Source organism: Phragmites australis, chromosome 22, assembly GCF_958298935.1.
Source record: "Phragmites australis chromosome 22, lpPhrAust1.1, whole genome shotgun sequence".
Taxonomy (NCBI): Eukaryota; Viridiplantae; Streptophyta; class Magnoliopsida; order Poales; family Poaceae; genus Phragmites; species Phragmites australis.
Window position 1 is genome coordinate 22,107,368 of NC_084942.1, and position 57,228 is coordinate 22,164,595.

The 57,228-nt window shown below is 43.1% G+C and overlaps 2 protein-coding genes and 1 long non-coding RNA gene across 4 annotated transcripts; 2 read left to right on the forward strand and 1 right to left on the reverse strand.

Annotated features, from left to right (window-relative positions):
* Nucleotides 1–9,431: 9,431 nt before the first annotated feature.
* LOC133904939 (uncharacterized) lies at nucleotides 9,432–10,723 on the forward strand. The gene is made up of 2 exons (XR_009907531.1): nucleotides 9,432–9,788; nucleotides 10,286–10,723. It is a non-coding gene; the product is annotated as an uncharacterized LOC133904939 (long non-coding RNA).
* Nucleotides 10,724–28,661: 17,938 nt separating this feature from the next.
* LOC133905468 (VAN3-binding protein-like) lies at nucleotides 28,662–34,386 on the reverse strand. 2 transcript variants are annotated; one of them, XM_062347262.1, is made up of 7 exons: nucleotides 34,017–34,386; nucleotides 33,467–33,577; nucleotides 30,166–30,559; nucleotides 29,766–30,071; nucleotides 29,625–29,674; nucleotides 29,473–29,530; nucleotides 28,662–29,333 (listed from the first exon to the last, which is right to left on the reverse strand). In XM_062347262.1, the coding sequence occupies exons 1-7, from the start codon at nucleotides 34,305–34,307 to the stop codon at nucleotides 29,125–29,127; spliced, it is 1,419 nt and encodes a 472-aa protein (XP_062203246.1). In that variant the 5' UTR covers nucleotides 34,308–34,386; the 3' UTR covers nucleotides 28,662–29,124. The 2 variants fall into 2 exon arrangements, with proteins under 2 accessions (XP_062203246.1, XP_062203245.1); XM_062347261.1 differs by having other exon boundaries at nucleotides 33,467–33,580.
* A 14,605-nt stretch (nucleotides 34,387–48,991) lies between these two features.
* LOC133904618 (protein IQ-DOMAIN 19-like) lies at nucleotides 48,992–50,936 on the forward strand. The gene is made up of 3 exons (XM_062346091.1): nucleotides 48,992–49,892; nucleotides 49,986–50,231; nucleotides 50,310–50,936. Exons 1-3 carry the CDS (start codon nucleotides 49,458–49,460, stop codon nucleotides 50,934–50,936), a joined length of 1,308 nt encoding a protein of 435 aa, XP_062202075.1. The 5' UTR covers nucleotides 48,992–49,457.
* The last annotated feature ends 6,292 nt before the right edge of the window (nucleotides 50,937–57,228 follow it).

Below are 57,228 nucleotides of genomic sequence, written 5' to 3' on the forward strand. Positions count from 1 at the left end.
CGTGACACATATACTGGAATATATGAAACTAATGATATCAAAGTTTTTCTTTTTTGTTACCTGCATAAAAAATATTTTTTCCTTGCTGCCTTTTTAAGGTAAAAACAAAATTGTCACATCTATATGGTCTTTTGTACTCTAGATTTCTCTCTAAATGATCTATAGCCACTATGAGGAAAAAAATTTATTAGATCAAACTTGAGGAGAAATGTACAATGATTCCTATTCTAGTATTGTTGAGATGAGAAAAAATAAGAGAAAAATAAAATAAAAATAAAAATATTTGCGAATACCGTCATTAGTGACTGGAGTGGTTCATTAGTGACGTATTACAAGTTGATTCACTTATGACTGACAAAGGATGACCCGTCACTTATGAATCATTAGTGGCGAGTCAAGTTGTGACCTATCACTAATGATCGACCTAGAACGATCCGTCACTGATGACCTTATTATTAGTGACAGGTCACAACTTGACCCATCACTAATAATTGACCTAGGATGACTCGTCACTAATAAGTGGTCATTAGTGATGAGTCTATATCTAGTCCCGATCAGAAAGGGATATTAGTGATACATCCTTATTGGACCCATCACTAATAAGACATTAGTAACATGTATTGAGCAGTCATCACTAATATGATGTTTCCATTACTGATTTCTTACATAGTGAACATTATCAGTGCCAAGAAGCTCAAAGAAGATATGTAACTATTAATGTTAGGTGTCAAAACCAAAAGGTGGAACCTGAACAAAGTTCAATTTTTTTTGCTTGAGGCTTGAGCAATTAAATTTGTCAATTTTTTGGAATCCTAGCCACTATATCAAACATTAATTGAGAAAGATAAATACAGTGCCTGATAGAAATTTAGCACTGGACAATATAACCTGCAAGACTGCAAAATGCTTGGACTAAACCCACTGTCCCTGGCAAACTTAAACGGGGGAAACAAAATCACAGAAACAGATTATCTTGTTTCTTGGCAAACCAAGTAGTAGTCCATAAAGCACAGGAACACTCTACAAATGTCATGATTTGTCTCACTGACGCGTCTTTAATACTGCAAACGAATACTCAAATCGTAATTTGCACAGCTAAATCATCTAGCGAAAGCACCGATAGGCTGTATCTAAAAGACTATAATGTTTTGCTCTTCTGCATTTAAAAATAGAAACTAATTTCTGTCACTAACATGCCAATGCAAATTTCACCAAACCACACAAAAGGAGGTCAACAGCTATTTCGTGTCTAGGCACAATACACCGCGCCCGTTGTGACCAATGGTCTCTTTCGCCGCGGTAGCTGACCCGAAAACTCGCCGGAGTAGGCTATTGGCAGCAGATCACGACCACATCTACATGACAGACACTCATCGCCATGGCACTTCTCGGCCATTGGGCATCTATGCCGCGCGAAGGCGGATCAACTTGTAATCTAGGGCTACAGAGAGGGAGGAGGGAGGGCTCATAGGTGCTCTGTGGATGGTGAGATTTCCCCAGCTCTATCCTCACAGGTCCAATCCAAGTAGGACGGTAAAGAGGTGCCCACGGTGGATCCGACGATACTCCTGGGATCCTCCTTCCTCGATGGCTGCTGGGAAAGGGAGACATGGCAGAGGGCGGTAGGCACGCGCGGCAGATGTGGCAGGGGGGAGGGAGATTTGCCGAGGCGCCATCTTTAGCTTGGAGCCGCTGCCGCCGAAGCGCATCTTCTCGCCGGCGGCAGCCTCCATCTCGAGCAGCTCGCGAACAACGGTAGCCACTGCGACAGGCATCGGCGAGGATGTGCCCCAACACCACCACTTCTTCGGGCTCACCTTCCCCACATACCCGCCTTCTCTTTGCCCGCTGGCTTGGTGGAGAAGGCCATGAGGGAGCGCACGGGTTTCTTCCCCATACCCGCTGGCTTCGGACCATGGTAGAGGAGGCGGATCCGGGTGAGAATGGGCAGGGTAGGCCTAGGGTGACGTCAGGGAGAGGTGTGGTGACAGCGACGGTGTGAGACGAATGCAATGGCACCGAGAGGAGACAATGGTCACGGTGACTCAGGTCGGCACGGATTCAGGCGACGATGTTTTGAATCTAGTGGGGCGTGGCTCGGGCGGTGGTGGCCCGCAGCGGAGGAGGTGGATCTAGGTGGTGGCGGCGAGGGCACGACTCCAGCAACTTGGGCCCGTGGCGGAGGAGGTGGATCCGAGCGGGGGGAAGAGTGGCGACAGGCGTGGGGGAGGGGGGAGGGGGCGGATCCAGGCGATGGTGGCTCGGATACAGAGGTGATTGCATGGATTTAGGCGGTGTTGATGCGAGAGGAGGGGGAACGAGAGGCGATGGTGCGTGGAAGAGGAAGAAGGAGGTGGTGGGGATTTTTGACCCAGCGACCGGAGTTCGCGGTGGAAGACGCTGAAAGTTCTTTGGTCTTCTGCGGGACGGACGGTGGCACCATGACTGGGACCATCTGTCATAGATGTGCTACAGGAGCTACATACAGTAGCTCGATGACCTAGGAGGCCGCCGAGTTCCTAGCCCTTTAGTGTGTGTATGCAAGGATAGATGCAAATGCAAGGTTATTAGACTATGCCCAAGGGTTTCCCTTTGCGGGCGAAAATCCCGTCGTGAAGGGATTTTCGTTCCCTTCGATGCTTCAACGGTTTTCCTTCATGGTTCTCGTCACGAAGAGATTCCCAAGGTTATTCCCTTCAGAACGGGATTCTTTCTCCTTTACTTTCGCGATTTCCCTCGAAGGGAAGCTGTTGGAGATGAGAGAAAATAAATGGAATAGGAACGGGAAAAGAAATCTGAAAGGGAATTAAATGAAGTGAATATGGTTAGAGATGGTCTTATAGTAGTGCAAACAGCTAGGGTTTTCTTCTTACCTTTGGCTTTGGGGAGTATGCTCCATTTCCAGGAAGAGAATATTTGCGAGTTATGAACAGGTTGCTCAAATCTTGAGGCTTGATGGGACTTTTCATAATCCAGTAGCAATGCACATCATGTCACAGCTTGGTCAACTTATTACAGGTGATAGCTCTAGGCGGCTAGATATCGATCTACTTGCATTCAGCTAGCGCATGCGCGCGCGCGCATATACACCCACCCACCCAAAGATCACTAGTGTTTAATTTACTTGCTGATCTGAGGGAGATAGGTTAACCTACAATGATATCTCTAAAGCCAACAACTCTCTCTTCGTCAAGAATTTTCGGATCTAACTAACAGGATCTTGGGATCTGTTCTGAATATAGAGATTTTGGAGGAAAAGACAAGTTTTTTTCTCATTGAACATATATATTGTGAAATTCAAAAGTTGTTCTTGGTCCTACTTGAAGTGTTAGTTGCTGCTAGCACAATTAAACAAGAGAAATGCAGTGACATATGTCAGCTCCTTTTTATTAGAGAATGTATTGTTAACATTAAAATCTTCAGAAAATGTTAATTTTCAGCTATAAGCAACTAAGCACAAAACACAAGCTAGATCGATGAAATAACAAATTCAATGCAAGCTAACGATTTTGCTCTGCTCAGCTTCCAACCAAGTGCAAACTCCCAGTGGAAGCCAACCAACATATGTGCATGATCCATCGTAGCTAGCTTTGAGCTTGGAACGTAAACGTAGTAAGATGGTTATACAAAATTGTCTCATTTTCTTGGTGGCATCTCCCACAGAGTATCCCAAGTCAGTGGAATAGTGGGAACCACCTCTTAGACCAACTCTAGCAGTGTGCTTCAAATTTGCAGAATCCAGTGCTACAGTACTTTGTGGACTGTAGCACTGAAAATCATCTCAGTAGAGTTGTTATCTAGTGCTACAGTGCGCTACAGTATTACTATAGTGTTACGGAGAGGACATGTAGCTGTAAATTTGCGGAGGTACTGTACCACCCGTGGCAATGTAGCAACACTGTTTAAAGAGGCTGACAGTGGGTTTGGAGGAGGAGAAACACCGTTGGGTTACTGTAGCAGTACTGTAGACAAATGGTGACAGTGGTTCCGGATGGAGGAAAAGAGTAGTAGAAGGTAAGAAATAGGGTAGCTGTTGAAGATGAAAAAATAAGAGATATTGTAATAGTGATAGGGGATGCTGCAATAGTATTTTTAAAGATGAAAATTTAATGTAGCTGCTGGAGATGATCTTAGAACTTATTTGACATACAAGATTCTCAAAACAAAGAAATAGGAAAAATATAGGATTGAAATGCCTAATCATATTTAATCCTCTGGAATGAAAAATTGCAGAAAACTATAGGAATGGCCATTTGGATGAAGCGCAGAAAAAACATTCCTTATGTCACAAAAGAAAATTTTCATGAGGCTAGACCTTATGTTACAATTCTTTCAAAATTCCTATAAAAGAAGTCATTCCATATTATTTTCATAGGAATTTGATAAGCACATTCCTTTGTTCTAAAGACTCTTATAGGAAAATTCCTAAGGATTGAAATTCTACACAAGTTCATGTGCACACTAGTGCCCCAAAAAATCCCATGTGTCTTTTGGTCCACACCAGTTGCAAGTTGATATAGCTAGATGCACTACCAAGCTATACAAGCACAGGCATGTTGGACAGTTGATAATCTTAACACTTGGGAGTAATAGGAAGGAGACAGAATTGCTGTAGTATCAACTACCAAGCTATGCGTGCATGCATGCTTTAGCTTCCAGCCTACGAGCACGCATGTTAGAATATATGGGATTGACATATTATATTTATGTAATTCTAAATAAATTTTAAATGTTTAACCACATAAAGGTGGGCATGTATATTTTAGTTTTACTTTACTAGTGGAGGTAGAGGAATATCAATTTAAAATGAATTTTTTGCTTATCTATTTAGCATGTATGGATGAGAGAAGTAGCATAACACACGCATGGGTGGCGGAGGGCACGTGGCACCTACGTGAATAGCCCGCTGAAATTAGGTTCAGTTACTTGCGCACGTGCCGTTTTCTTTTGTAGTTTATTCTTTTTGCTACGTGAGAAAACATGTAAATATATAGAGATCGTGTCGATTAAGAATCCGATCGTGTCGCGTCTTAACCATACTTATATATATATATATATATATATATATATATATATATATATATATATATATATATATATATATATATATATATATATATATATATATATATATATATATATATGTCAGCTGCCACCATAAAGATTATACGCAATTAGGGTTTTACCAATTTCTCTTTGCTGCGCTGTCCCACGTAGTTTACTCCATCCTGTTGCGCTGGCATACACCGACAAATGGGAGAGTAGATCTCTAGAACCCGTTGCTCTTAGGATCTTGTACTGGGATAGGACGAATAAAGTTTTTGGTAAACGCTCGGAGCGACTGCTCACGGTCTGCTTCCTCTACATCATCGTGATCTACTTCGATTACTTTATCTTCGTCATCATCTACTGAATCTACATTATGAGAGCCTCTGTATCTCACGGTGTCGTCTGGTACATACATTGCGAACTGTTTTAATACCCAGTTGGAGTTTGTCAAAATTTTGTTGGGATCGTCGGATCTAGGCAAAATACTACTCGGATCTAGTTGGGCTCGTTGGAGCTAGTTAAAATATAGTCATAATTAGTTATTTGCATCCGTTCCTATTTATATTTTATTTAGGAATTAAATTTAAAAGTGATATTTTATTCAACTTGATGCATGCATGCCCAGCATTTTTTTAAGAGAGGTTTGGACCGATCAGTTGAAGGTGAGAAGCTAGCGAGGCCACACAGTCTCAGCAAGGTTCACGAGGAAGGGTCCAAGGTGAGGGCGTTGGAAGCATAAATTAGTTACCATAGGCCTCTGATCCTATTGCTACGCATGGTAAACCGAACTATCTGACCAGGCGTGCATACCGCATGCATGCATGTACCGTTCAGGTTTCCTTGATTTTTATTTATATTTTTTTGCATGGATCGTTCCACGTGGAATTCGTATGAAATATATATTACAAACAGGCAGCTAATCAGCATTTAAAAACATGTGAGAAAATTACAAAATGGAACCCCTAAAGTTACTGGATGTTTGATTTTCCACCTGCGCATTTTTCAACGAACTCCCACGGACTAAAGGGTCGGTTTGCACCTTAAGAACGTACTGGTGCAACAAATAAACATGTGTACATCGAAGAGTTTACTCATGGCAGTTGGTATCTTGTTCCAGCTCCAAGAAATTTTTAGCTTGGATACCTAGCACAAGAAATTCTTAATTAGTGTTAGCTGTGGATATACTTGAAATGTTGAATGAGTCATCTTGTATCCGCATTAATTTTACACTTAAAAAATGAGGGCTTAACTACAAATCCTCTATGAATCCAGAAGTTATAGCTGTCTCCCCTGTTAGTTTTAACTTCAGATTCAGAATTTTACCCGTAAACCAAAGCCACAACAAACAGCTGATTCTAGGAATTGATTATTAGAATCCAGAGTCATCAATCTTTAACACTATAATCCACAATTTATCAAGAGATTGCACTAGAAATATTACAAACATTACACACTTTCTCCACATAAAAATCTAATTCAAAGCTAGGGTGTTGAATAGCCACAGCTTTTAAGAATCAAATTTTGTAAAATATATTATGTTAGATTATCTCCAGTAGATACTTTAAAATTTTATCTTTTATAATATTATTACAGCATCCCCTAACACTATTACAATATACTCTATTTTTTCATCTCCAGCAGTTACCTTATTTTCTAACTACTATTACTCTACACCTCTCTCCGAATCCACAGTCATCTGCTATGAACAGTGTTATGGATAAAAAAGAGGATCAGCAAATTTGAGGCACTCTACTACAGAATAGCCAGCCGTATCCTTATAGCACTAGGAAAAGTATCGGCAAAAATATGTATAATGATGTGGGCACAGGAATTTGCAGCACCTACTTGAGACGCCCTTATAACCAACTTCTTTTGGAGAATCAACATGTCAAAGCTGAAACAAACATGCATCATTTCGGATGAAACTTGGGGTGGTGTCTCACTGTGTGCGTATTAAAGTAAATCTCCCTCACCTAGTTCCAAAAAAAAAACTCTCCTTAATGGAAGCCCTAGGTGTATGTGCCATGCACAGGCACGCTCATTGCTTAGTCTTGATCCTGTGCAGCTCGCCTGCCGCACCCTACTCTGTCCCCTGCAGACAAGCATGCCATGCATCTACCCTTAGCTTAGTTATTACTTTTACTCCCTCCGTTATGTAATATTTGGCATTTTTTACTAAAAGGGTATTTCAAAATACTTAACACTTCACGTATCTCAATATATTTTTTATCACTCTTTTTTTTTATTTTTGCTCCTATCAATCATACTTCACCTTATTATCCGTGTAGTTCTATACTAATCATACAAATGGCATTTCGATCATAAAATAAAAAAACTAAACCTAGCTACACACCAACTTGTGTTTGCCATGGAGAGTACTAGAATATCCTTTAATTTCTTTCCTCTATAAATACAGGGTCACCCCATATCCATCACCCAAGAACATCGCCAACGATGTTCCATCTCTAGCCTGCTCTGTCAAGTCCCTCTCAACTCTTCTTCTTCCTTTTACGTTTTGGTCTTAATTTGGATTTATTTAGCATCTTAAAAGTGTGAAAAACATCGTTGAGAGAGATGATCCCGGATTCGACAAAAATGCTCCTGCGAACGAGTAAAGCTGCCAGCATGATCTAGCTTTGTTTGACACCATTTGGCATGCATACGCGTGTGCTAATTATACATGTAAATCATCGTTAGATCATGCATGACAGCCTCATTCCTTCACAGTGTTGGGCATACAAGAATGTCAGCAGAAAGGGAGATTTGGTTAGGGTAAGTTGATGTGTCTTTTTTGCTACTTTATTTACTCCGTCTGCCATTATTCTGCTTCAGGTTTTTGGAGAGGAGAGCTATCCATGAGACCATGACGGATCAACTAGCATGCAAGTGAGGATTACTTCATTGTTTCTGTCATTGGCTACAATTAATGCTTCTGCTTCAAGGTTGTTTAGGATTACTTCATTGTTTGCATTTTTTCCATTTTTCTCCATAGAGCATGTAGAAGATCCTAGCTACCCTTGCTTAGATGGAGTATATGATTGTGGCCTACAATTGTGTGAAATATATTATCAATTGAAAATCAAACAACATGTGGTAGTTTAGTGAGCCTGCCTCTAGCTAGCTAGCCAGCTAGCTGTCCTTTTTATAGATCATAGAATCACTTGGCCACAACTACCACTACATGTTAAAATAATCGACACCTGATTATTTCATAGCTACATGCGTACTGAGTTCTTGGGCTAGATATAATTTTGGTTCTAATCTTCTAGCACTTAGGTTGCTAGTATTTTGTAAAATTATATCTAGATTCTGCAGATACTCTCTAGAAACAATACTATTTTGAACAAGAAAAAATAAATGTATGTTTTTTTAGATCACATGTATTGTTGAAACGTTTATATATAGTTTGATATTTTTTTAAAAAAAACCATGTAGCTTCATCATGTGTTCTAAGTTTTCATATTGTTGTCTTGCTAATAAGGACACATGTCTACTGCTTTCACTATAGTAAACTATAGTGCATTAACCTGCAGCAATATCTACAGTTGTAGGTCCAACTTGTCCAAGATAATTGTCCTTAATTCTTAGCTATAGCATGAGAAAGGATTGATCTAGATCTACATATATAAAAGGTAGCTTGAGAAAGGATTGATCTAGATCATTGTCCTTGTCACTTTCTTGCTTCCAAAACCGGGTCACTGGTGACCATCAAGAGAGGCTCATGTGGCACAGTGGCAGTTCGTTAATAACTGTTCGTAGATCAGTGTGCAGATCGATATGCATCAGAAATCAGATCTTGGTATGGATGAAAACTCAGCGTTGAGCATGCATTTTGCAGTCAAGAATACTCCCCACATATACATGGACATTGTTATCAATCCTACTTTCGTTATTGTTGGGAGATTATGTCCATTGGCTTGCATATATACTTGTCAAGAAAATAAGTGATGATTTGGGATGAGTGTGCCGTGTAGTAGTCAACCATTTTAATTTTTGGCTACCAATTTCTCCACAAATATCTTAGATTGGACATGTGAAAGCGATGTCTAGATTTGTCCCAAAACTATTTTCTTAACATCGGAAATTTTGTTGATTTTAGAAAATTCTACAACAAAAATTTAGATGGTAAATGCATGCTTTGTGACCGTTTTGACACCTGAAACATCACTTTTTTTTTGCTTGAGTGACAATTACTGCAGCACGAAAAAGCTCTGACATTTTTTCTGTACTAGTTCATCTCATTGTTTTTATCTGTAGCACTCCGATCCATGTGCTCCACTCCAAACCGAGGCTTATCCTAGTAACAAACATCGTACGAAAAAAATCAAAATAAAAGAGTGAGCAATTGCCAGTCTCTCACCGCTTGGTCTTCTATATATCGCCGTCACTTGCCCCTCTCCTCCAATTATTCCCATCACACTCTCTCTCTCTCTCTCTCTGTGGTTCTCATCTTCTTGTTCTTGTTCGTCTTCCTCCATTAGAGGGTAGTGGTGCACCACAAGTTGGTGAAGCTGCCAGCATGATCTGATGATATTCTGTTCCACCCCTCTCTCCTGTCGTATGATTTTGAACACGTACAGGATGAGGTGAAAGAGGAATCAATCGCTGAATTAATCAGGTCATGCTGTAGTTTCATCTGCTGGTGGGAGCACATCGAAAACCCTAGCTGGATTACATCTATGGGTCTCATCAGGTTCTTGCAGGATTCATGCTGCACCTGCACCTCGATCAGATATGTGGTGAGATCCAAATCACAGATAGGTGTATCCGTCAGATCAGCTGATTTTATGGAAGTATTCTGCCAATTTCTTCTGCTTTTTTTTGTGCTTTCGATTTGCTCTCAGATGGCGTATGTGGATTTTTTCGATTTCATTAAAAGCTGTTCCGTTATTCGGATCTTCCGTTTATGATTCCTTCTACTAGTCCTCCTTTATTTTACTCTCTACTAAGAACAGTGTGTTAAATTGACCCGGTAATACCACCTGAATCCTAGTTAATTTTTTTAAAAAACATGAAATTGCTCTTAATTAGTTGGAATCTTGAGGTCTCGGCCGACTGGAAATTTGAAGTGTTGACTTAATTTGCATATATGAGATCTGATCTATATACTAGAATGCCATGCTCCCATATATAGTATATTACAGGCACAGGTCTGTGTTTCTTGTTACTTTCTTTTCTGGCTTTCTAGGTAACATACGCAATCAACTAATGGCCCATCTCTCCCTACTAATTGCAGGTTTCTCTTCCAGCAGAAGATCAGAAAGGAAATGAACAGAACTAACTGTCCAAGCTGTGTTGTTTACCCTTAATTATGTCATATTTATAGTTCTAGATACCATGTAGATGGTTCCTATATTTGTGACATGGCTGGTTAGTTCCAACTTCCAATGCTTGGTTGAAGATATGCTTCAACTTCAATTTGGGTTCAGTATACTTCTACATGAATGCAGGAACCAGCCTGTGAGAATATGTGAAAAAACTGTTTTCATCAGTGTGTCTATGCATGGTTTACTGCGATCCTGGTATCCTGCTAAAAACAATGGTGATGGAAAGATGTATCACAGTATGACAAGTTTGTATGATAAAATCCTTGTTGATTAAGGCATAGTAAGTTGGGGGGAAAGGACTATGCAATGCAATTGATTTGAGGTCTGAAGGCAGACAATTTCAGTCATGCTTGCTTGCAAGATATGTCTACAAGAGTACAACTGAATGATTTGCCTCTTACTCTTGGAGCATGAAAATCGATGTCCATCTTTTCATGACCCCCTTGCATGATTGACCACACTTTTCTCCTCTTTTGGCCTTTGTACTATGGGATATTCACTCCATCCTTGCATGTTCCACACACAAATTAAATCAAATGGAATTGTCCTCTTGAGGTTTTCTGATCAGCTAGGATTCTCTCTCTCTCTATCTCTCTCTCTCTCAAATTAGTTGCAATTTTTTGTTGGCATCTCTAACTACCACCCTCTCATGCCATGGCTGGGTATGGATGCAAGTACTACATATGTCACAATGCATGGTCCCTTGGAAGATTCATGGGCCACCAAGCATGAATGCAAAGGTCCAAGCCCTCCTTTATGGCGATTTGGTTGGCTAGCCAGTTTGTTACAAGATGCCCACAGGCTTGTCCTTTCCAATGTTCTTTTGTGCCTTTGAGTATGTGTGAGTGTGCAACTTTCCAATGTACTACATCACGCTCTCCTCTTCTCCTTCCTCTTCCCCCATCACATCGTGCATGGGATTCCAGTAGTCTTGGAGCCATTTCTCTGACGAATGATTAGCCGTGGTGAGACATTGGTGGTGGTGATGGCGTGGACTGCCGGCCATGCAATCGTGTGGCTCCTCCAAAAAGTTGGCGGCCGGCCGGCCGGCTTTGCTGATCATGTTCATCACCATCCGTGAAAATTATATAACTAGATTTGCCTTTGAAAATACTTTCATAAAAATGTAGTTTTATTAGTACTTATCGATATAAAGTTATAGAAATTGGATCGAGTTTCCTCGGTACATCCAAGAAAAATACAGCAAGCTAGACGCTAAATCGCAGTTGGTGAGGAAATGAAGGGCCAAATTTGGAAAATTTCGAAATCCGCAGTCCAACCTGAAATCCGTAATCTTACCAGTTTCTTGAGCACGCCAGTCTCGTATTATTCCATTTGCTTTTGAACTTACACATGCTCGCCGTGCACGCCCATGCCCAGCGCCGGCTTCTCCTTCCATCTCCATGGCAGGCGTCCGGCGGCGCAGCACGCAGGCTCCACGCTGACGGCCGCCGCAGGGCGCTTCGCCGTCCCACGAAGCCTAGTCGCCTGGCCGGCTGTCGGAGCGAGGCAGGCAAGCAGCGAGCCGCAGAGGCACAGCAGATACCCCTCCCTCTCTCTCAACCTAAAGGCCCATACCCCTTCATCAGTTAGAACGCCGGTGGGCCGGGACCTTTCTTCCCTGCCTCCGGCGATGGGGCTGGGGCGTCGGGATGGGGATTTCCCCGTCCGCCGGTAGCTGGGGGTGTTCAGTCGGGATCGAAATCCTCTGACTTGACGCTGAAATCACATATAAACAGTAAAATATGAGAGGATAACAGTACTGTGACTTTAAACGTGATAGCAAAATGTAATATAGAATGTTACTGTAGCCAGAAATATTGTAGCACCAGTTCTGTAACGGTACTGTAGCATCAGATCTGATCCATCAACTTTAAATCTAACGTTTCATGTTAATTTAAAATCATCTAACTTTACCGATTGATAAAGTCAGAGGATCGGACTCGAGCCGCACCATGCGGACGGTCTGCTCCTAAAGTCGTGTCTTCTTGGCAATCAAAAGTTTAAAAAATCAATTAGAAAAATAAAGCAGTATAATTGAATTTGTCTTAATAATATCGTTATAATATAGTAATTTTATAAATCTTATCATAATTTAATTTTCTTATAAATAGTTCCATCAGGGCCATTGCACATTCGAGACCTTAGTCGATGTCCAAAACATATATATACGTACGTCTGCAAATGGAGGGAGTAACATGCTACTTACAGCGGAATTTCACCATTGTACTTTTGCAAGTTTGTATATCATAATTCCCATAGAAATAGTAGCGTCACAGCTGCATATTAAAGACCTTGTCGATATTCAAAATATCATACGCTCACAAACGGATGGTGCAATGCATAACTTAGAGCGGAATTTCACTGGACATGTAAACCGTTCTACTTCTATCGAAACAGTATCTGTAGTAACAATCCGCTGCATTCCGATACTTCGTTCTAGTGTCTGCAGGTGTTCTCCCTCAGCAGGAAATTCTTTATTTTTATATTTTAAATCAAAAAATTATAAATATATATATCCGTTTTAAAAATTTACAAATCCAGCATTTTGCAATGTTTGTTGAGCATTATTTTTTCATAATTTTTCATGACAATTTCGATAGCGTTTTGTATTTTGAGCACATTGGAACGCAATACTTTTTCATTTTTAAACATATCGTCCATTGTAAGAGCGACAGATCCATATCACCTTTTAATAGGCGATAGAAATCTAGATTTATAATTTTTCAAAACCGACGCACATATTTCCAGTTTTTATTTTAAAAATAAAAAATTCTCCTGACAGCACGTTGCAGCGAAATTTCTTGGGACATTGTGGTGACGTAGGCCCTACCCAATAGGGCAGGTGGATCATACAGGTGACTGGGCCCAAAAACTAGCTGGTGGACCATACAGGTGTACGTGCTAGGTCGCTACTTATGAGCCGAACGACCAGATAATTGGGCTGTATATGGGCCTTGCCTATAACGAATTTTGGTCTGGCTAGACAGCCACGAGGGCCCGTTTTGGGAGCTGAGATCTTTGGCATCTTAGAGGCGGCCTGTTATAGCATTTATATATTTTTTAATTAAAAAAATTACAGAAATATGTGTCTATTTTGGAAATTTGTAATACTAGGGGCTTCTCTCCCATTCTGTGGGTGAGAAGTAAAAATCGCTCACTGAACAAGCGGTAGGTTGACGTGGAAGTTAGGGTGGACAGAGAGAGGGCAGCAGATGGCACCATTTCTCTCACATCCAGTAGGAGAGAAGTTCGTTTTCCCCACCTAATGGGTTAGAAGTGGGGTTTTTAAAAAAAATGCATACATTTGTCTGTGAATAAAAATGTCAGGTTATACTCTACTTTTTATAGAACATAAAATCCTTGAAGTAGTTCGATTTCTAAGCAAGAAGCGCGGCCTATCTATGTGGTGTTGGGATCATAGGGATGTGCAATTTTTTTTTTAAATGCTCCAAGGATTTGATTCAATTATCTTCGTAGAACTACAATTTAAGCGATATGTAGTTTTTTTTAAATTACCACTTTCTAGCCCCCTAGGTGGGAGAGAAGATAGATGGGTTTGTTCTTCAATGATTTGGTGGACAAACCATGGACAATTTGGTCCTCTATGCAGAGTTTGGTCATCAAATTAGTTAGCCAACCAACCTCATCATCATGTTGTAAGAGGAATTGTAGTACTTATAGTTTCATCCATAGCGTTAAAAAAACGCCTTAACTCTAGAGCATGTTAAAGATTTTATCCATCTACATTCAAATCTGAAACATCTCTCAAGAAGAATATATACATACAAGAAAGAAGAATCAATAATGTGGGATGTGGGAGGATATTCTTTTGACTCTCTAAGTGGTATATGCATTCTTGAAGTTGTTGAACTCTCTCTTGACGAACTTGAGTTATAAGTTGTGTCGTTTGGAGATGTGGAGACTGGTATTATGCAGGATGAAGGAAATGAGGATGAATAACCATTGAACCATTGTGAAGCCTAAGTGGAGAATGAACCATTGAATCTAAGTTGTAAGTTGTGCTAGATAACAACTTATTGCTAGTTGTTATGTCCTTTAATATGTTCTAATTTTGAAATTTTTAGTATGTTATGTAATAGAATTTAAGTAGAACATGGAAGTAACTTATTAGTATTTAAAAAACGCGTACCCATGTATTAGAATTTCTGGAAAAATAGCGTATATCCATATTCGTATCAGTCCGATACCGATACACATATCTGTATCGATGCTGCATAGTTTCTCGCCTATCCAGATAGGAGAGAAGTGACTCTGCTGCCCTCCCTATGTTCACGTTGGCTTCCACGTCAACCTATCACCTGTTCAGTAGACAATTTTTACTTTTCGTCCAGCCTAGTTTTGCAAATATCCAAAATAGCCGCATATTTCTACAAATTTTTAGATTTATATATATATATATATAAATTACAGATCCGCATCACGCACATCGCGTCAGCCAAAAATTACCCCGGGCCTCGGCCCATGTTGGCCCAACTTCACTCCGCATTTAGTCCATAACGGCGGTTGGCAGTCTCCTTCCCCTACGTCCTTCAGCGCTGCCATCCCACATGCGCCCCTCGCCGCTCAGCTCGACGGCGTCGCGAGCTCCTATGGCTAGTGGAGGATTCAGTGACAGAGCGTTGGGTAGGCACCGATTAGGCTTTTTCTTTTTTTCGTTTTTCTTTAGACGAACCGTAGGTTAGATCACATACTGAATCAAATTTGAATCAGATCCTAAGTTAGTCTGAGGCCCACTGGACTATCCTCTGGATTCGTCACTGCCTCCGGCCAGCCCTCAACGTAAAGTGAATTGTTCTGGGAGGACAAAAAATCATTCCAGCTGAAATCGAAAACTGTTCCAATCACAAGGAAATTTGTCCCGAGCAAACAAATCACACGTCCCAATTTTCTTCTTCTTCTTCTTCCCCTGCGGCGACGGCACCGCCTAGGATTGGCCGGAGGCGTTCGGACCGACCTAGCGTTTGTCGGCGACGTCGTGCAGGGCGCGGCGGCATTGCCACGTCGGGCAGGGTGTGGCAAGGTCTTCCTGAACCTGAACCGGACCGGCAAAAGACCGCCGCGAGCAGCCGTCCCTCGAGACGAGCACAATGTTGCCCAAGTTCCAACAAAATTCCACCTGATTCCAAAGTCCAAATCACCGGTTGCTCGCCTGCTCCCTGAACAGTTTTTAACACTTTGCAGTGCACACAGGTACAAAATGCAAAAAAAAAAATCTTCAGTTTGGGAGAACGATATAGTACTTTACAAGAAACTTGTTCCAAAAAATTATAGTTACAAGAAACAAAAACTAGTAATCATGCAAGTGATCATCAATTGAAGAAGAACTGAACTACTGAAGTGAGTGTGAACCTGCTCTGCTTGCTTTGTTGTGTTGGCAAGGACAGCCTAGCTACTAGCCTGTGAGAAGTGGTGCACTGCATACTCCATACACGGTACACCTGCAGATGCCATGCTAGAGCTTTCGCTTTTCAGGACTAGCTCTAGCTGCCCAAATCGCGTTTCACAAAAAGAAGCAGCACCTGCTGATCTGATCTGATCATCTGAGCTGACTGCCTGAACTGACCTGTCTGTCACACTGATCATCTGGGTTCTCACAACAAGATTGGGTACAAGTCTATCCAAACTGAAACTGTTCAATGTTAGAACGAGAGCTAAACTGCAGCCATGATGCATTGGTCCTATGTGATACCACCATCATCTGAGTAAGAAAGAGAGTTAAGACAGCAACAGGGACCGAAGGCCAGGGCCAGAACTGCTGATGCTGCTCGGGAACTTGTGGTCCTGTAAGCCAAACTGTGCAGCAAATTCAAGCTAGTCCTGGCATGCTTGCATCCTCCTAATCAATCAGCACTGCAGATGCAGACCCATAAAAACAAAGCAAAACCATCTGCATCTAGTCTAGAGCACAAAGGGTCAAAGGGCCCCCAACAATTCAAAGAGGCACCGAGAAAGTGATGTCTAGGCTGTCAGACCTCCGCAAAAGGAGCAGGCGATGCCACATTTTGCTTTCTGCTCAGTCAAAGATTCTAGCCTGCAACTATACTACCGTTGTGACACGGACATGTTCTTTCCTTCCCAGAGTTATTAGAGCAAACAGACATTAAATATCGTACTAAGTAGGATTAAGCCAATGGAAACAGCATAGAACAAAAATAAAAGGGGCTTTTGTAAATTTACCACTGGTTTTTTATTTTTTGCAAAAATGCCACTCGAATGACAGTTCTGTTGATATTTTTACAATTTTTTAGTGACAAATTTACAATAACGGATTAAAACAGTGATAAATTTACAATTATCCCAAAATAAAATGCCATTTCTTATCATCCACAGCAGTGAGAACTGAACATTCAGGCAGTAATCAGAAACAGGATCAGAAGCTTAGCATCAGAGCAAAGAACCTGAGCTTCTCCAGCAGCTACCACAAGGTACAAATGCTTGTTTGTATGAGATTCCCAATTTGCACCCTCAAGTTTCAAAAGGAGAAGAAGATAACAAACAAAACTTAGAGGAGACGGAATGTAGGAATGAGATTAGTCACTAGAGAGAGATGAATAGTTGTCTTAACAAATTTCTTACGAAATCGATTGTCTTCTCCTACTTAGATCACTTAACGCACCTTAAAACTCAAACAACAGCAAAAATAGAGAGAAGTTTTAACAAGAAAAAATCGATGCAACACGATTCTACGGATAATATATAAACTATATGTTACATTTAAGATCAATTCATGTGTCTTAGCGCTCGAAAGATCACAACTTGTAAAAAAACAAGAAAAGATAAACGCCGAGCAACGAAACTCTCCAAATTGATTGCCTAGAAGCAGGGGAATTTAAGACTTTATCACATAAGCATGTGTATGCAAATTTTATGCCTCTAGCAATAAGAAGAATGACATCACAAGGTACTAAAATTTCAGCCCAAAAATAAAAAACGAAAATCAAATCCGAAAACCGAAAAACTTATAAACTTACAAAAGAACCAATAAAGAAAATTAGATAGAGGTGAGCACAATAATATGAAGAAGAATGAACTTTATTGCAACAGAGGTCAGCTCTATTTTAGATGGATTACAAAAATTTTTCCCTCAAAACTCTCACCTATTATATAGGCTAAGTACTCATCATTCTCTACTCTAAAACTCTAACTCTAGACTCTCAAATGGGTGGTATAAGAGGGCTCAAGTGGCTGATTCATCTCCTCACATAGCCCTACCCCTCTATTTATAGGTCTAGAAAATTTGATCTCTAAGTCTAACTTTTTCTCAAAATACCTCTCTCATATAGTACACTCATACCTACCATCGATGGTATTTTAGTTTATTTTCTTCTCCATCAATCGAACGGCCATGACACCTTCACGACTTAGCTTCACCTCGACGCAAATTTCGCGCTGGTGCCATGTACTCCTCCAGTCCTCCCACTGTTTTGAAGCCAAACCGTAACCTTAACACGCATCTCAAAGCGTGACTCGCCGCCTTGCTCACACCTTAAGCAAGCGCTCTGATATCGATGCGTATACTCCGTCTTACGATCCTTGCCACTGGTAAATCTCTCCCTCTCCTGATCCGTCAGGTCACCTTATCACTTGCACCAGCATCCCTTTCGCTTGACTTTATCAACACATCGACTTCATCCTACTTTCCTGCTTTACTTGACCTTGACGTGTTCAGCTAGGATCACCCTTGACTCCACCCGACCTCCTTGATCGTTCGGTACCAAGCACTCCGCTTGGCCCTGATCATCCCGTTATCAACCACTAAATTGCATCAATTACCTACACACCGTGAGATAAGCAAATACATATCTCCAACTCTAATTCCAGATAGTCCATAATCAATATGCTCAAATAAAATCCCAAATCAATTCAAATCACATCAAAGCTCATGCAAAATTGAAGATCGTCAAACCAAATAAATATCAATGTCAATCACTCATTATAAGTAAAACAAGGCATATTTCAATTTAGTTTCTCAATCTACTCTTTGATGAGTGTATTGACAACCCTCAAAACACAAAGATTTTGATTTAAAAAAAATTAAAATAAGATAAGCTCATCTAAGTGACAAAAACTCAAGAAAAAGCAAAATATGTCGCTGGGTATAAGAAATGTTGCAAAAGTCCTAAGAGAGGCAAAGACGAGCCAAAAAAATCAAAAAAGCAAGAAAAACTCAAAAACCCAAAAACACATGCTTCTCCTCGATGATTGCACATTTTCCAATTTTTGCCCTTTCATTTCTAGATAAATACAATTTTTCCCCCTTTGTTGAATATTTGTGCATAATATCTTTGGGTATATTTTCTTCCCCTTTGACAATGCAAACAGCAAGGATACAAGACAATGCTAAAGATGTGCAAATAAAATGCAAGTCTAAAAAACTTCATATATATACATATATACACACACACACACACACACACACACATATATATATATATATATATATATATATATATATATATATATATATATCACAAAACACTTGCAATGACTAGAGATGTCAAAGCACTATGAGGAGTAAACAATATAACTCAAAAGCGCACAAAGTCTCAAAGTGAGTTCATATCACAAACATCGGGAGTCAAGCGAGTTTTGATCATATTGTTTAATTATCCAAAAGATGCCACCATAAAACATACACCGTTTCATGATTAGTGCAAAGATTAGAGAAACTATTACTATGTTAAGTTCAAACTAGCCAACTAAGTTTAACCCGAAGGGCTATGCAAACACTCACATATCAATCCCAGCCTTAGTTTGATAACATAAAAAAGAATATTCTTAACACATTAAAAAACACAAGTTAACTTTCTTATTTGATCATTTAACTATCATCAAGTGAGCTTTAAGCAACCATAGGTTCACTTCTCTAGCAAACCACATGAAGTCTTAAGCCACTGTATTTGGTTCAGTTTTAAGTCAAAACTTGATCATTCATTTTATTAACTCAACATAGGATTCAAGATATACAATTTTTCAAAAAGCCAAAACAAGTTGTACCTTTGCGACACAAAAGAGCACATACTCTCCCAAGGGTTAATTATGGGCAAAACATTTACATAGACAAAGGTGAAAGACCTCCAATCCGCTGAACTGAACAAAGCGGCCTACCATAAGTTTTTCACAGAAGTAGCCTTAATTTAAGCACTGATCAAACTAAAACAAATACTTAAGGGTGGTAAGAGATTATTTTCACATTTTAAGTTCATTCTAGAAAAGACAAGCTTGCTCAACAGAATTTATGCCATGTTTCAATAAGAGCCTAAGCTTACACAAATTATTATACATCCACTACACTTAGCATAAATTCATAACTAGTACAAGAAAGTGCAAAGAACATATAAGTGATGCTTGCTAATATGATTATCTTACAAAATGTTATGCAACGAAAATGCAATAAAAATAAGTATAGTATGTACAAAGGCAACTCCCTCTCACATAATGTCATAGGAATGACACACACTAAGCTCTACTCTTAGAAAGGTAAACCTTGTTGCATCTAAAGGCTTGGCAAAGATGTCGGCTAGCTGGTGTTGGATATCTATGTAGCTCAATACAATGTCTCACTTATTATTGTGGTCTCTCATGAAGTGGAATCTTACAGCTACGTGTTTGGTTCTGGAGTGTTGAACTGAGTTATTGGCTAAACTTATGGCACTTGTGTTGTTACAAAAAAGTGGTATATTCCTGAAATCTAACCCAAAGCCCCTTGAAGTAGCAACCATCCACCAAATCTGTAAGCAACAGCTAGCAGCAGCTACATATTCAGCTTCAGTAGTAGACTGCCTAACGCTAAACTGCTTGCAAGAAGACCAACACACAAGAGAAGTATCCAAGAAATAACAAGTACCAGAGGTACTCTTCCTGTCAATTATACAACCAGCAAAATCCACATCCAAAAAGCCACGAAGAGAAAATGAAGATGATGCAGAAAACCAAAAGCCATACTCGAGAGTGTGCTTGAGATACATCACAATGCATTTTACCGATTGGCGGTGAGACATCCTCAGTGAAGCCTGGAAGCGAGCACACAAGAAGACAACGAAGTGCTTATCGGGTCTTATCACCGTCAGGTACAGGAGGGAGCCGATCATACTCTTGTACTCCCGCTGGTCTACCTCCTCGCCATTTTCATCCAGATCAAACACGATCGAGGTTGTCGCCAATGGCTTTGCATCGCTCATTTCGAACTTCTCTAGCAAATCCTTGGTGTACTTCGGCTTATGGACGAATATACCTTGCTTGCATAACATGATTTGCAGCCCAAGGAAGAAGTTAAGCTCATCCATCATCGACATCTTGAACTCACTGCTCATAGTTTCTGCAAACTTGTGCACAAGTGCACGAAAAGAGCCCCCAAAAACGATATCATTTACGTAAATCTGAACAAGTAAAAAATTATTACCATGCTTAAGAGTGAACAAAGTTTTACCAGCTGACTCCATCATATACCTATGCCGTAGCAATAAAGACCTAAGCCAATCATACTAAGCCCTAGATGCTTGAGTAAGCCCATAAAAAGCTTTCTGAAGCTTGTATATTCTATGAGGGTGTTTGAGATTCTTAAATCCTGGGGGTTACTTGACATAGACCTCTTCCTATATGAAACCATTTAGAAAAGCACTCTTAATATTCATTTGATACAACTTGAAATCCCGGGATGCCGCAAATGCAAGGAGGATCCTAATAGCTTCTAGCCTAGCTATTGGTGCAAAGGTCTCTCCAAAGTCTATCCCCTCTACCTGAGTGAAACCCTGAGCTACTAGTCTAGTCTTGTTTCTTACTAAAGATCCATCCTCCTCCTGTTTATTTTTTAAAACCCATTTAGTGCCTATGGTATGAATATTTGGGAGTGGCTCTACTAGGACCCAAACTTGGTTTCTCTCAAAGTTTTCAAACTCTTCATGCATAGCATTAACCCAACTCGAATCAGATAAAGTATGCCCAACATAATAGGCTAAAAGAAAGCAACGAATGCAGAATCAGTGAAATGAGCATGAGAAACAGATTTGGACCTCGTTACCCTCTCACCAAGATCACCAATCATCAGCTGTGGATGATGTCGCCGCTGAATGTGTTAAGGGGCTTCCCATTGCGAGATGACCTCCCCCTCAAACACTGCTAGTGCAGGCTCGAATGCAGCTGAAGTGGAAATATAGGCTGCAGGACCCTCTGCTGGTGTCAAGGAGGTAGGAACCAGCTCGAGAGCGAGTGTAGTAGTAGGAAATAGTTGATCATCCTCGTCATCCCCAAAAGCTAGAAGAACACCGTCTACAAAGATGCTTTCGCTCATCTCCTGATCACCTGCACACTTAAAGGCAGAGCAAGCACAAGGGGTTGATTCATCAAATGTCACATAACATGATTCCATGATGGTGTTAGTGTCAAGATTAAAGACTCTGTGAGAATGACCATGAAGAGAATACCCCAAGAAGATGCCATCAGAAGATGACTCGAACTTATCAAGATTGCTACACTTTAGGGTGAAGCATCGACAGCTAAAAACTCTCAAATTTGAAACATTTGACTTTCTCCCAAAACGCAACTCATAAGAAGTCAAATTCAAGATCAAGCGCAAAAAATCCGATTGGAAATATAGCATGTTGTGCTAATTGTCTCTGTCCAAAACTTTCTATGAGTCCTATGCTCATCGAGCATCATCCTAGCCATCTCCACCAAAGTCTGATTCTTTCTCTCAACCACGCCATTCTGCTGAGGAACACGTGGGCAGAAAATTAATTCTTAATGCCATGCTCAAGACAGAAAGCATCAAAGAGATAGTTCTTGAACTCGGTGCCATTATCATTGTGAATTGCTTCCAGTGCACCGGGGAGTTCCTTGAATAATCTCAAAGTCAAGCTCCAAAAGTATGAGAACACTTCATCCTTGCTCATAAGAAAGTAGACCCAAAAGTAGCAAGAGAAGTCATCAACAATGACAAGTACATACTACTTTCTACCCACCGAATGAACTTGAGAAGGACCAACAATATCCATATGAAGAAGTTCTGCTGGTCGTTCAGTCATCACTAGATTGACTGGTGGGTGAGATGCAACAACCATCTTATCATGCCGATAAGGAGCATAAACAAGGTTCTTCTCAAACTTGAGCTTGGGCAATCCTCGGATCAAATCTAGGACACTCAAACGAGTAAGCAAGTGAAAGCTTATATGCCCTAGTTTCCTATACCACATCCAAAGCTTAGAAAAAGGTTGAGCAATCAAACAACAAGAAGAACCAAGAGACACAAACAAAAGCTCTAAAAACTCTCCTAACTCTGGAAATCCGACAAATCAAAGCGCCTGAAGAATCAAGAACTCGAGAAGTATCGCATTTCAAACGCACTTCCAAGTCTTCATCCAGCAACTGAGATACAGAAAGTAAATTGTATCCCAGATGCTCCACCAAAGCCATATATTTTAGAGTGAAACTCTCATTCACCCTTACCATACCTTTGACTTTCATCATTCCTTTTCGATCATCCCCGAAAGTTATGTACTCATGCCGCTTCGTTAGGGTGAGGCTGGAGAACCATGATGCATCTCCGGTCATATGGTATGAACAACTAAAACTAATGAGCCACTTGTTCTCCAGGCCTCTGCTTGACACCTACACGCGAGAAGAGTAGTAGGTGGATGGCTCAGTACTGGGGTTAGTCATAAACTTCTTGGGAATCCAGTACTAGATCGTTCGCCCTGAAGCAGTAAAAGCAAGTGCATACAAATCAACACTAGTACGCTGGGGGCGAGAGCCACGAAGAGAAAAATGTGGTCAGCCAAAGCGCTGGAACTTAAATCCTCTTACATGTGGATCAAAACCATATAAGTCATGGTAAAATCCACGTCGGGCATCACCTCTAGGAAGAGACTGAAAAACACTAGAGACTCGTGGGTACGAGCGAGGAAAATGATTATGTACAACAATAGAGAGGCGGTACATGTCACGGGTACTCCACTCACACTCACGCAGCTCATCCCTTCTCTGGCGAAAGCAAAACCCAGCCAAGTGACCCTCTCTCTAGCAGTAGGTGCAGCGATAGCATCTCTCGGGAACTTGACTGCCGATCGCTCTATGCTCTCTCATAGGGGCACTCATCTGAGACTATGAAGCTCTCTTGGGTTATGGTGCAAGCTTCTTCTTAGATGGCTGTGGTGTGTTTTCTTCTTGTTGGGTTGTGATGTGATATTGACCTTAGATTTCTCAGCTTTTAGGGTAGTAGGTGTGGTGAAAACAGTCTTACTATCCCGATTGTAAGTCACCCTCTCAAAACTCAATCCAGGAGCCAAACCTGCCTTACCGATACACACAAGATCAAATTTATTTTGACATTGCCTTCTGAGCATTTCTCCACTAGAGAAAGGAGATACTGATTCTCGACTAAAAGCTTCTTAACATGCCCTCTAACCCAGTTGAGATTGTCCTAAAAGATGATGCAGGTGGGACAATTCGGCTGCATATCCTTCGAACTCCCAGCACTCTCCAATCTAGATTCCAACTCCTTAATGCACATTGCTTTCAATTCAATAACCTTTGCAAGCAAAGAGAAATTCATATAGGCACCTAAGAGAGTGGATCTAGACTCCTCATAGAGCTTCTTCTAAGCAATCTCAAGTCGACTGGCATTTGAGCATGCAAAGCCTGAAGCTCAGCAAGTTTTGTCATAACCGCCAAACAACTCTCACACTCCTCATCATCACGCCTAGACCAAAGCAAAGCAAGCTCAGAAAAATCAGACTCATACTTAGACCTAAGCTCCTTCACCGGATACTCCGGGTAGATGAAGTTTTTGGCCGAAGTCTCCGAGTGAGACTCTGCCAGAGAGTCTCGGTTAGCATTTAATTTAAATGATCGGAGTCTCCGGTGTTCACCGGATACTCCGGTACCTGGAGAGGCCGGAGAGTCTGGCAAGTCTCCAGACTGTTTCTTTGAGGTGACTAAGTCCCACCCGGAGTCTCCAGTGTTCACCGGATACTTCGGGCAATTCAACAGAACCGTAACGGCTAGTTCTGACACTGTTCTGAGCCCGTTTTGGATTTTAGGTCGGAGACTCCGGTCTTCACCGGATACTCCGGGTTAGGTGAGTCGGAACAGTAACAGCTAGTTTTTTAGGGTGAGCTATATATACCCTCACACCCCTAGCATTGAATGCTTGCTGTTGCTGCTGAGCTACACTTTGAAAAAGCTTCCTAAGAGCATTCAAGAGCCCTCCAAACATCTCTAGTGTTTAGTTTTGCACCAAAATTGAGAGATTGTGTTTGGAAGAGTAATTGAGTTGTTGAGCATTGAGTTCGTCATCAAGTACTCATTTGTGATCTTTTCTCTTAGAGCCTTGTGCTCCTAGACGGCAAGGCGTCGCCCGTAGAGCACCCAAGAATTGTGGAGTGCCACAGGAAGTTTGTAATCGCCGTCGATTTGAGTAAGAAAATCTAGCTTGATCTTTATGGTCGCTAGAAGAGGATAGAGTTGAAAAAGATCCGGCTCTTTGTGAGCTCCTCAACGGAGACGTATGCACTTCTTTGTGAGGTGACCGAATTTCGGGATAAATTTTTGTCTCCTTATTTTGTGTAAGCTTTACATTGTTGTAGTTTTGGGATTTTTGCCAAATTCTAGTATTCATGAGAATCTTACTGCAGGCTATTTTTGTTTAAGCATTTTACTCAGATTAGAACATGTGGTATCTTTTAGAGTTTAGTAAACTTGCTTATATTCATTTGTTTTTGAAATCCTGTATAACCGGATAATCCGGACTACACGGATACTCCGGATCACCGGAGTATCCGACCTTCACCGGAGTATCCGGCCTCTGAATAATCCGTTGCTGAGTTTTAATTTTCAGAAACGCCTATTCACCCCCCTCTAGGCGACTTTAAGTACATTCATAATTATAAAAAGGGCCCAATCTTTTTACACTTGGGTCCCTAAATTTTTCCAAAATTACATATAGGTCCTTTTATTTTTTTAAAAAGTCCCTAGACTTTCTGTTAATTACACATAAGTCCTTTTCTTTTATAAAATAAACCCTAATATTGTTTTTAGCATATCTTTTTCGTCATAGCTCCGTGTTAAACGATTTTTGCGCTATTAGATTCGTTTCTCTGAGCTCTATCTTTTTAGATAGGGTTTTTTTCTTGTTGTTCTTTTATTTTGTGCTCTGTTCTTAGTGTATTTTGTTTGTATGCTTTTCTGGTAATTGTGCGATTAGTCGACCGGATCAATTTGAGGAACGTCAAGACCAAGAGCAAGAGTGCACTAAGCAGCAGCAAGGAGAAGGCAAGTGTCCTTGATCATCTTGTATCTATATTTTTAAATATTTTGTTTTAAAAATTGCATACAATGTCTATCAATATGATGGGTAGTCACCTATGTTAGGGTTTTCACTAGATTTTTCGTTATCATCCTTGAAACCTAAATGGTTTATGGTTATGTATCTTTTGTGCGTAGATTGCTTAGCCATGCTTTTGGGATGTTGTGAAGTGTCATATACTTGATTAATGAACTTATGCAATAATGATCTAGCAACATGGAACCTTAGGCCTTGAGCAAAGTGGTTTTTGATAGTTGTCATGGTTATGATGTTGCTTTAGTGTTTACTCAAATAACCTAAATAAGGACCGGTTTGTGGAGCGACAACCCAAGAAATAACGTACCAACTACGAGGTTGATATGGGTAAGGTGTGATATACTAGTTAGAGTTTATCCAGTGTGTGTTGTGTCGGCACAAAATGGGGCTTCTGGGTAGGAGTTGAACTCATGTAAATCCTGACGGTGAAACCTAGTGGGTAGACGTATACTGGATTAGTCTCTGATTAGTGGAAAATGTCATTTAGTGATTTATTGGCGGCACACCACTGGCGTATGTTAAGTGCCTTGCAAACATGGCAACATAGAATTCACTGACTCGTGGGGAAAGCAGGACAACCTTTGCAGAGTGAAAATTGATATATCAGTCGTGCCTGCGGTTGTGGGAGACTTGGATCCTCACATGATTAGTTGGTTATGGATGCGGGGTTGGTTATGGTTTTGGTTATAGTACAAGGAGTACTAGACGGTTATGGTATGCAAGGTGGGGAGCCTTTTATGCTAGGTGTTGGACTATTTGGGTTACATTCACTTCATAATTGTTTAATACTTTTTGAGTTCAAATATCTTTTCATTACTCGTATTTACGCTAATATACTATGTGTTAGCCTATTCTTGTTGTAAGCCTACATATCATTATATTCTCATACTTGCTACTCCATGTGCTCACCCTTACTATCTCTCACAATACATATGCTGTTCAGTGAAAGACTTTAAAGATTTTTAAGATGACGACCTGGCGTTCTAGTAGTGTGTATTTCGGTCGGTGCCTGTGGTGTGCTTGGTCGCCGATACTTTTGTCCCGCTGTTGTCGTTTAGTTATTAAATTTGTTTAAGTGAAGTTTTTTTAAAGAAGTAAACGATTGTAAGTTAAAGTATTGCTTTTGTTACTTTGCATATGACGTCCTTATATGTATTAAACTTCCTGGTCACACATAAGCCGTATTTAGTTTTATCCGTTAAAACCGGGTGTGACAGGGGCCTTACACAAACATCTGATATTCTTGGTTATATGTTCTTTAACGTCTGGCCTTAATCTGATTAGTACCTTCATGAAAGACACTCAGAGTAGTTCAGATCTCCCAGACAGTACGGATGTGCTGAACCCTATCAAACTCATTCCGACTCAGACTTGTGAACAAAATATTTCTAACATTGTTATTAGCCTCATATTATTTGATTTGAACCTGAGTAATGCGAGTAGCAGAGATCTCGTAGTTGGAATCAACTACCTTCCAAATTGCACTTCCTTGCCTTAAGAGATAAGCCTCAATGCGTATCTTTCGGTATGAAAAATCACGGCCATCAAACAGTGAAATCTTTTCACTTCTCTCCATGTCGCCTACAGATCACAAAGCCGGTTAAGGTCAATAAGTAATTAAACTGGCTCTGATACTAATTGTAGGAACGAGATTTGTGACTAGAGGGGGATGAATATGTGACTTAACAAATTTCTTATGAAATCGATGACCATCTCTTATTTAAATCACATAACGCACCACAAAACTCAAGCGGAATAAAAAAAATAGAGAGAAGTTTTAATAAAAGAAAATCGAGGCAACATGATTCCATAGATGATATATGAAACATTGGTTCCATTTAAGATCAATCAATACGTCTTAGCACTCGACAGATCACAACTTGCAAAGAAATAAAAAATGATGAATACCGAGCAACGAAACTCTCCAAGTTGATTGTCTAGAGGCAAATGAATTCAGGACCTCATCAAATAAGCATGTGTGTGCGAATTTTATGCCTCTAGCAACAAGAAGAACGATCTCATAAGATGCTAAAATTTCAGCCCAAAAACCAAAACAAAAATTAAATCCAAAAACCGAAAAACTTGTAAACTTGCAAGAGAACTAATAGAGAGAAACTAGAAGGAGGTGAGCACGAAAACATGAAGAAAAATAAACTTTATTGCAACAGAGGTCAGCCCTATTTTAAACGGATTACAAAGATTTATCTCTCAAAACTCTCACCTATTACATAGGCAAAGAACTCATCCTACTCAAGTGGCTGGTTCATCTCATCCTATAATCATACCTCTCTATTTATAGGCTTAGGAAACTTGAATAATAAGTTTTCTAGCTTTTTTTAAAAATACACATCTCTTATAGCACACTCCTATCTAGCACTGAGGGTATTTTAGTCTATTTTCTGCTCTATTCATCGGACGGCCGTGGTGCGTTCACGACTCAGCTTCACCTCGACGCAAGCTTTACGATGGTGCCACGTACTCCTCCAGTCCTCCCACGGTTTTGAGACCAAACCGCGAAACCTTAGCACGCTTCATAAAGCATGACTCGCCGTCTTGCTTAGACCTTAAGTAAGCGTTCCGATATCGACCTATGTACTCCGTCTTGCGATCCTAACCGCTGGTAAGTCTCTCCTGGTCCTAATCCCTCGGGTCGCCTAATCACGTGCACCAGCATCTTTTTCGCTTGACTTTATCAACACACCATCTTCATTCTACTTCTATATTTTGCTTAACCTCTACATGTTCAGTTAAGATCACCCTTTACTCCGTCCAACCTCCTTAATCGTCCAGCACCAAGCACTCTGCTTAGCCCTAATCATCCGATCATCGACCGTCAAGTTGCATCCATCACTTGTACACTATGAGACAAATAAACATATATTTCTAATTCTAATTTCAGTTAGTCCATAATCAATATGCTCAAATAAAATCACAATCAATTCAAATCACATTAAAGCTTATATAAAATCAAAAATCATCAAACCAAATAAATATCAATATCAATCACTCATCATAAATAAAACAAGACATATTTTAACTTTATTTCTCACAAAAGAAAATAAAACAAAAGAAACTGCAAGAACACAATTCGAAGGTCGACTCTACCACCCCAGCTCCTTCCTCTGCTCACCATGCATTCCCCACATACGTACAATCACACACACCATCACCGGAAAAGGTCTGCAAGAACACAGTTCAAAGGTTGCGGCACCGCAGAATTTTTTTACTCACGGTATCGCCATTCATTTTAATTCAGCTCTAACAACAGAAGCTACATGATCCCTGTCGTGAATCACTCACTAGTCACCACCGCCTTGCATAAGATGCCAATGGTGGCCAGCCAGTTGTCGCCGACCTGGCTGACCAGCGTCGCCAGGATGAACGGCTTCAGAGGGCGCGCTTCCGGCCGTCGACGGTGCTGAGGAGGCGCGCCACGCCCTTGGTCCACATCTCGTAGTCCCTCTGGCTCGCGCACTCGAACTCGATCACCCGGTGCTCCGCCGTCCGGAGGCCGAAGTAGCGGCGGTGCTCCCCTCCCTCCAGCAGGTGCCGCCCCGGCCACGCCGCCACGTCCCTGCACACGTCCACCACCACGCCTGCAGTTGCACAACGGCATGAGAGTCAGCGTCAGTGTCACCGGTGGCCGGGACACAGAGACAAGCGTGCAGCCAGCCATGGCCGTAGCCCATATGTGGTGGCCTGGTTTCTTTGGACATTTGCGGCTTGCACACTTACTCTTCTTCTTCTTGGTGATGGTGCCTCCAACGTGCCGGCTCTTCATCTTCAGCATCACCTGCCAAAATGGCATTCATAAACGAGTTAGAAAAAAAATCACGCACGACAATACAAAATTATGGCAACTCAAGAACACGAGCTTCATGTTGTACCAGGCCCATCCGGTTGACGTACACGGAGACAACCTTCCAATGCAACGCTCCTGCACACGATCAGCATCCTCATCAGCACACGGCGCGACACTAAGATTCATCGTGTGAAACGCGAGGAGCATCCATTGGTGCGGTCGGTACCTTTGCGGGTGCGCTTGAGGAGCTCGGTGCCGCGGGCGAGCAGCTCCTGGGTGCAGATGCCCAGGAAATTGTTCTCCTCGGCCAGCACGAGCTCGTCGCTGAAGCTGCTGCTGCTGTTGCTGCTGTCGAGCTCCCTGAGATGATGCTGCTGCTGCTTCAAATGGCCATTGTGCTTGTGGCTGTGGAGATGATGGCCGCCGCCGCCGCCGCCGCCTCCCATTGTGCCCTTCTCCACGGGGATCACCGCCGCAACGTTCCACACCTCATTCAGCGACCTCGCCTTCAGCGTCGCCGCACCACGCAACGCTGCAAAGATCAAGAAAACGCAGCGCGATCAGGTCACTCGCGGCCGCCAATTGGAACGAACAAAATGCTGCAGATTTGGTTGACAATGGCAAACCTGTGGCGGCGGCGGCCGTGATGGTGACGACGTCCCCGGGGGTCCTGACGTTGACCGCCGAGCCGATGGCGGTGGCCAGATGCCCGCGCTCCGCGCCCATGGCCTCCGCGGCCTCGACGCACTGCGCGGCCACGAGCGTCGCCGCGGACGCCACGGCCATGTCCGTGCGCGCGGCGCGTTCGTCCTTGCCGGAAGCCGAGGCAGCGGCGGTCGCGGCCGCCACGGCGGCGACGGCGGCGGCGACGGCAGCCACCGAGACGGCGGCGTGGACCTGCGCGTTGTGCGCCCGCGTCTCCTCCTTCTTCTTCTCCTTCCGGTCCTTGAGCCACCGGCCCACCGTCTTGCTGCCGCCACGGTACGGCTGCGGCTTCGCCGTGCTCGCCGCTCTGCAGAACTGCATAATTTTTGCAGAACGGCAACTGTGTAGTTAGCGTTTAGTATTGTTCAGCGCATCATAGATAATCTTGATAATGCAAACAAAACTTTGATCTGATTGGAACAGCTAAGCTGAAATCCTATTCTGCTACATGAACACATCACTAGGCAAATTAAATGAATTGTTAATCGACCGGTGCATATATTTAAGCTACAGTAAATATGACACAGTACTTGAGCAAAGCCAAGAACAGACTACAAACTGACAGAATGTATCCAAAAACAACTAGTCTGTCATACACTACTCACAGTAGCGATACTTTTTGCAAAGTGTGGCCACCTTTTACTGACCAGTGCAAATCATTGTGTTTCCATGACGTTAATCTAGGCTGCTCGGGCACATTGATGGGAATGTGAAGCGTGCTGCCATGGGTGTCCAACGCATGCACCAGTGACCACTGATCAGTGTGCCATGAGCAACAGAAAGACGACATCATGGAGGCAAAGGGGAGAGCCAAGCAGCAGCATTTTTGGAGAACAGAGTTAGCCATGCATGGATGATGGATCGACCGATCGAGCAGACAAAAGACTGCACCATTAGGTTAGAACACAAAAGCTGGAGGAATAACACTTGATTAGGGGTGAGAAAGGCAGGAGACTGGGAGGGGCAAAAAGGTCAAAGTGAGGGAGGCAAGAGCTGCATAGGCCTGCAATACTGTTGCTTTTGAGAAGGAGGAGGGAGTGGCAGAACTGCACATGTTGCAGTCGTTGCTTGTGGAAGGAGACCAGATGACAGTTGCATACTTGCATTGCAGGGCTGGAATGGCAGCAGCTAGAATCAAAGCTTCTTCAACACCAAGCAAGCACCAAAGCCCATCACATCACACCCCATCATGGTCAGAGCTAAAAGGGCACAGTAATGTTCAGAAGGGAACAACACACCACAGTACCACACCAAGACAGGAGAAACGAATGGAACCAATGCAGATCACTGTACTGAGATCGTAGCCTGGTTTTCTTCAGATTGAAATGAGCAGCGTGAGGCAGACTGGAAGAGGATCATGTGAATACATGCAGTGCCATATTTCCAATCAGACCTTTTGACCATGAACTCTGATGAAATTTCTGTTCCTAGCAAGGCCAAAACTTGACTACCAGTACATAGGTGTAAGTGGAGACTGTGAGTGCATTTTACATTGCTTTGTGACCCAACTGAGTTTTTTTATTTTAATCCTTTTTAAACTAATATTTTAAAAATAACATGTGAAAAACTAAATTTTTTAGAAACTATCTTTTTTTTTTGTCACACCAAAGCACACTGCGTGACTCACAACTTGATCCTACTAATACATGTGGCATGATTAAGATGTGAGTCACGATATGAACTTTAGCGTGACAAAAGGGGTTACGTGGTAAGATGCCGAGCGGGGACGTTAGCATGACCACGTTAGCAACGTCACATGTATTGGCGTGGCCAAATTATGAGTCACACCGACAAAAGAGGCTAGTTCCTAGAATTTAGTATCACACGTGCTATTTTTAAAATATTAGTTTAAAAGGTCTAAAAATAAATAAAAAAAACTCCTCAACTGAAGAAAGAATGGTTAACAAAAACATTTCCACTCAATAGATTTTCTGAATTCGGAAAGCATTGGTCAATGGTAAAGCCCAATCAAAAACTAGCATTCACTAGGCATGGCTGCCTGGACAAAAGAGAACGACCCTATCCTATTCCATACAGCTGATCCCTTTCATAACCCTAAAGCTTGTTTCACATCAGCTCAGATGGCACGGTTCAATTGTTAGTCTCGATAAGCTGTGCACAAAAACTAGCACTGCTAGAAGGTAACGCACGCCTATGAAACGGCAAAAAGGAAATGAAAATGAGCAATCATTGCTGTGAGAGCACACAGGCACACGCTACTCTAACAAGCAACAACTACAGCAGTGACAAACAGAGAAATGTAGCAAAAGGAGAAGGGAAAAACCCAGGCAGGGCAAGCAGGCATGACTCACGAGCAAAGGGACAAGCATGGAAGAAAAGGAAACGTTTTAGTTTACACTTGCAGGTTACAACCACAAGATCTCCCATTTTGGGGTGAGGAATTGAACAGACAAAAGACATTCCCATACATGTCTTGTCTGTAAAATCTACTGCATTCCCCAATGATTTTTAGACGTAGTCACTTTGCTCAAATCTGTGAATTCACAGAGAAATGGAATGGAAAAAGTAAAGTATTTCATCGGATGGAGAGAAAGGTATATGTTCGATTTCTTTTTCTACTGTATCTTTGCTTCTTTTTCCCTCTTGCAGAAAATTTTGTGAAAGAAAAAGCTGCTTGCCTCCAAGGCCGGTGCTTCTGCTCTAGCTAGCTGCACAGCTACTGCTAACCTGAATATGCGACGAACATATGCTTATTAACCAACACTAAACCATGCAATTATCAAAGTTGTGTCCACAACTTTGTTGAACCTGTCTTTGACCTAGGATGTTCCATACAACAGAAGTAGCAAATAAACAAGTGCTGTATTTCCAGAGAAAAAAAGAGCATCAAACGAACGAAGGAAACAACTACCAAATAACCAGCTCATACAGACTACAGAGTTCAGTGAAATGGTCAAGAAAACCACAAGACAGATACACACCATATCTGAGCCTAGATGCCCGCCAACTGAGATATGAAACAAAAATCCAGTGCTTAACAAGCAGAAGAGACAGCAATTAAGCAGCTAGAAGTACTACTGCTACCATGTGTCTTTTGCCAAAATTGTGAATTGAAATGTTGGACATGCCCAAGGAATACTAGATTTTAAGTCTAAATGGAAACAAGAAAGTCCATCTAGATTGCAGGACGAAATGGATTATTAATTAGCCAACCAAGAACCTTGCTAGTGTGAAGGGGCAGGGACAAAGGGAGAGGGACACCTTGGTATCGTCGATCTCCGGCGAGACGGGCGGGCTGTCGGAGAGCGAGCCGCCGCCGTTGAGGGGTCCGCTGCTGTGGGAGAGCCGGCCGGAGGTCAGCGGCGACACTTCCTGCTGCCCAGCAAAACAAGAAATTAGTTAGCATTAAATCTAGTACCCCAATCGATGGAAACAAGCATTAAAATTGCAGCCGGAGCAGAGCAGGAAATCATCAGCTCGGATTCAGCTGCGCAACTAAAAAAATACGATGTTTTCCTGTGTTCTTTTCTGATTTGCTTATGGAGAAAAAAAATATCATCTTTGTCTGCTTCTTGTTGTCCTCACTTTACTCCAGGAGTACAGGGTAGTCAGATATCAGATAGTAGCATTAAAGAAAGTACTAATCGGCAAGAAAAAACAGGACGGGGATGTGAAATCAAACCAAACATTCAGGACGACATGACAAAATCACACCAATCAGTTCGAAAAAGGACTCAAAGAACGCTGTGTAAAATTTAAAAAAAGACCGGATTTTTGTTTGTTTAAGAGAAGTTGGCAGCCAAGAACGCACCGATTGCTCCATAATCCGGTCCATAATGAGCTGCGAGGTGGCCGCGGACGCGAAGGAGAAGGAGCTCCCGGAGGTCGGGGCTCCGGTGCCGCCGTTGCCGTCGAGCTCCTCGGCGATGGTCCCCACCCCGGCCGCCAGCGGCAGCGCCGGTGGCGCGGCGGCGAGCGCGCGGGAGACATCGGCCGCGGACGCGCTCCAGGAGCGGGATAGGAACTCCAGCGGGTCCCGCGGCGGCTCCGGCGGCCAGAGCGGAAGCTCGCCGCCCTCTCTCCTGGCGTCAGCGTCGTTCATCGGAGGAGCGGCGGTTGCTGCGTGCGTACGCAGTGCGCCCGGTCGTGTCGTGCGTGGGTGCGGAAAGGTGGTGGGAAGCGGAGGCAGCGGTGGTTGCTTTTGGGAAGTGGGCGGTTTTATAGAGTGAGAGTGAGGGTGGAGAGTGAGAGGGTGGAGACACGGATTTGACAATTTTTTTCGATCACTAGCAAAAAAAAAACTGAAATTTATGAAATTTTGATAAAATTTTAGTTATTTTTCGCCGGTAGGTCATATATTTCAGTGAAAGAAAATTGTAGAATTAGATGTTTAGTTCTCCTTTGAAATTCTCAAAATTCCTAAAATTCACAAAATTTTACTAAAATTTTATCAAAATTTTAATCCCTGGTGGAGAATAGAGATGGGTTAACCGTCTATGCATAAAGCTGTTGTGTGATTTTTGACAGCTTTGCTTGATAACTTTGAATCCTGGGAAAGACAGTACTGAGATATTTCACTATTTTTTCTTTTGTTTACTTTTTATCAAGCGAGAGAGATTTTTTTCTAATTTATTACTCACTCTGGTCATTAATACATATCATTTTAAATAAGATACAATCTTTAATACATAGTTTTGACCACTATTTTTTACTATAATATATTTATAAAATTCATTGAACTTGTGATACTACACATATACCTTTATCATTTTTAAACTAAATATTTTAAAAATTATTGTTAATCAAAGTTTTAAAAGTTTGATCGAATATTTTTTAAATGACATATTGGTCGTAATTTCTTTTGATGGTCTCCCACTTTGATAACAGTCAATATCAACAACGGCGAAGAATCACTTATATGCAACTGATCAGATAGTGTCAACTATATATGTTTGTCGGTATGAAATGACTGATCAGATGCGGAGTACCTAATGCTTTATAAATACAGGTGTATCGACTAACTGTTTTAGGAGTCAATGAAGGCTGAATCGATATGACGAAGATATGGTAGGAGGTGGTGAGATGAGTAGCGCGGCCATATTCTTACCAAACACACGGTGAAAGAACAACACCACATCGTTTTTTTTTTCCTTCCAAACTATACCCACTCCCCAGATACATCAAACCAACAATGTCACAGTATAATGCGTGAGAAACCAAACTAAAATGTGTTTCAGTTGATTTATATGTGATGAGTGATAGATAAATTTATCAATTTAGTTTATCAAGTTTTAGATTGCTTAAGTTTGGTTTGAGTATTTTGATTTTGGATAAACTAAAGTTGAAGTTAGAGAAATGTGTTTGCTTGTCTCATGATGTGCAGGTGATGGATGTAACTTGGCGGTTAACGACAGATACTCGAAGCTAAGTGGGTGTTTGGTGCCGAACGATCAAGAAGTCCATACGGAATCAAAGGTGATCCTAGATGTACACGTGGAGGTCCAGCAAAGTATAAAACAGAGGATGAAGATGATGTACTGATAAAGTCAAGCGAAAGGGATACCGGTGCAAATGACAAGACGGCCCGAGGGATAGACTTGCCGGCGATTAGGATCGTAAGACGGAATACACGTGTCGACATCAGAACACTTACTTAAGATGTAAGCAAATAGCGAGTCACGCTTTGAAAAGCGTGTAGAGGGTTTTACAGTTAGATCTCAAACTTATAGGAGGACTAAAGGAGTATGTGCTAACATCAAAAAGCTTGCATCAAGGCGAAGCTATATCATGAAGGCGTCGTGGTCGTTCGATGGACGGAGTAAGAAATGGAACAAAATACCTTCGGTGGTAGGTAGGAGTGTAATACAAGAGATGAGTATTTTGGTAACAAGTTAGAAAACTTATGGGTCAAATTTTCTACATCTATAAATAGAAGGGTATGGCTATGAAAAAGTTTGAAATAACTATTTGAACCCCTTGTACCACTCATTTGAAAGCCTAATATTAGAATTTTAGAGACGAGAAAGATAAGTGTTTAGTCTATGTAATAGATGTGAGTTTTTGAGAGAAAAATCCTTATAAGCCGCTTAAAATAGGGCTGACATATTTGAGCAATGGAGTTTATATTTTTGCATATGTTTGGATTCCCCTCCTTCTAGTATTTCTCTATTGGTTCCCTTACAAGTTTATAAGTTTTTCTTTTTTGGTTATGATTTTTTTTAGCTACAGTTTTTCTTTACCTTTGTGAAGTAATTTTTCTTATTGTTAGAGTCATAAATATTCATATACTCATATATTTAAGAGTGTCTTAAATCTCCTTGCCTCTAGACCATTAATTTAGGAAGTTGCTATTTAATGACTATCTTTTTCTTTGTTATTTATTCAAGTCTCAAGCTTTGTGCATAAAGATATATGAAATTGTCTCGAATAGAGTCTATAATTTGTACTTCATTCGTGAAGTCATGTTGCCTTAAAACTTTCTTTCTTACTTTGTCTCTCTAAAATTTATGTTTTTATTTGTGCGGTTTTGAAAAGCGTTGAGTGAAAAAAAGTAAATCATTTATTTAAAATAATAATAAAACATCTATTTACCTTAGAACTTTCTTACTTTGTTTCTCTAAAATATATGTGTCTATTTATACGTTTTTAGGAGTGTTTGGTAAATAGAGAGTAAATCATCTATTTCACAATAAATTTATAAAACATATATTTACCTCCACTTTAGTTATCTATTTCGATCCTGCAGTATGCTTCATCAGTTGTCTTGTTTGTTTAGACTTTGGACCCCTAACTTAACCTTTTTGGATGGGCCTCGCCGCTTTACTACTTGCTCCCTGCCCTCTCTTTGCTTCAGATGACGAGAGAAAAGCTTCTGTTTTTTTCTTCTCCAGCTCTTGGCTGCTTCTGCGAGAGCAGTAGGCACACTTGGATGTGCTGTTGCAACAGTGACGTTTCGTGTTGGGATAAACCGCAGATGATACAAAACCTGCAGGCTGTTGAGCTGCATTTGGGACTTTTGTAAATTGCAGTGGTCATGATGCTTTGTGTGTTGTTTAGGATCGCTTTTACTTGGTTGGACTTAGAGCTGATGCAAAGTTATTCAATATTAGTTGGACAGCAACTGATTCTTATCCATGCCGACGGAAGCCTTATGCACCGAGAAAGATCGTAGATAGGAAAGATCTGTTATGCACCAACGACGGCCCCTTCTCTTTACCTTTATCGTCTCATACCTCAGTCCATTGCTGGCTTGAATGCTGTCTCTCTTCTTCTTTGCTCACGAGAGTGAATAAGAGGACGACCCACCGGGGGGAGGATGGAATGAGTCGGCAAGGGGATCAACAATCTTCTTTCAGTAAAGGCCCACACATTCTCCTTAATATTGGGATAAAAGGACTCTGAAGAAGGAAACTCTCTTCCCGTCTTGCGTAACTGACCACTGCAAATCAAGTCGAAAGTGCTTATATGCTTAACACGTTTTTGTCTCAATGACAGGCCGCTCGAACATTGTCTGATTTTTTTTTTGAAGAGATTCGATCTTATGTATCTACTTATTGTCTTTTTGCCTTTACTCTCTAAGCTTAGAAACTGAAGCGTGTCATGCCTACAACATGAAGAACGTGAGTTCCTAGATAAAGTTGAGGGCATGTCTCGATCAGGGATTTCAATTTTTTTACAATTTTTTTTCACCGGCAAAAAGATTGAAATTTGCCAAATTTCGCTAAAATTTCGGTTATTTTTCATCATATGTTCCGTGGGTCTTATATGTCAGTGAAAGAAAATTCTAAAATTAGATATTTCGTTATCCTCCGAATTTCTCAAAATTTCAATGAAATTTTAATCCCTGGTCTGGATACAGAGGATTTGGATTTAAATCCTTAACTCGAACCAAATTCCGAGAATTTATCTGCCCTTTTTTTTTTGCCCCCTTTTGCTGCCTGTTCTTCTTCGTGACACACAGGGAGAGGGAGGTCCAAGACATACCCGAGTGTTGCTGCAACTACCATAGTACTCCTAGGTACCATTCCCAGGACCATTTGGTATATCTTTCTCCAGTACAGTGTCAGCTCGCTGAGCCTACTAGCCTGACCAGTCTCTGCACGGTGGCCCCACCCACCAGAAACGCGCGGCAATTATGCATGGCTACTCCTCCCATGATTTGCCATGCCGGCCATCAGCTGTGGCCACAGTCGCAGCAGCATGCTCGAGAGGGAGGCTTGAAATCAGTTTCAGTTCTAGCTCGTTCCGTACTGCTCAACTGTGGTAACGGTAGAGATGATAATGGGACCCATTCTCCGGTCTCCGATGCATAATTCCTCCATTATGGGAGAGGATGGGGTGATTTTTTTTTTCTCCATGTGGCTCTTAACGGGAAAAAACATTTCCCATTGGGTGGGGCCGGGGCCGGGGCCGGGCCGGGGCCGTTTCCCAGCTTCCTATATCCGTTTCACTGTGGAGCTTGAAGTTCATATACCATATGCACTGTAGAGCCTAAAACCTAAGTACATGTGCATCGGCCCAAGCTCAAAAGCAATCATATAAAACAAAGACATAACACACTCCAAACCGACCCCACTCCAATCCTCCCTACCTCTCATTTGTCCATCCTTTTCAGAGGTCAAGAGAGTGATACTATTATATTTAGCTGAATTAACAGTGATAACCGGTTATATATTAGGGTTTGATCCACACGAAGATGATCATGACCCGCTGAAACTAGTTACAGCTACACATATGTAGCTCACCATGCATGTAAAGTTCGGTCATTCGATCATTTGAGCTGCTGGAAAGAAACGCCGGCGCACTAGTCAACTGCTACTGCAACAACAACATGAGATTAGATGCATGCAGGCAGAGTTAGTTGACCACTGAAACACACACCATGGACCGTGCCGAGCTGCTACCGCGCGAAGCAGACTCTGCAGGTGCACGAGAAAGAAAGAAAAATACGGTGCTGGTGGCAGCACGAAAAGGAGAGGGGGGAAAGCGAGCGGGGATCATCGCCGGATCGGCAAGTACAGTCGCATTCAAGTCCTGCTTCTGCTCGTCCAGCTGCAGCCGGCCCCATGCAGCAAGATGCTGCTGGTATGCAGCTACCGTGCAGATGATGCAAGCACCACTACAGTGCAGTACTAGACGACCAGACCAGCTCCTGTAGATGCGTAGGAGTACTCTGTACTTGGCTGGGCTGATCTAGCGAAGTAATATTTGCTTAAAAGAAGTTTGTTTAGTTAGTTTTATATATCTAAATAAGTTAAGTTGATTTTTTATTTGGTTGATTGAATTTAAGATTGTATGAGTGGAAGTAAGAGTTAAGATTATGATTTGTTACTCGCATGAAGATGATTTTATGACACTGACAAGTGGATCTGTCTATATAAGTGGATAGAAAATCTACATCAGTCGAGGCAGTTTGCGGAGTACAGCTTGAACAGAGCTTTACTCTCAAACTATGATATTGCCTCTGTTAAGTTAAACTAAAATAATAGATACAGATAACTAAATATATTTCTCTATAATTAGGTTATACACTAAAAAAGATTCACCCTGGAGAGTTGCAGTTTTTTTTTACCACACCTGCTTTATTAAAAGATAGGCCTCTAAATATGAATCAGCATTTTGAGTCTTGTCCGAAAGTCATGTTGAGAAATTCATGTGTTTTAGGCTGGTTTTATGGGTGGATTTGGGCGGGTAGGATTTGAGAGCTCTCTCAACACCCTTTTTTTTAAACCATCCTGTCTCAACTCTCAACATTCATCTCTTTCAGCGTGCGAGTCCGGACATGGGCACCCCGAAATTCGCCGCCGACGAGTGTGACATGCATCGGTTCCGATCGATCAGGCATCCACCTTCAACTGCTGCACGCCGGTTGACAAAATTGCAAAAATAATATATACATTGTCAGGCCACAGCAGCACGAAAATGAGTAATCGTGACATGGGGACACCAAAATATGTAGGTACAAGGACACATGTTATTCTCGTGCTACCGAAGCGCGGCAATACCTATTCTCGCACCCATGGAAAACAAATTCGGCCATTTTTTTTTACCGATTTTCGGTTTTATCGTCACCCTCGATATTTAGTTTATTGGCTGAAATTATTTAATTTTGACCAAATTATTCAAATGTGACCCAAATTTGACCGAAATTGGACCAAAATCGGACCAACAAATTCTGATTTTCGATCTTACCAGCGCCCTTTGATTTTTTTAAAAATCCAAAAAAATTTCCATGCTCGCGCCACGACAGCGTGAATAAAAATAATGTCACGTACCGGTCATTCGCGTAGTAATTTTGTGATGTCGCATCTTGGCCCGTGTTATTTTCACGCTACGGTAGCGCGATAGCCACGGTATCTAATAAGATTACATACCCCTATCAGTGGTAGACCTATAACCAAAATATTCGAATGTCCCACTTGTTATGCTAGAGATGTAGGTACGTCCTATTTAAAAGATGTCCTATAAATCTGATACATATAAAATATTATTAAAAACGTAAAATTACTCAGTGTCATATGCATCCCTAACTTTAACCTGGATCCGCCCTAGCCCCCACACTGACTAATGAGGCAGTTCGACAGGAGTTCCCACTACCATTAGGAGATCGTGTCCCTGCCAGCATGCACACGTGATTACGTAAGTTATAAACACATTACTTGTTTATACACTTTGGTTATTCCCCTTCAATGACTCGAACAAGGGTCTACCAAACAGCCTCCCTGACCTGACTACGAGGATGTAGTTCTAGGTTAATTAATTTGTGGGTTCAGGAGGCCGAAGCAAATTTTATAAAATCTAGTTATACAAAAGACTAACTTTCTTATTATAATATATGTTTACTCTCTCTTTTCTTTTCAGCTCAGTCGTTAAATAAAAATAAATGATATAAATAGAATCTCATAAGAATCTTTCTAAATAAAATCTTATAAAAATTACTTTTAAAGAAGACACTCCAAGATACGATCCAAGAGGGCACATCTTATGACCAATACACGTACCAGCAGTACCTATATTGGTACGTACCATGGACTCGCACTAGTCTACTCCACGTCCAGGAGCCGTGCACCGTCGCTGACCTCTACCCATGGTAGCTAGCCAAGAGTATTAATTTGTTATTGCACGTACGTTGGTGGTATGTGATGTTTCAAAAGAATATGCCATTCATAATGGACACATTATTGTTTTGTCTTACAATTTCCCATCCATTGCACAGGCCGGGCACGGGAGAGAGATACACCACGATGCCAGCGGTATGACCAGCAGGCTCCGTGAAGGCGTTATCACATTTGGCGGCGAAGGGCCGACGTATCGTCGAGGTTGCTTGGTGTCGGAACGTGGACACCGTTCTACGTGAGGTCAACTCTAGCAGAACCTTCAAATTTGCAAATTTGGATGCTACAGTGTTTTACGGGTTACAGTAGTAGTACTGTAGTATCTTCAGCAGAATCGGTACTCGGTGCTGCAGTGTTGCTACGATGTTGCGGAGGGAGAGGATAGAGCTGTAAATCTGTGGCATTACTGTAGCATCCGCAATACTGTAGCAACACTCTGGCAGTACTGTTCACAGAGGCTGATAGCGAGACCGGAGAGAGAAAAAGAGGAATAGAAGGTAGTAAATGGGGTACCTACTGAAGATAAAAAAAAATAAAGGATGTTGTAGTACTGATAGAGGATGCTGTAATAGTATTTTTGAGGATAAAAATTTAAAGTAACTACTAAAAATGATCTGACCCCAAGTCGACAACGTGTACTGCCCAAAGCCCCCATGAAGTCCTTAATTTAGTTCTGCATGGTCTGCTTATTTCCTCCGTAAGAGTTTTCAGCCTTTTATACTGAAGGAAACACGAACAGTTTTGGTTGGTTGAATCCATTTTTAACTTATTTTGCATTTTTTTAAACTTGTCGCTATGCATTTTTTTTTGAACTTGTTGTTTTGTATTTTATGCCACCATCGAAATAAGAAGCTTCCTTTTTCTCCCAGCATTCACTGTTTATTTTCTCTCCTTTTTTCAGAAAAGGTGTCAGATTGGACAAATACAAACGTTGTATTGGCAAATGAACCGGTTTGGCCTTTGGGCTATCTGATGGTTGCAACCCCTGCACAGGCTCCGGAGGTATACCATCTGAAATAAGAACAATAAATTGAGTGCTCAACGTATTTTTCAGACGTTGTTTTATTTTGTTTGACAACGGTGTCTTCCCTATATTATGTGGCAATTCATCTTTCTTGATAAAAAGATCACTACGTAAGAAACTAACATAAAAGACATCATAATAGTGGTGGCTGCTCAGAAATCATCATTAATGTTATATTAGTGATAGATCCAATAATGTGACATCGAGTTGAGACCCGGCTAAAATCCGTCACTGATAACACATCATTAGTGACGGGAGAGGAAATCACTCGTCACTAAAAACCGCAATGATAGCTCACATGAAAGCCCATCACTGATGACAGAGCAGGTAAAGATGACACATGTCACAAAAGATAGCTTCCGGACCGCATAGTGCAGTTGCCACTTATTAGTGACATGTAACAACTATGATCCATCACTAATGTGAAAAGTATTAATAACAGGTGATAGCTATAACCCGTCACTAATGACTGGTTGGATCTCGAGCACTTCTATGAGAATAACTGATCAGAAGAATGCAAATTAGTGATAGTTATAGCTATGACATGTCATTAATGATCGGATCTCGAGCGCTTCTATGAGGATAATTGGTTCGAAGAACGCACATTAGTGACAGGTTTATCAATGTAAATAATATAGGGGTCCCCTAGTGGGATGGCCCGTAACGGTCAGTTTTAGGTAGTATCCATTTTCGTTTTTTGGCCCATGACCCACGCGCGACCAGTCGACGCAAGCGCGACCACGGCCAGGGCCTTCGCAGGATTCTCCGTGACCAGTCCTTACTGGTTGAGGGGCAGGTACTCGTATAGGCAGGTCAAATCTCATTTAATGCCGCTACGCACACCGTTTTCCTTCCCCAGGCAGTTCACTCCGCCTGAGGCGACATGGTCGGCACGGAGTTCCCGTATTCCGTCCCGTAAACATTAATTGTTACGGAACGGGCTCACAGACGTGACAGGGGGCGCATCAGGCGCGCGTGGGAAGCCTGCGACAGGACAGGGCAGGCCATGCGCTTCGGGCTCGACAAACGGGGGTGCGACCGATGGACGAGACGGGCGCCGCAGGGACCCAGGGCAGGCACAACGCATGTATACTTGTAATGATTATTTATATCATTTCTCTAGGTAGGCATGGGTCTTTTTGTTGGGCCCACCTGTAAGACTTCTACCCCCTGGTCAGATCTCGAGCACTTCTATGAGGATAACTGGTCAAAAGAATGCAAATTAGTGATAGTTATAGCTATGACCCGTCACTAATGACAGATCGGATCTTGAGCACTTTTATGAGGATAATTGGTTCGAAGAACGCACATTAGTGACAAGTTTTTCGATGTAAAGAATATAGGGGTCCCCCACCAGGATGGCCCGCAATGGTCAGTTTTGGGCAGTATCAACTTTCGTTCTTTGGCCCATGACCCACGCGCGACCAGTCGACGTCAGCGCAACCAAGGCCAGGGCCTTCGCATGATTCCCCGCGGCCAGTCCTTACTGGTTGTGGGGTAGGTACTTGTCTAGGCCAGTCAAATCTCATTTAATACCGCTACGCACGCCGTTTTCCTTCCCCATACAGTTCACTCTGCCTGAGGCGACATGGTCGACGCGGAGTTCCCATATCCCGTCCCGCAAATATTAATTGTTGCGAGACAGGCTCGCATACGTGACAGGGGGCGCATCAGACGCGCGTGGGAAACCTGCGACAGGACAGGGTAGGCTAGGCGCTTCGGGTGCGACAAACGGGGTGCGACCGATGGACGGGACAGGCGTCGCAGTGACACAGGGCAGGCACAATGAATGTATGTAATGATTATTTATATCGTTTCTTAGGTAGGCATATGTCTTTTTGTTGGGCTCACCTGTAAGACTTCTACCCCTGAAATATAAATGAGGGAATATCTTCTGTAAAGAGGGAGGATGAAGAAGAATACACATGATATATGGCTATTACCTCACAGGAGGCCTGAACCTAGAGAACTCTGGTGTTTTTGAGCAATAAACACACACACACATTTCACAGGCACACCCGGAACGTCGATTACGCACTCACTGTCCAGCATACGCTGTAATCATTGTCAGGGATTCGACAAGTTTATAGCTATGACCCGTCACTAATGATCTTCTGACCAGCCCTATTCCTTTCGACCAGTATCAAAAAGCTACTCAAAGTATGAATAGAGTTATTAGTGATGGGTGATAGCTATAACCTATCACTGAAGATTAAATACAACTTATTTTATAAATTCATAATTTTTTTGTACGAGATCGGTTGAAAACAAACTTTATATAAAAATTATAGCTCTCGACGAGATCTACAACTTTGTAGTTAATCAATTTTTTATTTGGAATCATATAGATACATAAATAAACATCTAAAGACCGTTGAAGGAAATCACACACTTGACCAAATGGCTGGATTTAGTGTAAAACTAGTAGGAATGATTTAAAAAACCACATATAGGATCACAAAGTTGAAAATTATAAAATCAAAGAATTTTTATGGTGAGTTTAGTAACTTGGATTTGTAAATATCTACGTAACACTAATTTTAGATATAACACGATGTCTTAAAAATTTTAGATAAATTAGAAAAGATCAATTTCCGATTAAAATTTTAGAGATCCCGTCGAAGGTTTTTGAGCTTTTTTTAATCAAAAAAGGTACATGTGTAAATGCTTGTAGTGTTGTTGACGATGATGTCCCCCGTACCCACGACCTCCGAAAAATCTCTTTTGATGCCTTGGCTGAGTGTCATGCGCTTGTAGTGAGCATGGAGAGCAGCAGCAAGCAGCAGGAGGAGAATGTCGCGGAAAGGGCCAATCGCCTTGTGCTATTATCTTCTCTGCTTGCTCAACCACGTGAGTTCCACTCTTCCCGACCAAGGAAAGAAGATTTGCAGAGGAAAAGCTCACAGGAGGAGGATGGCCGAGGCGCCGGCTGCGGAGCCCTGAGCATGGGTCAGGCCTAGAGTGCAATTTGATGAACCTAAAGTTACTTGTTGATCCTCTTTTAGTTTAATTTATTATGCTAGTTTTCTAAAAAATACTCATTTTAAGAAAAATAATGTTATTAATAGAACTAAAAAAGGTCGGTAGGTAATTTGCACCTCTAGTTGGGCCAGGCCAAAAAAAAATCGATTTATTTCGACCTAAAATGGTTGCCTATGCCCGAACCTAAAATCCCACCGAGCAGCAAAATTTGGCCGTGGTCGAGTTGTGCTCGGGCCACCCTATGATTTATACATTGTAAAATAAATTAATTAAATATTTTCGGTCAGACCTCATTTTTTTGGGCTGCTACCTTGCCGCCAAGCCCGTCCACAATAGCCAGCGGGCCTAACTATGCGGGCCAAAATCGGGCCGAGCTTGGGTTTCTTCCGGACCGGGCTTTTTTTTCTCCGGTCTAACTGCGAAGGGTCTCTCTACTAGCACGACCGACGTGCTTGTAGCCTGTGATCGCCGACAACAATTCATGCTCTTGATCCAGATCCGCAACGTCGTCGTCGTCCCCATCCCCTGGGCATGCGGTTCTTCTCTTGTCGGTTAGGAAGATGTAGATATGTGCAATTTTCTTGTTGAATCCCTTTGGTTTTTGGATGGATTCTTTGGTTTCCATCGATTTCTCCATGGTATTAACGATTTTTGCTACCCCTAAACGCTAGTGGGTAGGAGAAAGCGACCGGGAGATGGAGATGTATGTGCGTGCTTCATGCATGTACTCGTACATCCTGTTCTTAGACCATTCTTAACCATATTCATTTCATTCCTGATTCTCTTTTCCGTTCTGGTTATTTTATTTTCTTCTATCTCTAATACTTTTCATTCGAAAGGATTTGTGAAAGTAAAAAAAGAGATAATCTTATGTTACAGAGAATAGCCTTAAGAACCCTTTCGTGATAGAAACAGTAAAAAACCATTAAAATACTTTAAAAACGAAAATTTCTTCGCAAAAGAATTTTCGTCCACGAAAAGAACTCAATTGAGATGGTCTTAAGCTTACGATGCACCTAACCTGTGTCTTTTTCTTTTTGTGAAACAAGGAGGGAGCTCCTTCACTGAACATTGCAAAAGATGCCCGGACAGGTGAGCGCTACTAGTAACGGTGAATTTCCTTGCCTTGTTATTGGAAGCATGCAATGGCGGTGCAGCCTATGCTTCCTTATGGTAAATCAAGGTGCATCTTTTTTCGTTTTTCTTTTCCTGATTAATTTCATCCTCAGCGGACAGCAAAGTGCCAATTTCATACCTTGTGTGCTCCCTTTCTGTGACGAATGGGTTTGACGGCGTTCGTTTCCCTGGGATTTTGCGAGCAGCGTTGGAAACTGGCGTGGTTCAACGAAAGAGAAAGCAAGGTTTTGGAGACATGGTTACCGTTCTGCTATGACTTATCTTCCAATGTCACTAAAAGGAGCTTCTCATCTCTTTCCCCGAATAACGTCTTATGCTTCGGTGATTATATTGTTCTTCATGGGAGAGTGCTTTCCTGCACCGAGGTTGTCTCTGTCACCGAGTCTCGATCACATATGGGTAGTCTACATAGTCGTTACCTTGGTTTGTGATCTAATCCTCGTATTTGTGGTTAAAAAAAAAAGTAAAGACAATCAAAAGGAGTTGTATAGATACATCTATGTTAAAACTATTTCTCAATATAAAAAATATGACTTGTATAATGAGAAATAAAAATGATAAATTTCACATCCTAAAACTTGTATTTTCTTTCTTTCTTATTGTACAAGTAATTGTTTGAGTTGAAATATTTTAGAGGGTTAGATGATAGCATCCCTTACACCCCGTATTTCTTTTCAGAATTTTTCATGGTATTTTGAATTTTGAGAGTATTGAATGTAATTTTTTATTTTTTAACATGTCTCCCATTGAAAACAATACATGATTATATAATTGCAAAATTTCAAACCGGCGCATATGTTTGCAATTTTGGATTTAAAAATATAAAAAAATCTTGAGTAGTTCGCCCTGCGTATAGGAATTCCAATATGGATGCTGCTTGCTACGAGCCCACGATTGCAGCAGAAAGGGAGGCCCGGAGGCCCAAGATCTTGCTGGGAGTAGCCCATCATGCATGGCACCGGCCCGGCCCACAGTGGCGTCGACGGCAGCGGGCCAAGACGTGTAGCCCATGAAGCATGTGGTTTGGGCCACCACGAGGAATTTTCCGGCACGGATTGCCAGGAATGGGCCTTGGGCTAACATGTTTTCTAACTCCGAAACCTTGTTGGCCCATTTCCGTCTGCCTTTTCTTTTTCAGGACTCTGTCCCAAGTTACCATCCCACAGTATCACACCTATATCCAAAGTTACCATCCTCTCTCTTAAAAAGTAAACTGGGTGACATCCAGTTTGTGTCAGGATAGGAATGAACTTGATCTACGCTAGTATAATTTAATTAATTAACTAACTTGTTATTTTGACTAAGCATGGATCACGGATGGTTCCACGCACATCTTATATCAAGAGCCCACCAGCTGGTCACTCAAACATACCCTACCCTGATAACCAAGAGGCTCAGTGTTTAGATGGTTGTATCTTACTCATTATAAATCAAACTCAAGGTTTGCCTATTTTATATCTTATTAAAATAGAATATTCCAGAGATAGATATGTTTGTCGAAAATGAGGTACATATGGTAACTTTATCATTATTCAAGCTTCATATCTTCGGTTTTCATTAGACGTTATATGAATATGTATATACGGTGGTGTGAGTGTGTACGTATGTCTACGAGTTATACTGATATTCTTTAAAAAAAATATATACTTACCTTTTTCCGGGGTCAATGACAATGGAGGAGAGACGAGAGAGATCTCGTGGTCCCCCTCTCTCTCTCTCCATAGTACCGCCAGCACAGCACCATTGAATGATTCGGTCATGCGCCTTCTCTTCCAACCAACACTCTCCTCCATGCTCTGGCCTGATCCTGACGATCTGCATACTTGGCGAACCACGAACCAACACCACCAGAGACCTAAAACCCTTCTGCAAGATGAGAGGGTTGTCACCTGGATGCTGATGCCACCATTCTGTGCTCAGATCGTCTTCACCTGCCGAAAGCTTGACAGACGATGCTTAACAGCATCGATCGCCAGTGCTCCCAGAAAATGAGGGAGGGAACAGAATCCCAATTCCTCGCTTCAGAATGCCCCCATTCGAACCGAACCAGAGCCCCAGATCCGTTGCCCAGCTTCAATGCATGCATTGCATGCACGGCCCATTGGTCCCTGCTTGGCTGACGCACAGTCCTGCTACAGGGTTCCAACGTCCAGCCTAGCACATTGAACCCTTCAGCAGTAGCAGTAGCAGTAGCAGCAACAGCTCCCTCCATAGTTGTTTATCTGCATGTGCACATCAAAGACTCAGAGGCACACACTTGATCACCAGCAGCACAATCCTGTGAAGATCAGAACATCCAGTCAGTCTGGTTTTTGCACGATCCTGAGCCAGGAAGCAGCTGATAATCCGATCAAATGCTGGCCAATTAAGGACTAACAAGGAGGGCAGCTTGATGTGCAATGCTGTGCTGAGTTGCCCCCATGTGTGCTTTCTGGAAGATGAGAGAGTACTGCTGCCACTGCTGTGGACCATGAGACTGCAGTAGTGCCCACATTGATCGCCCGGTTCCCGTAAAAGATGATACTCGCCACATGCAAGCTCTGACCAGCCCTTAAACCCCTTCAACCTCTGTTCCTCACACCATTAACCACGGTTGATTAGCTTGTCCATCTCACATGGGGACCCTAATTAGTAGTTAGGTTTTTCCTTGTTTCATAGTGTTTGCAATAAACGTTGGGAGTCATTTGTGGTGGTGGGTACAGAATTACAGATATGTAACTCCATTTCCCTGCAATTGAGAACTCCACTCAACTTGCAGCTGAGTAGTGGAACAATCTAGCATGCAGTGAAGTGAGAGTCTGAGAGTGATGAGTGATCCATCATGATAGTATCACGAGATCACGTTCCACTTCTCAGAAAGCTCCTGCGACCTCATTCTGCTTCCTCTGCATTCGCAGCTGCTGCTGATGCAAATGCTTAATGGAGGAGCAGTCGCAGTGGTACGGCTACTAGCAGCGGCTGCAGCCTTGTTCTTGTAGTAGTGAGTCTTCTGCAGATGGGCAAGGCAGGCAGGTGGCTCAGAAGCTTCTTCGTGGCCGGCAGGAAGGGCAAGAAGGCCAGGGACAGGGACAGGGCCGACCCCGACAGCCAGTCGGTGTCGTCGGCATTGCCGACACCGGCGTCGACGCCGTCCGCGAAGGAGAAGAGGCGGTGGAGCTTCCGGCGGCCGGCGGCGGCTACCAGCGGTAAGGTCGAAACGAGCGCGTCCGGCCAGGGCCCGCTCGCGTCCTCGTCTTCGCAGTGCTTCTCGGAGGCGGAGGTGCATGTGGCGGTGGTGCAGGACCAGCACGGCGTCGTTGCCGTCCCCGAGGCCGTGGCGGCCACCGCGGACACAGTTATATCGCCGCCGGCATCGAAGAGGAGCGGCGGCGGTGACGATGAGGAATCCGCGGCGGCGATCAAGATTCAGTCGGCCTTCCGATCGTACCTGGTACGCGCGATTCTCGCGTTGCATTGCACTTGCATCGATTGTTTCTTGGTTTTCTGCGCAATTCGATGGAGTGAAATGGTTGGCGATGCGCAGGCGAGGAAGGCGCTGTGCGCGCTGAGGGGGATGGTGAAGCTGCAGGCGATGGTGAGGGGCCAGCTGGTGCGGCTGCAGGCGAACATGACGCTCCGGCGCATGCAGGCGCTCGTCGACGCCCAGAGGTGGGCGCGGGCCGAGAGGCTGCGGCTCCTCGAGGACGACGGCAGGCAGCTCACCACCACCACGCCGCGTCCACCGCCGAGCCGCCAGTCGCCGCAGCACTCGCGATCTCGGAAGCCACTTGTAAGCACTGGCGTTCTTGAAAACAATCGATCATGGCACGATAAGTTAGCAATGTACGCGGTTGGCTGTGCTGTACAGGAGGTGGTGGAGAGGGGCTCTGAGGAGAACATCAAGATCGTGGAGGTGGACGACGGCGGCGAGGCGCACGGCGCGCCGAGGGCCTGCGCGCGGCGCGGCGGCAGCTGCTACTCGACGCCGCTGAGCCGCACGCCGGCGAAGGCCGAGCTTTACCCGAAGGTCTCCCCGACGGCGTCGGCGCTGACAGACACGAGCGCGCGGACGCTCAGCGGCCGGTTCGACGACCTGTCGTTCACCTCCGCGTCGGAGCCGAGCCGGCGCTGCAAGGCGTGGCGCGCGTACCACGCGCCGCCGTTCGCGGTCCCGTTCCCTAACTACATGGCGAACACGGAGTCGTCGCGCGCCAAGGCGCGGTCGCAGAGCGCGCCTAGGCAGCGCCCGGTGGCGTCTGAGGCGGCGGCCTCGCCGTCCCTGTTGTGCGGCGAGCGGCCGCCGAGCGGGAGCGGCGACCCACGGTGCAGGGCGTCGCTGGACCCGCTGGACCTGCCGGGCGCCCGCGCCACCGCGCCGCGGTGCTCCGCGGGGCGCATGGAGCGATGCGCGTCGCGGGCGCGCGCGAGCGCGAGCGAGTTCGGGTCGCCGAGCACCGTGATGGCCTCGACCACCGCGGCAATGCGCATGGCATGAATCTCAGTCGTGGTGAGCGAGGAGGGACTGAAGTTTCAGTGTCGTTTGCTGTAGAGTTTGAAGAACGGAACCTTCAATCTTGGTGTGTTTGTGTGCCTATTTTGTCAGTGTGAATGCAGGATATGCTTTTGTTTTTGTTTCTTGTGGTGATTTTGGTATTGGAGCGAGTGTGAGGATCTTTTCAGTTCTGGTTCTTAAAAGTGTAGATTGGAGCAAGCAATTTATTAGCAAAGGATGACATTGGCTTGACAAATAGCTGAATCTTTCTACGATGGCTTTTCCACTTGTAAGTACTACTATAGCCGGTATTTGGCCAAAATAGTTTGAAAGAAATTTAGCGAACTTTAAATTTGACCAAATTTTGTCAAGACCACGTACCGGTGACCGATAGGGTTCACCTTACGGGAGATCGCCAATACGGTTGGAAATTGCCGATAGCATGATCAATGTTAACCGGGCGAACCCTGATCGCGTGTGACCTAAGATGATGCGTTACTTCAGATTTCAAAACATCAGCTGATCTTGTATTCAGATCAATGCCCTTTGCACTAATCCCGATGCAATTCAAAGGGCTAATGTTGGGCTATCCCTCCACATGGAGGTTGACTAGCAAAACATCCCATGAGCCCAGCGCTTGTGAGTCGTTGATCTCCGTTGGGACTCAACTGTTTTTTTTTTGAACAAACGACACTAGATAATATCCGTTTCTATTGATATAGCAGAAAAAATATATAAAAATATAGTCTTGAGAGGCTATCGTCACGGAAAAAAACAACAAACACAACAATCAAAACAACAAGCAAATGTAGCAACTATCTACTCGGTCGATTGGACATAGGACCACAACACACGTTGACAACTAAATCGAACCTCCTCGACATCACCCGTCATATCGCCGAGCACAGTCACCATGTGCCAAAATCAGCCGCCGCTATGCGTGACCAACCACCGTCATGCCACCATGCTCCATCAGCTCCATTTCACAGAGACCAGCCGCATCATTGGCCTCCTTGCCTCTGCCGCCATCAGCACTTGAGCGGGAGCCATGCCGCATCAAACTCGCCGCTGCCATGCAGGGTTAGCCATCGCAGTCAGGCTACCATCGTTGTGTGTCGCCGCCCATTGTCGTATAACACCCGGTTTCAAAGGAACAAACCAGTGCATTCCACATGTATGTCAGGATCAAGTTTTCATACATACGGTGATGTCATAAGTGAAATCATTACAGTGCCATTATATAACAATAAAGTTCATTACAAAATGACACGTAGATCTTAAAGAAAAACACTAAGGTAAACCAGTGGTAGCAAGTCTTCCATCAATCCACGGGTGTTACCTGGGAGAGCGCCAGCCTAGACCATCGTCTCCGGGTTGAAGTCTTCCTCCTCTTAGAACTCAGCTCCATTGTCCGAGAGATCCTCAAAGTCTTCAACTTTTGAGTAGCAACAAGTGGTTAGGAGGAAGCAAGCATGAGTACATAGAGTACTTCACAAGTATGGGAGGTATGGCATGATGACTTAAAACAAGAAAAGCCTGACTCAGGTTTACCGCATCTATGCCATCCTAACCTAAGACTCAAAAAGACATAGCAGACCTATTTACTATGTGTGACAACACTGACTTCACAAGAACAATTCATCAGATTCCATCCGACTACCAAAACTCACCAGATATTCCATATTCGGCTAACAACTCATCGAGCTACTACCACGCGACTATCAGAACCAGCCATCCAAGATCCCCTCACTAATCATGAAGAAGTCCAAGCCCGCACTTGATCATGAGCGCGATTGATATATAAGTTTTACACCCTGTAGAGGTTGCACACTTTACCCACGAGTCGTTAATTCTCGTGTTGCTTCACACTTTCAAGGTGTAGAATCGGGGTCTCACTACAAGGCCTTTACAAAGCGCCTTCAAATCTATGCACACCCACTTTCACCGCTAACAGGGATTTCATCCACTGCAGAGCCCTCTTCTTGTGCCACCAATAACCAACTGGTGCGTACAGAATAAGGAGAATATCTAATTAATTAGTCAGGCTGTACTCATATAAGCCTCGTGGTTGCACTGTTGTACTGGGTTACATGTCCATGAACCAGTTCTTAGGATCTAAAACAGGTACTCACACATTACTCAATGCACACACAACAGTCATATCAACCAAACTAACCTACCTAGATCCCTATGATCCACGTTGCTACAAAGATTATCCAAACCGTTTCATGTTGCATAGACCATTTAATAGATTAATATTTAAAACCACCCAACTCGACAGCATGACTAAGTATTTCTACCCTTGACACTCAAACTACAACACAAGCGACAAAGATAATCATGAAAGTATCTAGTAAACCCTAGCAATAAGATTCATATTGATAAGCATGCAACTAAAAGTAAAACACACACTTTCCTACAATAGGGTCAAGGTGATAAAGGACACTTGCCTTCAACAGCGGGTTGCTCAAACTCTTCAAAACTCTGGTCCTGCAGGTTCACGAATTGCTCATCTCCTATTGTATTCGTGAACACTAGAAATAAATAAGTACAAACATCTAATAATAGTACAACAAACAGTAGCAAAGCATTATAAAAAGCTTACTAACGGAAAGTACTCGCTACTATAATTACGTGAGCGCAAGAATCGCCTAAAACGAAGCTCATATGAAAAAATTATAAAGATTTTAAGCTACATAGGTCTTTCTGCAAAAGGGCAAGGGCTATTTTGTAAAAATAGAAAAGTTATAGGGACTTATTTGTAAAAGTCTAGGGACCTATATGCAAATATACAAAACTTTAGGGGCTAAAAGTAAAATAATAGTACTAACAAGGGTATTTTTGTGAAAACCAAAAAAGTTTATAGGCCTAAATGTAAAATTAGCTATTTAAAAGAATTAATAGGTTTATTTTTTATTTATAAAACCCTATTTACTGCGTCAACATGCTAACTGGGCTCGGTGGATGACGTGGCCGACAATGGGTGACACGTGTCAGCACGTGGCACTGACGTGGACTACATAATCTGACTGGTATTATGAGGCCACATGGCGGCTTCTAATTAGATCATGAAGGGGTACGGGTTGGGTTTAATCTCGGTCGCTCATCAACGATTGGACGACCGAGAGAAAAGGGGATGGTTGACGGCCGACGGCAATAGAAATACGGCGACGCTGTCGTGGAATGGCCGCAGCATCGCCGACGACACATGATCTAGCACCACAAGTTACCAAACGCGAAAAGAAACAGTGCAATCGAAAGAGATGACGGCGGAGATTCTCATCGAGGGCTTCACGGCGGTCGGAGACGGCTCGACGATGGTCGATGATGGAAAGAAGTGGCGGCGATGATCAGAGCTCGATGGGGGGCTCGGCTACGGCGACGGAGAAGCAAAACCGAGGGTTAGGGTGGCTTACTGGGGTCCTGCGGAGCCAAAGAGTCGATTAGCCGACCTTGGAGTGCAACGGGGAAGTCCGACGACGGAGAATGACAGCGAGGAGCGGTGTAGGAGGTTCCTCATGCTCCTGTGAAACCAATGGCGGCCTCAGATGCGTCGAGAGGGACTCGGCTGCGGTGGCCGATACTCGGTGGAGCTCTTGCTGGAAATGGTGGGGAGAGGCGATAGAGTTGCAGTTTCTCGATGAGAGAGGGCAGGATGGGGGCAGCGGTGCGCTGCAGAGGCCACTGCATAGGCGCGGAAGGAGAGCATGCAGTTGCAGAGTCGTGCGTCGGCTGTTTCGGCAGGCGGCAGTTGCGGGTGGGCACGGCTGGAGCGGGATGGCAGGTGGGCCCAGCTTGTCAGCAAGAGAGAGAGGGAGCAACGGCTGGACTAGGCTTGGCCTTGGGCATGGGGAGACGGACTGAGCCGACAACCAAGGAACAGGCGCCACATGCCATGAGAATCAGGCACCATCGTCGCCTAAGCACCTGTCGCACCGAATTTGCTGTCGCCGTACAAGACCTGCAGCTGCCCAGGCCCGACGCAGATTTGGACACCTCGCTGAATTGCCGAACTAGCCACCACAATGCGGGACCAGTCGCCGCATCGCCGTTACGATAACGTCGTTCAAAATGACAAACCAAGATGAGACATCCCTAAGGTCACTACATGGCCTAGGCCACCCTCGCTGGGCCTAGCCACCGTTGGGCACCCGGCTGTCACCCAAACTCCACACATGGGTCGCTCCTCGCTTGTTGCAGCCACCATGCCTAGACACACGCAGACAACTCTATCACACCTCCACAACACCACCCACCACATCGCCAAGCATGGCCACCCAGCGTCGAAAAACAGCCGCCGCTATGCGTGACCGATCGCCGCTGCGCCGCCAGGGACCACACGCCATCGGTTACACCGCCCTACCTCTGTGGGTCCAAGCCCATATCATGCCCACACCGAAATAGCCACCGCCATGAAGGACTAATTGCTGTAGGGATGAGCCAAGACGCCATCAACATTCAATCACAACTTCGAATGCCACCGCAAAGCAGATTGCACCACGTCGAGCTGGCCACCACCGTGTGGGATCAGCCGCCACAGTGCCGCCGTGATACTGCACAGATCCACCGACTGAAGCACCACCCAATCCGACCATCTTAAGGCCGCCGCCCAAACCCATGCACACTTGACAGTTGCCTCACAAAACCCGGCAGCATCCTCAAATAGCCGCCTGCCATGCGTGGACGCCACTGGGATTCAACAAGGGAGATGCTCGTTGATGGGGAGTAGCAAGCAAAAAAAAAACCTACCTCCATTTGCCCCAGACGGTGTTGGCATTGTGAGAGAGGGAAAGAGCAACACAAAAAGAGCACACAACCTAAGAGAAGAGAAGAGGAAGAGGTGAATCTGTCCAGATTTGGTGGCTACAGATTGATTGTTTTCAAGCTTGTGGTGAGAGGCTTAAACGTGATTGGATTGGCATCAAACTTGGTGAGCTCGTTCTACACTTAGAATAATTTGATGTGGCTAGTTGGTTTAAGAATTTGATTGAATGGAGCATCAGAATTGTGAGGGGGTTTGTCAGTTCGGGTTATTTGATAGAAGGTTACTTTGGGTAGTGAAGCGGTGTCCGATTGTGCTGAATTTTTGACAATTTGTTGGGGACTCATGTAACTACACGCCTACCAAATTCCATGCAGTGTGAATTTGTGGTTTGTGAGATATGAGCTGATAACAGAAGTGGACAAAATCTATATAATTTCTGCTTGACTGCTGTCATACCTGATATGAGCTGATAACAGAAGTGGACAAAATCTATATAATTTCTGCTTGACTGCTGTCATACCTCTTGTTATTTGTTTATGATTATTATTGTTGATGCTAAGTTTGTAACTTGATGAAGGTGTTACTACTATTGTAATCCTCTAGAGTTTCTATAGAAGACTCCTTATAACTATTATTGATCATAGCGAAAGTTTAAAGTGGATCGGTTGGTCCAGTGATTTTTTTTACTCCTCACTTCACTTTAATGAGATTTTTTTCACGTAAATCGCTGTGTCAATTATACGTGTGATTACTATTATTTCACTGCTTATCTCTTGGTAGAAAATCTCCTCATTATTTATCAACAGAATGAGAGATTGATTGATGCTTAGTTGCTGCCTTTATTCTCTTCATGTAAACCCCACAAGGACATGTAGTTTGCTAGTAGCGCTAGCGGAACGGAAATGAGGGGCTCAAATGCAATAGGAGGTTCTTATCTAGGGGCAAAGAGTAAAATAGAATACTCTAGGTTAGAGCTGGTCAACTGAATCAGTACCAGGCACAACGATTTCAGTCCGATTCAGACACAGCACGACATGACATGAATAGAACCGAACCAGACCGACATGACACGACTAGCCGAACCGTTCCTAGGCTAAGACATCGGCACGGTCCAACTCGACTAAGCTGCCCTGCCCTGCCCTGCCCTGCTGCTTCAACCCATCACCGTCACCTCGCCTTATCGAGTTTTTTTTTATTTTTATATTTTTTCGAGTTTAAATTTAAATAAATAGATTCCCGGCGAAAATATTTGCAAAAGTAGGCGCCCACCGCCCTCTCAGAGGGCTGCAGCCCTCTCAGAGGGCGGGTACGGGTGCTAACCGCCCCCTGAGAGGGCGGTAGGCCTTGCCGCCCGGGCCCCACAGCTAACCGCCCCCTCAGGGGGCGGGTAGAGGTCCTTACCGCCCCCTGAGAGGGCGGTAAGGGCGCCTCCCGCCCGCCGCCCCGCGCCGGCCCCCTGCTCGCTGAGTCTATATAAACCCCGAAAATTGGAGAAAGAACCAGAAAATTCGGAAAAAAAGAAAAATTGAG

Coding starts and splice junctions, on each gene's coding strand:
- LOC133905468 (XM_062347261.1), bottom strand. CDS start 34,307: ATGAACGACGCTGACGCCAGGAGAGAGGGCGGCGAGCTTCCGCTCTGG. Junction 33,581..34,016: donor ACCGGATTATGGAGCAATCG/GTGCGTTCTTGG, acceptor TTTGCTGGGCAG/CAGGAAGTGTCGCCGCTGAC. Junction 29,334..29,472: donor CATCACCAAGAAGAAGAAGA/GTAAGTGTGCAA, acceptor GTGCAACTGCAG/GCGTGGTGGTGGACGTGTGC.
- LOC133904618 (XM_062346091.1), top strand. CDS start 49,458: ATGGGCAAGGCAGGCAGGTGGCTCAGAAGCTTCTTCGTGGCCGGCAGG. Junction 49,893..49,985: donor CGGCCTTCCGATCGTACCTG/GTACGCGCGATT, acceptor GGCGATGCGCAG/GCGAGGAAGGCGCTGTGCGC. Junction 50,232..50,309: donor CGCGATCTCGGAAGCCACTT/GTAAGCACTGGC, acceptor TGTGCTGTACAG/GAGGTGGTGGAGAGGGGCTC.